The sequence below is a fragment of the Cyprinus carpio genome, chromosome B18 (assembly GCF_018340385.1).
Source record: "Cyprinus carpio isolate SPL01 chromosome B18, ASM1834038v1, whole genome shotgun sequence".
NCBI classification, from domain to species: domain Eukaryota; kingdom Metazoa; phylum Chordata; class Actinopteri; order Cypriniformes; family Cyprinidae; genus Cyprinus; species Cyprinus carpio.
The window spans coordinates 17,467,632-17,539,720 of NC_056614.1; the positions used below are offsets into that span (position 1 = coordinate 17,467,632).

A 72,089-nucleotide genomic window follows, 5' to 3' on the forward strand; every position below is an offset into this window, starting at 1 on the left:
AGGGCAAGTTTTGTTTTATGGTTATAGCTGGTTTAAGCATTCCACTAGTTTCAATTGAACAAGGAGATGCCATTTCAGCGCTTGTTTTTCCTTTCTGAGAGAGAGACTGAATGTAGACCATTTTGAGAGGCTTATCCGCTTTCTTCCTCCAACCGCCCTTGAACCCCACACATATGTTTCTGATAGACCTTAGCACTCCACAGCACTCTTACTCAGCCTCTCATTCAGAAAGAAATGGGGAGAGGGAAGGGGAGGTGGTGGTGGTGGTGGTGGGGGGTTCCACTGAAACACTAAACAGTTTATTTTCTCTCTGTCGTTCTCTGGGGCATGCTTTAAAGACTGCTCAATCACACGCTGATGTGCTCTCTCGGTCACACCGAGAAACAAACCAATGATTTAATTCTCCTCAAGGTCTCTCCATTCACATTTTGGTCCTCTTCTTCACCTTATTTTCACTTTTGCAGCTGATCTTGGAAACAATCTGAGTGCAATATTTATTAATTCAACATAAATGCAAAAATAAATTTTTTATCAGCAGCACATTTTATAAATGCATTTGCGCAAAAGTTAAACTGGTTTGACTAAATTTATGTTTCTCAAGATAATAAAATATTAAGATCAACACTTGAAATGGTTGAAATGATTTTTAGAGTATACATTTAGAACCGGTATGAATTAATAAGAATATATATTTTTTTTGTTTTTTGTTTTTTTGCATTTGTTATTTAAAAAAATAAAATTATTTATTTATGTTTTTCTTTTTTTGCTATTTAAAAATGACAAATAACAAAATATTTGTAGAGTATAAGCTATATTATATTATATATTTGATATATTATATATTTTTGTCACCTCAAATAACAACAAAAAAGGTAAAATGTGTGAAGCCACATCTCATTGTACAAATTTAAGTTGTAATATATAAACAATTATCTTATATTAAATAAATTCATACCTGGGCTCAGAGTATTTGTAGAGTATTTTATCATTTACAGTATATACACTCAAATACATCAAAGTATATATATATATATATATATATATATATATATATATATATATATATATATATACACACACACATACACACATACATACATACCATACAAAACATACACACAAACACACTCAAAAGAAATCTGTAAAAATACGGCACTGCATTGAGTTGTGTTTTAAAATTAACAGATATGTTTATTCAAAAATTTACAAAATATTATTTGTAGAGTATAAGATATATATTATATATTTTATTATTATATTATATATTTTATATATTATATATTTTTGTATATTTTGTTATTTATTTACTTACTTTTTTGTTAAATAACAAAAAATAAAATAAAAAAAATAAAATAAAAATAAATGTGTGAAGCCACACCTCAATGTATACATTCAAGTGTTAATATACATTTATCTTATTTTAAATAAATTCATACCTGGGCTCAAAGTATTTGTAGAGTATTTTTGAATTTATATAAACTCAAATAAATCATACACATACATACATACATACATATACACACACACTCAAAAGAAATCTGTAAAAATACATCACTGCATTGCATTGTGTTTTAAAATGTAAAATTATGGATAATGTCCCATGTAATGAGCTGGCAGTAGTTTTTCTGCTATTTAATTTTTTTTTTTTTAAGTGTATATAATATATATAAGAATAAATAGATGTGTCCAAGCTTTTCACTGGCAAGGGGTGTCTATAATAAAATCTGTGTACAACAAGATGTGTGCCATCACATATTTTTCCAATGTTTTATGTATTTATGAAACATGCAGTCAGAGAACCTGAATGGTTTCACACATAAATGTGCCAGGAGCTGCAGCACTGGCATGCTTACACCACACACGCCGCCAGTCCTGCAAGTATCTCATACACAAAGTAATCCTTCATGCCTAATTTCCCTTTATCCTGTATAAATCACTATTAGACCTGTGCGGACAGATGGGGAAGTGTAAACACCTGTTGTGGTGCGTGTCAGAATTCAGACGGACTGGTGAGATGCATATGTGCGGGAGCCGGGAGAGGTAGGGCATTATGTGTTTAAGGGGGGTGGCAGATGGGTAAAATCAAAACCAGCCGAGACATCTTTGCTAGCAAGCTCAGCTGGAATAACTCTCTCTAAAAAGTTACTCTTTCTCTCCTGAGTGTGTGCAGATTTGCCTGTCCCAAAAGCTAGGAGGCCAAATTCTGTCTACCTATTTCAGCTCCTTAACAGTGTGGCTCAGGAGCCATGCTGATTTTACTGACATCTATGGAGAAATAAATACACAGACTAAGTCTTGACTATCAGCACTTCAGCTGATCCAAACAGTATGTGCCTCCCTCCTGAATAACACATCAATTATGAGCTGTCACTGGAGTTCTGTTGGTATTGATAGCTTGTCTCTTATGGCTCAGATTACAGTAAACATTATTTTGGTCTAAAACGAAGTTGAATAGGTGGTTCTGTGCAGTTTCTACTGGCTCTAGCTTTCACAAATGATCTGGCCCTATTTTGTGATTACTGTAAATCATATACATTTTCTTAGAATTATTATTTGTATTTATTTAATAATGACATTTAACATATAATTTAATTTAAGCTTTTTGTATTTTGTGTATTATTTAATTAACTTTCAACTTGGTTATTCATTATTATATTTACTTAATATGACTGGTTTATGTAAATGATGTATCTTGTTCAAAATGCTGATAATGTAATAATGCATACCTTCCAATGTCCTGTAATTATTATTTTACCATCTGAATAGATAGATAGATAGATAGATAGATAGATAGATAGATAGATAGATAGATAGATAGATAGATAGATAGATAGATAGATAGATAGATAGATAGATAGAAGATAGATAGATAGATAGATAGATCAATCAATCGATCTACATTTGGACATCAGCTCAACACTTTAGGGAATAAGGTTATACTCAGTACATGACCCTAACAGGCAGAGTTGACCCTTAAATAAATAGCCTTTCAGAGAGTCCAAACTGACCCTACATCAATGTGTACAAGAGAGCGAAATGTGAATGTGAAGAGAAGTGTCTAAATATTCTCTGTAATGAAGGACTGAAAAGAACTTATGACTTTTCATAAACTCTAGGTGTATATGGAGGCAGTTTTAAAGACACTTTAATGCTTGTTTAATCCAAAAGATGCATTTGCCTGCCTGTCTGTTGAACACATGCTGTATCACCTCACCTACATGACAGATTTCTGGACAGTTACATTTGAAAGTATCATTATTTGTAATTTTTTCTTAAAACTGAAAACTCATCACCAGTTCCTAAAAAGCTGCGTTTAAAAGTATCAATTTTCCCTTTTCATAAAAATACCAGTAACAGGCTACAACATTGGAAAAGCAGACAAATTTCAGTAATGTCTTTATAAACACAATTAGCTGAACTAGAAAATGCCTGAAAAGACTGTGCTTATAATCATTCAAAAACAAAAAAAAAAAAAAAAACAGCACTGTTTCATAAAAAATGTCTGTCTAGCATCAGATTAACTGAGGGAGATAGTGGGGACATGTTGACGCTGCTCAGCCATTCACTAGTGCCACTGCTCAATGATCCAAAACATAATAAATCTTATATTTCAAATATGCTAAATGCAAAGCTGTTTATGTCATTGTGTACTAGTATGTGTGTGTGTTTGCGGGTGTGTATGTCTGTGTTATGGCCCACAGGCTGGTTTAGCTGACCTCAGTGAAAGCGAGCCTCATGACAGAAGGTCTGGCATTGTCTCTGTGCCCAGGCTGCTGTGGAGCCAGCCGGTCTGCCGGCCGCCAGCTTTGCTTGCTTATAACTGCTGAGAACATCCGATCCCCTTGGGGAGGCCAGGGAGGGAGAGAGAGAGAGAGAGAGAGAGAGAGAGAGAGAGAGAGAGAGAGGGAGGAGGACTCTACAGCACTCTACATTCTTTCTTCAACCATTATCTCTTCTCTTTAGAAAAGCAACATGCATTACACAGCAACGGCTAGGTATGTGTGCATGTGTGTATTTATTTATCTGTCAGAGCCGGGAGAGAATTCAGAAGGAGTGGAAAAAATTCTATTCAAAAATTCACTTTTATGTTCATATTTTCCTAAAGGTAAAGTGTGCAATTGCTAAGAAGTTTATAGACAAAATATTTGCTATCAAAACATATTTGTATGTTTTTCACTTCTTAACCAGCTTGGCATATTAACATCATCTCAACCAGTGGTGTGAGTTTAGGGTGGGGCTATGTGTTGCTCAGCCAATGGAAAACCTGTTTGAAGACACAGTCTTTAATTTTGCACATCCAATTGTTGTCATTAGTAGCATAGAAAGTACACAGTTGACATTTATGTGCAGTCCCTTTTCTTTGCTATTAAAGTTTAAAAGTGCTATACTAGTCACTTACACTATAGTGAAAAATAAATATACTAAAATGTATCTGAAATACATTTATTTCAGGCTGAGTACATTATACTACAAATACATTTACATATCTGCATACTTAATAAAAATACCCTGCAATTGTACTTTTAGTAGGCTATGATAAACTGGTATACTTAAAAGTATTAAAGACTAAACTGGAACATCAGATTTTGTGTTTAATGCACTTTAATTGTGCGGAAGTAGTGTTAAAGTATGCTAAAGATATACTGAAGTATATTTAATTGTGCTAAAGTGGAACTATTGCAAGTATACTTTTAGTACACTTTAAATATCTTGCATTTAAAGACAGATATTATTCAAAGATCATATACATTATCATTGACATTAAAACACATACTTACATACACTACATTAAAACTTAATTTCATGCCTAATTACTGTCCTATCAAATAAAAGGCAAAACCGCCAAAAAAAAAAATCTAAAAAAAAAAAATAATCTAAAAAAATAAAAAAAATAAAAAAAATAAATTCACATTTAAGGGTATGTTTACCCGACAACGCCATGCTAAAAATGGAAAAGTTCTTCTTTAGCATTTTTCAAGTACAGTCTTTGACAACAATATTGTCAAAAAATTATCCCTGTTCACACAGATCCATGAAAACGCCTTAAAAAACTGTATTATGCATGCCAGACCAGTATTTGGCAGTCACTTTGTGACGAAAAACTATGCAAACACATAATATGCATACGCATGACATCACAGTAGTATTGTATTAGTATTGTATAACAGTATTACTTTCAAAAACTTGCACCTTGAAACCCATTTGCATTTTCAGGCCCCCAAAATGACATTTTTAGTTGAAAACGAAATTAGTTAGGGTTAGGGTTAGAAATTAGTCAATTAGTTGTTAGCTTTTACATTTACTTTGTGTTAGTTGCTATTTCTTTGTAGCTGCTTTTGAAATTTACTAACAATTTTTCTGAATGAAAATTAGTTTCAGACCAAATCTTACACCAAAATTTGCAGCGAGTAAGACTTAGGTAGCTTTTCAAATTAACATATTCAGATTTGTTGAAGAGAGCATCCTGGCCATCCTAGCAAAGCAACATCAGCTCAACCAATGGCATGAGTTTGTTTATCTGACCAGTGGAAGACACAAGTTTTTGGCAATTTCCCTTTAAGACAGCAGTGCCACAGAAATTACACACTTCAACGCCATAAACTGGATCCAACATTACATTATATTGTCAGTGTGAATCTCATCTTTAGTTGGAGGACTCTCTCCAAGGGCCTTGTTCAGTTACGCTAATTCATCTATCACAGGACAGGCGAGTAGCCCCACACTCTGACAGAAACCAGTGAGCTTTAATCGTGTCCAGACGCCCCTGTTATAGCATGAAGCACTCCACACTCACTTTTGCTACTCAGTCTTCAGTTGTCAGCAACTGAGGCACTTCCAGGACGGTAAAGAGCACATCTTTCATCCAGCCCCAGGCCTCATAAAAAACCCCAAACAGACCTACATGAATGAAAGTATTAAAAAAAATCTCTGAAATGAAATGTACGATTCTGTACTTGTAATTACATAACCTTTGGAAGGAGGTACCTTTTTTCAGCTGTATTTTCTAGAAATAGTAAGTGCGCTCATTCTTGGAGTTTGGTATAAGGTTGCTATACCGGGGAGTGGTGTTAATGAGAGGAAAGTAAACATACAGAGAGATGAGAGACCTCTAGGTTCTTCTATGGGAAAGGACAGATGTAATAGTGCCACTTTTCTGAGCGCATGGAAAACGCTTCAGCCAAGAGGAGAAGAGAGACACATCATGTCCTTCACTACAGGACCTGAGAGGGGAGAGGTTGGCGAGAGAGATGAGAAGGAAGTGGGAAGTACAAGGGGAAAAAGAGACAAAGTGACCTAATATGAACTCACTCAAATGTGGATGATAAACAAGGCACCGCAGCTTATTTCTGTGTATATTTGTTTAGCATTTCAACTATCTTTAAGCACTGTGTATGGAAAAAGACGTGCTGAGCTGCGGAAATGTTATGCTGCTGAGTAAATGAACAGTAGATTTTAAATTTAGGAAGACGTATGCCTGGGATACAAGAGCCCCTTGTTAAGTATTTTAGCTTTTAAAGGTGAGGGTTTTTCCATATCTATTTGAAGTTTTCCCATATTTTTTATCTACCCAGATCAGGAGAGAATATCAAATGAAATATGGCATGTGCTCGGCAGACCAGCAGGGTCTGTTCAGGGTAAACCCTTATTGTAAGAACATGATTCCACTGCCAGATATGGCCCCAAACAGAGCTGCACATCTGGGATATCAGGCTGGCCAGCAGCCCCCTAAAACTCTCGCCCCTTCCCCTTCATGCTCAGTCAGTTGTAATGCATTTGGATCTATAGCTCACACCAGAGGTCAAGGCTGGGTGCAGTGACTGATGATGGCTACTATCCATATCAAAGGGAGGTTAAAGCTCTTCCTGGCCAAAAACACACCGGCACTCAATCAAACAGAACTTACACTTGGGCTGGTTTATAGCGTATAGCTTTATTTATAGAACCTATAGTGTTACATAGACTTTAAGTCATGAAAAAATTGAACCTATTTACTTTCTAAATGCATGTCATACTGTACGTCCAAATTGTTTTTTGAAACTGTGTCCATGCTTAGCATGAGAATCCAACTCTTTAACAGTGTAAACAACTCTGAATGCATGAAACAGCATTGTACCCCCCCCCCCCAATGATACATCAGTGAACGTTATTCCAAATAAATAAAAATAGTTTGTTTCCATAAACCTTAAGCAAAATGTAGCAAATTGCTCCAACCATAAAGCAACTTTTCTTTTGCCATTGACATTGATTAGACCTCAAAATTGGATAACGTTTGCCAATCAGTTCTACAGTTTGGGGAAAAAATACATTGGAAGTTAATGTCTACCATGTCTACAATGTATTGTAACCTTATCGTAAAGTACTGCCAATATCCCGTTTCCCTCTAAAAACATTTTAAAATGGATTTAAAATGGGTTGTGAATGGCAAAGGTAACATAGATGATCTTTTGTAATTATCTGTCCTCACTATTTGGCCATTTGGAATGGCAGAATGGCTTCATTGAGCCTGTGTACTTTAGATGTTCAAGATTTCAATTGGGAAGCACTTCAAAGCAGACCTGCTGTTAGCGTCGTACATCATCACTGTCCTCCATCAATGTTTTTGTCAGAGCTGATGAAAATATTTCATCTGCAACTTTTAAAGTGAGAAGCACCTTGAGCGATGGATTCAGCATACATTTTCTATGCTATTGTGGTGTTTATGAGGATATCTGTCGACACATCAGCCATGTTCCGTAGGCTACATTCAAGGTGATGAAATTTATCTTCTTTGTGTGCTACTCAACAGGTTTTTAGACTCTTAATAAAGATTAGTGGTATGAATATATTGAATTGTCATTTCTTGTCTTTTACAGGTATAAAGTATACAATGCAAATAAATGAAACATAAGTGAATGACAAATGATCAACCAACATGCCTTAAGCAGTGGAAAAGGCAGTGACACAGCTGATGCTGGTAGGTCATATGATAATAACAAACTAACTATATTCATACTTTTTAACAGTAAAAAGGGATGTATTTATTCAAAAGAACCTACTCAATTTTGGATACTGCCATTGTTCGTTTATATCTGAAAAACTGTATTTAAATGCACACAAAATGTTCCCCATTATTTTATAGCATTTTAATCGCAGTCTGGGATATGTAACAATTACATACTATAATGTGAAACTTTTGAAAGGTAGAAATGAAAGTGCTGGAAAAGGAAGCTTTAACAACAAAACAAAAAAGTGGTTTGAATTGAACTTTGAATGGAAATTTGACTTCAGAGACCAAAAGGCAAACACAGCTCTTTGATCTTTTTCTTAGAACCATAGTGAAATACAGCTGACGTGACATGAGATCGTACATTTTAATTACAGACAATAAATAATACAATGGAGGCAGCTACTCCGAACATGTTTTTGGGAGGAAGGTAAACCTTTTATTCAGTTCCTCACCACACAGATGCCACACACCCCGAGGATCTTTGAAATAGTGAGGACATTGCTTTCACTCCCTTTTGTGTCTGTAGTACACAAAAACTTCCCATGTCATACACCGAGTTTTGTTTAGTGGTTGTGCAATGTACATGACAATACAAACCACATCCTCAGGCAACGCCTGGCAGTTTTTTTAACTACACAGATCTCATTTAATCAGTCGTACTAAAGTATGCTTTTCATCTCTAATATGCCAGGGCACAGTTTAACTGCTGTAAAATCCCTCCTCTCTTCATCCAAACGCCTTTGAGAGAGTAGGGCTATTTTCATGCTGTTAGAAGTCAGGGTCTTGTAAATAACAAAGTGCTGGGATAGTTTAAGAAAAAGGAGACCTTTGTTACCCGTCTCTTGTCTGCCCCGACAAAGTGAAATTAAGTTATTCAGTTTCAAACCTGTGCCTGAACCAGACAGAGAGAGAAAAATCTCTTTTGTGCTCCACAGACAAACCTCTCTCCATCCTGGTCTCTTTTTTTCCTTGCATCTCCCTTTCACACTGAACAAGGGTTGACAAGCTCTTGTCATCCCTGGCTGGTTCTAGAAAGATCCAACAAAAGCCCCCTTGTTCCTGACTTACTCCTGTCAGACAGTGCACTTTGATATTAAAAACTCTGGAGTGAGGGAGAGAGAGTGGGGAGTGACGGAGGGAGTGAGAAGATGAAAAGGATGAAAACAAACTCCTACTGTCTCCTAAGTTGGTGTCTGTAGGTGTAACCCTATAATGGACTCACAAATATTTGTCCAGTCAAAACAAAATAAATATGGATGTCTGTTTTTTTTTTTATTGGGTTTGGTTAGTTGTTTGTTGCGTGTCCCTCTGCTCCATCTCCTCATAGCAAACGCCTTCTGAAGCCTGCAACACTGATGCCATTGACACTTACACTACCCGCTGGGAACTTCATCAGGTATCCCACTCTGACATCAAAAACGATCAGCACCAAAATTCCTCCGATACTGTAGCTGTGTAAATGAGGTGGCAGAATTGTATTCATTGAAATACAAAGATGCTAAAGATAAATATAATACCATCCAATGTGCCATTCATAGGGATGTAAATCAATCCAATAACAGTGTCTAAAGGGATAGTTCATCCAAAATCACCCTCATTTCGTCCAAAATGGTATAACTGTCTTTATTCTGTTTAACAGAAAAGACGATATTCTGAAAAAAATGTCATATATAAATGGGGTCCAATGTTCTTCAAAATATAACAAGTTTAAAATAACATGAAGGTGAGTAAATGACAGAAATGAAATTTTTGGTTAAACGATGGCCATTTAAGAACCAGTGTTATGGACCATTCACACAGGACATGTTCTTGTGTTCAAAAACAGCTAGTACAGTACAGAGGAATGGAACAAAGGTGTCTTGAGACACTTTGAAAGGGCTGTTTATACTGAGCTATTTATGAGTGTGTTTTTATATATAGATATTCTATATGGGCACTAAACAACATCTCATTTTTTTAGCATCTGACATCTAGAATCTAGCATGTTGACCAGTGGTTCTCAACCATTTAGATTCAAAGGCCCTCCATTGTACAACACAAATATTCACAGCCCCCCCCCCATACTGGCTAAGATATGTCTTCTAGTATTTCTACTGACAACAGTGCTTATTTTTAAACTTTTTCTTCTCTAACAAAAACTATGAGTTTTGATATATTAAATTAAATGAACTACAACTCATTTTGTAATTACAGAAAATCCAAGATTCTCATTATGTTCTTCAATAAAAACAATATAGTAATTGAGGCCAAAATAAAATAAAATAAAATAAAATAAAATAAATAAAATTTCAGTTTACATCACGATTTGAATTTGTTTTGTTTGTCATTTTTTATTTCCAGTTTAAATGGCTCTCAAAAGTTTTACTAAAATCTTACTTTTAGTACATTTTAAGTTAATTGCTAAGATATGAATCACTTCAAAATGACATTAATAGGATTATTTTTTAGAAACCATTTTCATTAATGCAATAAATTTGCCTCACCAAACCAACCATTGGTTTGACATGACTTGAGCTTCACATCAGGACAGTCATATAGATGCTGGACTAAACTACTGTTGCACGGTTAGCTGGCTGTGTGAACAGCAGAGAAGCGTGTTAGCAAGACAGGCTGCACACTTTTCAAACAGCGGCAGCAAGCCTGAGCATGCAGGTTTTTCAGGAAGAATGCAGAGGCCCGCTTGTCTCTCTCTCTCTCTCTTCTCAGGCGCCTGCTATTAAACTGACTCTGGAGAAGCCTCTGGGCAGTTATTACTGCATTCATATTAATAATCTTGCTTCATTTTGTTCATACAAGCAGAAGAAAACACAGACATCAAGGGAATGCCGACGGGGATGAAATGTATGCAAATAATAAGGTAAAAAGGAAATTCATAGGAAACAGCATAAGGTTTAAAAATGCATTGTTATTGTAATGTTAAACATTTTATTTTTATTTTATTAAATTTGAAACAATGTAATTGTTTTTTCTTTTGCTAATGCCAAGTCAACCCCCGTATAGCTACTATGGTAAATCACAGGAAACACTACCATTCAAAAGTTTGGGTTAGTATGATTATTTATTTATTTTTAAGAAATGATTAATTTTATTCAGCAAGGACTCAAATCCATCAAAATGACAGTAAAGACATTTAAAATGTTACAACAGATTTCGATTTCATATAAATGCTTTTCTTTTGAATTTTCTATTCATCAAAGAATCCTGGGGAAAAAAAAAACTATCACGGTTTCCAAAAAAAATATAAAACAGGACAACTGTTTTGAACATTAATAATAATCAGAAATGTTTTTTTAATAATCAGATTTGCCAGTCAAGATAAATTACAATATAAATGTTATTTTAAATTGTAATAATAATTCACAATTATACAGTTACAATTTTACTCTAATGTTATCACATAACTCCTGTTTACAATGTTATTTTTACCATCTTACCGCACTGGCAAGCACAATGTTCTGTGGGTTTTAGAGCAATGCGTCTGTACACGCCGCACATTGAGCCTGAGGTTAAACCTGCTCTCTCGTAGCCGCAGGGTCATTCCTAATAGGGATTCTTGGCCTTGTTAATGACTGTTTGAACATTGTCAGCGTCGTCATTCCTGACAGACTGCCGCCACTCGTACCTGCCGCCGAAGGCGAGGGGAAGGGAGCTTGCATAAATCTCCCCACAGGAATCCGTGAGAACCAGGCCAGGAACATCACGCGTTCCTGTGACATGACTCTTTTTTTGTCATTTGCAAGAAGGTTGTATGATTTGGTGTGGCTGCCTGGTGTACCTGTGGGTTTAATGGTATATGTTCTACAGACATCAGTCTGTCTGTGAGGGTGTATGTTAGGTTTGGAAACTAAACCGCCATGGAAAGGGCCAGATGGAAACACTTCGCTGCTCCCTCTCACTATAAGCAGGCCTGCAAAGCTTACCAATGACATGTAATATATTCCTCCAATAACCTGCCTTAACAACCTCAAGGTCTCCATCAGGCCAAGACCTGATTACAAACTCCAGACATTTGAAATTCATGTAATGCAATTATCATATGGCCGATTTTCAAAATGAAGCTAACAGAAAAGCCTCTGTCAGTAAATGCAGCACACATGAAAAACCTTCACTTGTCAACTGTGCATTTCTGTCTTCCTCCCTCCCCCTTACCTTTCCCTCTTTTTCTATCTCATTCACTTGTCCCCCTTTCCGCTCCCCAAACCTCAGGTCTTTACTCCCAGGCGCTGACAGAAGTTAGCATTCATAGTCAATCAGTTCGGGCCTTAACAGGGCAGAGCTGACAGACAGGTCCAGATTAAGGCCTTAAACAGCCTCCAGTAGGATGGCACAAGACAAGCGAAGCAGTCAGGAGCTCCGGCAGTCTCAAAAGCTCAAAACTAAGTCAAACAAAAGAGAGAGGAATGCGAGCGGGGGCTTGGGTTACACAGCAGCTCAGGAATAAGACAGGTTATTAACACAGGGTGCTGCCAGAGCCTTTTAAAGCCTTTAGCAGAATTTTTTGTTCAAGTTTGGGGACCCTGGGTTTCTCCGTTGAAGATACGGATGGATAGAGGTACACAAAAAGAGGGATAAGCACATATCCTAACTTTCTGCTCTTTACTTTGTTAAAAAAGGTACCTGAACAGGCAATAATCATGTCAGGGAGATTTTTTAAAAGGTGAGAGGGTAAAAAAGTGAAGCAATTTTGTTCTTTTGCAATATACTGCAATGCTGAACTTACTATATTTATTAAGTATTGTTGCAAATATCAGACAACATTATGTAACTTACATTTTAAACACAATATTGTTGTTACTTCCTCTGTTCAACTTCTCAAAAAATCCCTTTGCATCTGACAGTGACTGGCTTGCCCCCAACATATTTGGTCTGACATTTGCATAAAGTCATTCAATGAGTTGCTCCAGAAGACAGTCACTTTTTAGTTGCATTCCAAATGAAACACTATGTAGTTATGCACTCAATTGTGTAATGTATGAATTTTGTAAGGTTATTTTGTAATTCAGCATCAGAATCTGATAGCCCCTCTCCTCCGCTGATTAATTAAAGCTGCAACAGTTAAGTGCATGAAGACTCCAACATTCTACACTTTATTATAATTATTATTATTTTTCTAATTAATGAAGTGCATTTTTTCTTTTTGGAAACTTCAGTGTAATCATATTATTCACACTAAAAACAGCATAGAGCAATGCATACGTGCGCAAATTGGTACACACCTTTTTAGTTCCTGAATGAATTTGTGGTTTTGAATGAATCAGTTTCACTGAATGATTCATTGAAGATGTTTCAATGGAACTTGCAATAACTGCAAGAAAATCCCCACCACTAATTCACAAACAGACAGTATGTCTGGAAGACGCAAACAAACATAAGCGCAGTGTTACAAACAATGAAAAGTGCCAGTGCTGTTGTACTAAATACTGGCAAACAAAATGTGAGTTTAGGAACAAACTGTTAAATAATAAGCTGATGATTATATAACTTAAGCTCAAAAATAAATGTAAGTCATTTCCTCTTTGGATTTGCAGTTGTATTCTTTAGCTTTGTAAGAATGTAACATGTCAAGTACAGCAAGCCAGTTTGCTTCATCTTAAGAACAAAAAAAGACATTTAACTATCTAAAACCCCCAGCGAATCAGCTGGTTTGGATGTTTAATAAACAAAAACATTATTTGCTGTACATCTAGTTCCCTTTTCCTTGTTCCTCTGTGTGTAGATGTCAGAAAATAGTAAAATAAACAGCATTGTTGCCTTAATCAAAGCCACAGTGTGGAAGGGCCTGGTCCTTCTCTCTCTCTCTCTCTCTCTCTCTCTCTCTCTCTCTCTCTCTCTCTCTCTCTCTTTCAATTACACACATACACACAGCAGTCCAGTAGGCACCAGCAGCACTTAAAGCCACTCCCGTGGTTTCTCTTACTGGATTCCTCAGAGTTTTAAGGGCACAAGCTTTTCCACAAATTAGACTAAAAGAGCAGCACTCTTTCTTTCTCTTCTTTTCTGCTCTCTCTTTCCGTTTTCTTCCTTCATTTAGTCCCTCGAATGCAACTGTTTATGACTTTCATTCTACCAGATACATGCGGTAGTTCGCCTGTTACTTACAGTAATGAAATCAGTTTGAGACTGTACACGTCTTCAGATGTTTACCACAGAATCTGGGAACACAATTGCATTATTATCTATAAACGCTTCCCCATGAAACTGAAAACCAAACTTTCAGTTTCCTGCAGTGAAGTGTATTCATAAGATCGATTGTTTATCAAACAAAAAAGTAATTGAAGATTTTTTGTAAAAATGCAACAGATGGGTGTGGCCACTGTGACTCAGATATCAGAATGATTGAAGAGGGCGTCCAACATCTGGAAAGTCCATGTGTGGGGGTTGGTCCCTGGGGCTCTCTGGACATTTACAGCCCAATTACAGTGGCTGCCTCTGGGCTCCTCTCTCTCATTACCCGCATTGCTCTGGAGCCTGGCCCTCATACCAGCTTCATTCTCTCCCACAGAAATGTCAAAGTCTTCTGCACAAAAAAGCCCTCCACAGACTAATGCCGGGTAATTCGCCTCTTACAATACTGTAATTATATGCTGGATATCATATCTGGAATGAGTGTGCGTCTGTAGATTTATGAAAAGGAATACTGTGTGTGCGTCAGAGTACTGAAATGCAATTGTTTATGAAAAGTATGTGCACAAATGAACACACACACACAGAGAAAGTCACAAATGCACACAGGTATTTTAGTGTGGAGACAGGCAGTAGTGTGTGCCCCTGGAATGTGTAACCTGACCTCTAAGCTGAAGCTGAATCTGAATCTATTCACTCATCTTTTTTCTGCAGAGAAAGACTCAAAACCCCCTTTTCCCTTCTGCGCACACACACATACGCACACTCTTTCTGGAGTGAAGCTGCAAATAGCCAAGCTGAAAACCACAATAAGAATATTATTTAGAGTCGGGAGGCATTTTCCTCACGGCAATTCTGCATGAGATACAGCCCGAGATAAAGACATGAATGAAAACTACAACACTGCTCTGTCTAATTCCCCTGCAAGAAGCACTTCAGATGTTTGGCAGCAGCAAACTGAGCTCTGTGATTGATTAGCTGGAGTAGAGAAAGAGGGAGGTATTCACAGAACATCTCTGATCTCCTTTGCTCCGCTAAAGTGTTCTTGAAGTTCTCCAGATTCTCTGAGAATAAAGACAGGAATCTTTAGGATATGCAGTGGACGGCATGATTTTGTGCATGCACGAACACACTACTGCAGCATTCTCACACCTCGTGCAACAAAAATTATTTGCAGACTTTTATGAGTATAACACAACATCACTAAGCTACCATAACTATTTCAATTACCCTGTGAAATGTCAAACAACTGTACCTAATTTGCAGAAGGATTGCACTGCAAAGCAGGAGCAGAGAAAAAACTATTCTGCATATAACCAGCAAAAACAGGCGACGTGGACACCTATTCTCCCAAGAGGAGGAAACCCGACACAGGCTTGCCCAGGAGCCCGGGCCCGCAGAACCACCGCCACACTGGGCCAAACCTCAGCCTGGAATCTTGGAAAGACAAGCCAGTGTGACTGCATTTCCTGAGTCCACCCTATTTAAACTCACAATATGGAACATATTAGGAGGGAAAAGAGAGGGATAGAAAGAAAGAGAGAGGTTGTTAACATTGTACATTTTCTGTTTAATAGGCCCCCTTGGAAAAAAACAAAACAAAAAACTGTCTCTCTTACTGCTGATGGGACAGGCTGGTAGAGCAGCATAAAAGTAAAGCCGCTTCTTCACCCCAAATTAAAGCAGCATTACATTGGTTAAAATCACGGAATGCTATGCCTTGTAAAAACAAATGGGACATGAGGGAATGTTGTGGCAAATATACACAGCAGAAAAGGGCATCAAAGAATGACCTCACCAGCTTTTTTTTTTTTTTTTTTTTTTTTTTACAAATTTTTAGTCCTGAGTGATTTACATTCATTTTTGTTTCATTGTGTGCACCCACAATCCACATTGACAAATTTAGAACCAGTCATAAACTCCAAAACCTACTGAGTTGTCAAGCTCACTGGCAACATATAAAACCATGCAAATCCTTTTGCTAAGTATTAGCCTGAATTGGTAAGCTAGCTAGTTTTTTCCAAAATGGCTGCTATGGGGCAAAGAGAGCCAAATGCTGTGAGGTAAACAGCTTACCCCACCTTAAGACACTGAAGTTAGGTTAAACCAGATGTTTTTCATCACTTTATAATCATAACTTTCCACTTGTAGTCCCTAATGGCCTGTTTGACACTGCAGAAAAGCTACCATGCCAAAAATATTTTGACTAAAATGTTTATTAGTTTTAGTAACATTTATTCCTTCTTTCTAAAAGGAAACTTGATTATTAAATTAGTTTCTAAAAGAGGTAAATTATCTTTCAAATTTCACATGGGTTTGAATTAAATTCAGTTAGATGGTCAGTTTATATCCAGATGGTGCATCTTACCCACTAACTCGGGTCGCTTTAGATACTTTCATTGTACTTCTGCCTTTCCCTTATCTTGAGGACCACATAAGTAGAAACTGGCTCATCTTACCCCAGTCTCCACTATGTATGTGTGTAGTTGTAGTATGAATGATATTTAGACATACTACATTTGTTGTCACTGTCACGTGACCTACAGTGTCAATTGCATCAATTAACTGCAATTCACAAATCCTCTCCTGTGGCCACATGGCATAGTACAGTGTCCATCAGAAGTGCACTTAAGTATCTCACTGGAAGTAGCAAGTCATCCGGGTACTTTTTGCCTACTGTCTTATGAATGCTATGAATTCAGACACATTGTTTATCTCACATACTGTTCCCTCACTCTGGATGTAGGCATATTCAGATGTAGGGCTAGTCAGAATCTGCAGTCATTTTTTATTAATCTACACTTATTTTGAAGAAAAATCTAATTGTGCCAAGCAGACATTTAAATGTGGACAAATATATTGAATTAAAGGGATAGTTAATCCCAAAATTACAAATTTTTCATCATTCACTCACCTTCAAGTTGTTCCAGACCTGTATGATGGTAGCCATTGACTTCATACAGTTTTGGAACAACAAGAGGGTGAGTAAATGTTGATAAAATTTAGATTTTTGGGTAAACTATCCTTAAGCTGAGTTTCCTGCCATCTAAATTGAAAGTTATGAATGATGGGTGCAGATATCTGTGGGTAGATCATGTGTAGGCGTAAATTTATCTGGAACGCTCAGCAATTGGAAGTGAGTCATACGAACTGCACTGCAGGAGACTCAACTCACAAATAAGTTTAATACAGGGCATTAAATGAAGGCAATAGTCTTAATAAGTACACACAAATTTGGGGTGAAATTGTATGCTTTAATTATTTTGAACAATTTTTATGGATGCTTTGCTCTGTTAAACAGATTTTATTATTTTACAAAAAATTTGTTGGAACTACATTCTACTCTTACTATTTTATAACAATATGCTAAAAAAATAGTACGCTAATACACACTTGCTAATTCAGCACTCCTCTTTCAATTTAAAAACCATCTAAGACTAGACTAAAAGACTAAAATGACCTAGACTAAAACCTTTGCAATGCATTCTGGGATTACTTTCAGGTTAAAGGAGGCATAAGGCATAATTAAATTGCCTGTCTATTGGAACAGCTTTTACAGAGGTACTGCTTTATGAAGCCTTCTGTCTCTTATTCAATAGCACAACTAAATATGGTAATGCCATATAGAAAAAAAATATTTTAAATATTGCCAAGAGAACTAACAAAACACTGGGCCTCATTCAATCACTAATAATTTCGTACTTGTATAAATACCTTTTACCTTCGATTATGTTGATGTATCTGGATTCCTCAAAATGAGTGAACGCGTGAACACAGCTAAGTTAGTTGTTTGTAATAAACTTGCCAAACCATGCCCATATAAGGGCTTTCCGTACAAGCTTCACTTCCTCTGCTTTGTAGTGTTGTTTCCTGTTTTTGCTTGATAACATGCGCGGCAATGTCTTTACTTACTTTAAGCCGCGGTCACACTAAACCTTGAGGATGCGAAATTTATTCAGACACTGCCACGAAAGAGACTTATCATTATTCTGTTCGTCACAAATCTTCACGTAATACGAATTCGCAGGTTCCCCAAACTTGAATTTTGGAATGCAGCAAAATGCAAAGCTTTTTGGTATAAGCTTGCATTTCCGGTCTCCAGCATTCAAATAATGTAGGAATGTAACTGCCCATCGAAGTATAAATATAAAGTTTAGTAACTGTTTTAATTATGTAATAGGAAGTTCACACCAAAGCTACATTGATAACGACACAGAGGAACAACATTGTTATCGTTCTTGTTGTGAATGGGCCTTTAGTCAAAAAGAATGAATGCTTTATTAATATTTAATAATATTGTATGCACAAAATCTACATAAACACGTGGTGGACCGTCCATATAAAAAACCACCTTTCCTTTCTTTAAAACAAAAGGACTGACAAAGTAATTTAAGTCTGATTCCATTTTAATGGAGCCTTTGTAGGGGTTAACTGAAAAAGGAATGCCTTTCTCATTCTTCAGAAAAAGGGGGGTCTTGGCCAGGTTTCAGGAGCAGGGACACGGCCCACTGTCATGGCTACATGCTGCTGAAAGCAAAGATTTTAGTGGAATCAGGCGCAACGTCTCTGTGTTAAGAGAGAGAGAAAACATTCTAATGTGCTCCATTTTCAAATAGAACCTGAAGACAATGAGTCAGTCTTTAAAATGCAAAAAAAAAAAAAAAAAAAAAAACCTGAGTAGTTTACATCATTGCGTGCGTTAACAAGGAAGCCATTTAAAGGAAATATTCTCAATTAAATTGTGCAGTGACTATAAATGATCAAAGGTCTTTAAAGTTGGTGAACAGCTAAACTGAAACCGCAAAACTAGACAAGGTCTGTTGTGTGTGTTTTTGCCTAAAGAGAGCTTTGAGTGAGGTGAAGGCTCTGAAGATGTACCGGATGATTTATGTTATCAGAAATTTGCCCAAGGCTGTGTGAGTGTGTGTGTGTATTTTTGAGTGAGTGCATGCAGGGGAATGAGAGTGCATTTGTATTTATTGCAGGTTAGACCCAAAACTCTCTGTATGTGTGTGCGTGGAGGGTGTGCTATGGCATTCTTTTAAGCTCTGTGGAAACTCACTAAAATAAATCCTGTGTGTACGTCAGTGAGGCCCCTCTTAACCCTGCAATTATAGAGTGGAGGGAGGGAGCAACGCAAGAACATTGCTGCTGCAATGCTCTCAAAAGCACCTCACGCTTTCAGCACACGCAATTCACCTCTTAGAGGAAACTCTGCAAGGTCAGTTTGATCTACAGCTAAGCTGATATTGTCATAATATTGTCCAATGTACTACTAAACAACACTTGTTGCCCAATCTATTTCTCAAAAGTCAGAAAACATAGATAAGATTCAGAGAGAACAACATGACAGGAAGATGGCATTTTTATCATGCTCCATTATCTGGGGTGTGAATGATGCACCTCAGCCACACCAAGGCAGGTTAATCCGATCTTATGTTTCAGAAAGGGAGGGAACATCTCCGGCATTGTCTTCTCTTAATACTCCAAGTGTGGTCTCATCTCCTGCTCTGTACATCCCAGAACCATCAAGCTTGAAAGCGTGTGCATGCATGTCCTTCTAACTGCTGTCAGGTGAAGTAATTAGAGCGCCCTGAGCCAAGGTGAGAAGACTTCCGCAGGTCTCGCTCATGAGAGAGAGCAAGCAGGAAGTCTTCCAGGCGCTCCGTGTAATCTTCCTTTCTCGCCTGCCTTCAAATGTGCTATTACTCCAGTGTGTTTGTGCCAGCGCCAGATGTGCCGGGCTGGATCAGGTCATCAACTGCAGCAGCAGCTACTGTGCAGTACGGTAATCAGGCAGCTGCTGCTAACTGCTCCTCCGCTCCCTGTCCGTCAAAGGTAAACATGGAGTTTGAGCAGCAACACAATTTGGTTGCTAGTTTGTGCAGTGCAATTCTGTTGAACAGTTGTCATGGAAGTAAAGGCAGGAGAAGTAAACAGTCTACATGAGGCTGTTCTGTTAAGCTTATGTTTTATCATGACTGTGTAAAGAGTGAATGATTCACAGGATGTGACAGCATGCAATAAAACAGCATCTGAACACATTCCAGTGCTGTATCATCAAACACTCTGATAACAGCCTAGAATTTCCTGGGAGTGGTGTAATGGTGATTTTTACAAGAATAAACCTGACGTCTTGATATAATTTCTATCTGGAATTCTCTCAACACATCATGTATTGTGATCTAGTAAAAATCAAGGGAAAAGTGACATTCTGACATCATATATTCACCCAAGTTGTGTTCCAAACCTATGGCTTTTTCCTCACGCTGAACATAAAATATTTTTATTCTTTCATAAAATAGTAAATGGTCACCAAGACTGTTTGAAAGTAAGTCATACAGGTTTAGAGTGACTTTTTTGAATGTACTATTCATTTAACTGTCATGTTCACCAGATTTTCTCCTCAGAAATCTACCAAAAGGTAAATCTTACATGTGTCTTCTCTAGAGTTTTAGAAGAGATTTCATCAGCATCTCACAATGTGGTCATATTTGCCAAGATAAAAGATACATTCCTTGTTTTTACGGTATGTCTTATACTGTATGTTAGCAATGATCTAAATTGGGTCTATTTTTTAATTTTAGGAAAAAAGAGAACAGTTTGACATCGAAAAGTTAAAAGACCTTAATGAAGTCAATTAAGACTTTAAAAATTAAGAGCAATTTATAATAATAAATGTTTTTACTGGTTTACGTAGATGTAAGGCAAAATGCACTTCTGTGAGAGATGGCACAGGACAAGGTGAGTCATAAAGTGAGTCTAAGCCATTGTTTAGTTTATAGAAAGACAAACGTGGGTGGGTACTGTGGGAACCTTTTAAATATCACTTTAGAAGTATAAAATTATAAGTTATCATCAGTGCAACTGACTAATGCATAAGATTAAAAGCAACCGCCTGCACCTGGGGAAGAGATGCTAAAATTCAGGATCAGGAGAAAAACACGTACAAAAAGGTTCCAGAAATATTGCATTCCAGACTGCACACATAATAAAAACAAAACTAATTGTGGTTGGTTTGTTCAGATGGTCTTTTCGTGGGGGCGATTCTGGAATAAGCTTCAACAAAAACCAGACATTATGCTGCAAGCATGCAAGACTTCTCTTGTCATCATTTCAGTTGACTTTCTGGATGATTTGTGACAAAAACAAGTCCATTTTTAGTGTTTAGCAGTAATTACCCTGTATGCAACAGTGGAGCAGACTCAAGGAGGGAGAACATCTTGAACTCTGCGGCCTATGGAATTCATTGAGGGTTTGGCAAGAAGCACGTCATAATCACAAAGCCTCCTAACTATGCTTAAAAAAGTAGTCAGATGCAAACTCGGGACACTCAAGAGCAAGCACGAACACTCAAAGACACTGACTTTTTGAGACTTTTGGAATTATTTAAACGTAGAATCATGCTATAAATCTTGGGTGTTAAAGACCAATTGCATCAAAATCAAAGTTCCTGTGGCTTTTAGTCCATGTGTGTTATGGTTTGAAGCTATATGCTAGTGCACTCCTAAACGCTGACAAAATCTGCTTTTAGTGTGTTTACACAATTAAAACAGTCTTTTTCATTTGGGAAAACCGGGTCTTTGTCAAGAGTGTAAAAAGTACGATTCAGAAGTACATTTCACTGCTCAGATGTTGCTCATTTGAAGCTCAGGTGTTTTTTTCTTTAGTTTTTTCTCAGTTATCAGATCTCAGTTATGTTTCATTGAAGTCTTCAATGAGTTTTCATTGAAACATCATTAACTTGTTTTCTCAAATGCTAGAGGAAATGTGTGAAATTATCAGGGTCTTTTTCTCAGTAGAAAGATCTGAGAAGCAGGAAAATTAAACAGGTCTCCATTACAGAGACACAAGAGTCTCAGTTAAAGAAGAGGGAGAAAGGACATTCTAAAGAACTTTCGTGAGGTGCAAAGGCCACTGAACTGCACATTAACAGGGCCAAACAAAATGGCGTGCTTGGCCCTCACCAGCTCATAGCAGCTTAAGACATCTTTGGCAGCGAGAACGCTCTGAAACCCTGTTAATCAATACCATCCCCGAGGTAGCGGCACACTCGCAAAGCTGCTTACATGGCTTTTCCGTTTTTCCTCCTCCTTTTTCTTTCTCCCCCCTATCCGTCCCTCTCTTACTCACTCCACGCTGGAGCTGCTGAGGAGCAGGACGCGTTCCCAGGCCTGGTAGCTCTTGTTCTCGCTATTTCTCTGGACCTCACCCAGGCCCGGTCTAATTAGGCCCCCTTTTGTACCCGCTGAGATGCCTTGTGTAATCTGTGTACTATATGTCTCAGGCTCTAGCCCTGCCTAGTATAATAGTCTGCCAGTTCCTCCCCGAGTGGTGATCCGGGCTCTCTTCCCATAAAGCAGACACAAAGGAGCAGATAATGGCCCCCAGTTGCAGTTAGAGGAGCCACTCCTCTGGGCCGTTTGAACTCGGCACGGGGCTGGCGGCAGACACCACGTAGGGAGAAAGAGCTTTGCTCTCGGTGTGAGATGGCAAAGCCATTTCCGCAATATCTCCAGTGTTGCGCATCCCTTTGTTTATGGCACTGTAAAATTTACAGTCCACAGTCTCATCGCATTGTTTGCCTGCGTGGACCAGAATGTTGTTGTTTTTTTCAAACTGGCTTTAGGAAGGTTAGTCCTCAGCCCCCTCCTCCTCTCCCCCAGCGACTTTGACAACCAACACCCACAATTAGAAAGGAAGCCAGCCCTACCACATCCACCTTGGAAGTAGTTTACTGGCCTGCGCACAGTTTCTTTTAAAGGTCTTGGTTTTGCCATGTGCATTCATGGAGATATATCAATGCACTGGGACGGGAGCCACCACCTCCTCTCCTCGCAGAAGAAAGAAGCGCAGCTGGTCCCATAAACCACTGACCACGGCCACTGTGGACGCTAGTCGGTGAGGAGCTGCAGGGACGGAGCAGAGAGGAAGCCATGCTTGAGGATACATCATCTTCTCTTCAGAAAAACTCCTCCTTTCTCTTCAACAACGGCCAGTAAGGCTCTCAAGGACCTCAAGGAACTCTGGCTGTAACCTCCTCTCGACCAACGTGTAGATGTGAGCTTGGCTCTGGAGCGAAATGGGAGATTGATGCCTGAAATTACTTTGCGCCACCGAAACGACCTCCCCCGGTTTCAAAATGTTAATTCCAGAGGTTTGAACCATTTTTAGAATGACAGCCAATGCACAAAGCCCCAGTTTTGAAAACTCAGTTTCAATAGCATGGATTTCTTTTCACTTCTACGGCGACGGTTTGTTTCATCAGCAGGTTGTGTGAAACACTACATCATAACCAGGCACAATGTTTCCAGTGAGAAGCAACATTACAAAATTACATTAGACAGCCAATCAGAGAGATTTTTAATGATTATTGTACAGTTATGCAAAACGGGATTTTTCGACCAATCAGATTTCATGGTGGACAGGGCTTTCCAGATTGGTGCTGGAAAAAGTTGCCTCTGGTTAAGACACCATGTAAAATTCAAATGAGGATGTGATGATAAAACACAAACCCTAATATCAGATGAAGTTGATAGTTTACACTTAAAAATAAAGGTTATTTATTGGCATCTATGGTTCCACAAAGAACCTTTAATATCCATTGAAACTTTTCATTGCACAAAAGGTTCTTTATAGTGGAAAATGGTTCTTTAGATGTTTTCACACAGAGAAAAAAAGGTTATTTTAAAAAGCATATTCAGTTAAAGGTGCTTAGAAAGAAACCAAAATGGTATCGCTATGAAAACCCCCTTTTATTCCATTCACATTATCTTCTTTTTTAATGTAAAAATAAGCATTTAGAAGCAAATATTTTTATGAGTGAAAAAAAGGGCAAGTGAGAGACAGAAAGCACAGCAATATTATGCGAATACTTTATTATCAATGTGTGAATGGTGTTAGCTTTTCATCTGGATATTAATAGTATATGAAAACTATACACCAAAACCAGGCTCTTCCTATTTTTGCTGTATAATTTTTCAAATTGGTATTGAAAGATTCTTTATCTTTATAGATATTTATATATATAATATATAAGCCAAAGTGCATTTCCCGTTTTTTTCCTCTTGTCCATGTACACATTGCACCATACATAAATAATTACATCGTAAAAATGACTCCATTATTTACAAGTATAATATATATTTCTTATAATATATAAAACTTTATATTAAATCTAAGTAGATGATATTTGGGATAGTCTGTGGAGTCCAAAAGTCTCTCAACACAATTGAGTCCATGTGTGTATGTGTTATCTGTGGTTGTTGAGGAGGATCTCGAGCCAGCACGGGCAGGAAGTGATGAACTGGCGGGAGTAACAAGGGCCCCAGCCTTTCGCGAAGCTGATGCGCACACTGTTCGGGTCATACGGTCCGTCTAGCAGCTCAGACTCGGCCCCCTGCCTGAGCATGGACGAGCGTTCATAGTCAAACACTTTGATGGAGTAGCCAGGCATCACCTTTCGCACCACCAAACTACGGCTCCCTGGTACGTCCAGGGTAGGTGAGTTGACGAAGATGGGGTGCTGGCTGCGGTTGTAGGCCCAGACTCCGTCTGGCTCTTTGCTGAGGAGCAAGCCGTAGCCGATCTTGCTGCGTGTCCGCTGCACTGTGCTGCTACGCTGGTCCAGGCTAAGCTGGCCGAGGCAGAAGCCCGTTCCTTGAGGTAGGTCATAGAAAATGCTGACGGCGGGCTGGTACACCGTGTAGAGGCGGCCCACCCGTGTCCGATGCTCCCAGTACGCCACGTTACACCAATGACTCTGCTTGGGGGCGTCAGGTGACAGACTGGCATCTGAAACAAGAAAAGAGAATGGGTCTGTTAGTAAGTTTGCAAATAAAATACAATGCAGAAAAAATGAAAACATTTACTTGCCAGAAAGATGGTTTATTATGTGGAGTTGAATGCTGCACTGTCATGTGCTGCCTCAAGAGGGCGCTACTTCAAAACTTAATTCATTAGTTATTTACTTGTATACTGAATGCAAAAGCACAGCTGAAGGTGGGAAAATGATCCCAAAACAAAATTTTAATTATTATATGACATTAAAAAATACTTTGGTTGAAGCTTTTATGCTCCAAAAAACATGCATACCTGCAATGCACACATTATACAGAACAACCAAACACCCTTTAAATCAGCTCATTTAATTCACTTTCATAGCTTGGGAGTCTGTCTGCAGACTTCCATTTGGTGCTAAACTCTGAGTGAGTTACAGCTCCCTCAATACGTGCTTATCTCAGCCACACACACACACTCTTAAACGTTTCCAAGTACAATGCGCCACGCATTGTGTGCATTTCTGCCTGCTCTTTCTTGATCCGGGGAGAAAGTATTTGTGGAAGGGGGATATGGAAAAGCTATGAGCTCATATCCGGCGACAACTAGCTTCCCCGTCTCTATCCTCCTCCACATTCCTGTGGGTGGGTGATGGTGGTGATGGCTTGGGTGGAGAGGGAGCGTCCCCTCCCTGCCAACTCCCGCTGTGGGCCTGGGGACAGCTTTCAGCTCCCTGACAACTTAGCACAAGTTTGTGAACCCCTGACCCCTCAGGCTTCACGCTATCAGCTCAAATTAACTTGCACATTGAGTGATGCCATTATTTCGCTCCTGAGAGGCTATTGGCAGGGAGATTTTAAGGGCCAAGTCTATAGTCCCTGTTCATTCAGGGTCGAACAAATGCCCATGTCATTAAATTTTTTTACTTTTGACATCACTTACTCACTCTCCTGTTATTTTAAACCTGTATGCTGTACATTTTTTGGGTGAAACACAAGGACAGGAGAGTTTAAGAATCTTTACTAAGCTTTTCTTCATATAGCAACAGTTTGCAGTGACCAAGGCTGTTATGCTCCAAACAGGATTTGTGCACTATATTTCCTGTCTTCTGAAGCCATACAATATTAGTGATGTACTGAAATTTAGATAAACGTAAAAATAGGGCCGTAATCATTAATCATTAGCAATCACTACTGCAATAATGCGTAAAGAATTTACTTTATGGAGACAATGTGGATAAGCTACAATGGGTAAACTTCCTAGAGCAACAAGTAAAATTTGTTCAGCTGAAAAATTTAGATGTAGTGCATTTTTTACTACAACTGGTTTATTACCTGTGAACATTACACCCTGAATAGAATAAAGAGAATCAGCCAATTAGCCTGAAACCTACTTAAAATTTTTGGTTAAATTTAAAAGTTTATTTTGAGTTTTGGTGTTATTTCAGTGCATCACTAGCCAAACTTTAAGACATTATTGACTCCCTGGTAGAACAACAATAAAATGAAATATCAATAGCATCAGTCATCAATAATGTGATTTTCTTCGTTCTTGTATGTCTGGTGACCAAAGAGTGCCATATTTAATTTTACAGCCTGAATAAGAAAAAAATTACTCAAATTTTGGTATGTTACTCAACCAGAGCAATTGCAAGGCTTTTGAAGACTTGGAATACATTTTAAAAGTCCTGTATAGGGTCAATATGAACCTATTTGGTTATTGTATAGAATAGAAGTGCAAAAAGATTCTTCAAAAGTCTAATTTCGTATTCTGTGTTTATCAGGTTGAAGATGAATAAATATAGAATTTTAACACAATTTTAAACACACTTCTCTTCAATGAAATGGCTCCTTGCGCTGGGCCCCTGCATGTTAACATTAAAGAATTCCTTACATCCTCTTGCAAGGTGGCCTAAATGGTCTAATGAAACCATTGCGCTGGCTGTATTCATCCAAAACATTTCATGGAGAATGGTGTGAATAAATCATAATAATCATGCAGATCTTGTCTTGAAGATTTTTCTCTATGTTAAGCTAGTAGCTTTATGTTAGGTCAATGGAAAGGATACAGGAAGACATGCTTCCAGCTATGCTGCCTAATCAGGGCTGAATTTGAACTTGTACCTAAATCAATGAGATGCAAAAAAAATGAAACAATGCAGCAGGAAGTTTCACATGGCCGTCTAACATAGAAGTGCTGTGATATGATTAATGCCCCCCATTTTAATGTGAGCCAGAGGGAGAGAGACACAGAAAGGGGGTGGTTGAGTCTGCGCTGCCTGTTCTGTGGGTTTAAACAGAGGTGCAAAGATGAAAGGTTAATAATCTATTTAATGTTTAGCTTGGGAGCTAACATTGCTCAGCCTAGAGACCGGCCCTTTTCCTGAGGGTGTTATGCATGTGTGTTCATGTGTTTTAAGTATATTAGAGCTGAAGAGAATATCAGCCAATGTTTGTGTTTGAGAGAGGAGTGTGTGTTTTGGCTGTTCTCGCCTGAGCGGTGCTGTGTGAGTGTGTGTCAGTGGGAAAGGAGACGGGGAAGGAAGAGAACTAATCGGGCAAACTCATTAGAATCTTAGAACTCAAATCCAGCCAGTGCCATCTCTTTGTTTTGCAGATTTACTCTTCCTTTACACTCCCTGCTGAAAAATCCAGTCTAAGATTGGAACATGGTTAGATGCTTTCTAGTTGGTCAAAGCTGATAGACCATCCAAATCACCTACCAGTGTTCAAACCAGCTTCAGATGTTCAAGATGTGTTTTGGAATATGTTCACCAGCTAGCGACCACATTGCAAAACATCAATACATTTATAAGTAGTTTTTATTTATTAGGTTCATTTTACAGTAAAAAAAAATAAAAAAATATAAACATTGTGAAAACCCATAAAACAATACATTAAGCCTTTACTCAACCTTACTCAACTGGATTAAAAAATATATATATTTTTTTTAATGATACTTGCAATTTTTTGCTTACATTTACCTATACTATATAAATATTGCATTTCTTTTGTTATATAAAAATTATAACATATAATATAAATTACAACATATAAATATGTGTATATTTTTTACTGAAGAAAATGTATAATAAAACATCTAAACCTAATTAAAATACTTAAAATATACCATTTTGCATAGAATATATATTCCAATAAGGTTTTTTTTTATCCCAATGGCAAATATACTTGTATATGCATACATTTAACTTAATATTAACTTAATAACACTTAAATTAATATATAACTTTTGGATGCAATACATTAATATATATATATATATATATATATATATATATATATATATATATATATATATATATATATATATATAAAATTCAATTTCTGTATATAAAGTAGATAATTAAATAGGTTTAGATATTTTATTATTTTATTCTTTTTCTTTAAAAAATATAGGCAGCGGCTATTTGCACTAAGTTTAAATAGCGACAGATGATATTTACACTGTGTAAATAGAAATTAGATGCTATTTACACTAAGTGTAAATAGAAATTAGATGCTATTTACACTAAGTGAAACAGCATATTTTCTTAGCGATACGCTATTTACACTAAGTGCAAATACCCATAGCTTCTATTTACTGAATTTTCTGCTATTTAGACTACTTATTGCAAATAGGGGCAAATATCTGCACTTCAGTATTGTATTACATTATAAAACAGTATGCGATAATAAAATATTGAGTGTAAATTATACGTTTTATTAAAATTATTAAATGGATGGTGACTTTTTGTGACAATAAAGTGCTACCTAACCCTAACCCTAACCCTACCCGATACTTCATTTTCAACTTTTCGATTATTTTCCTTCATTTTTATTGAAAACAAATGCCTTTCCGATGTGATAGGTGTGAAAAGGGACATGAATGAGTTTGGCAAAAGGTGGATTTGAACTCGGGTCGATCGCTGGAGCTGTTATTTGATAGCTGTCTTTTGGGATAGTCTAGCCCAACCACACCTTGGTGGGCAGTGTTAGTGTAAATAGCCTCTGCCAACAAGGCGGGCTATTTGCACTTAGTGTAAATAGACACTCCGAAAAAGATAATATATAAAATGATGCACAATATAACAAAACTACTCAAGCAACCATTAAAACATTTTCCTTGCTTAATATTCATATTGACAGATATTGACAATGTCTGTCATCTCTGCATCATCCTGTGCTTCAACGGACCATTTATCCGTGCACTTTAACTCAAGAAACAAATTCGGCCCTTGACAGAACGTTAAATGATTGCACCGCATGGCAGTGTGTTTGTGTGTGCGTGCATGTGTTCAGGTAGGGGCTGGAAAATGCACATCAGCAAGCACACAACAAGCAGGATACAGAGTTCCTGTCTCCCCTTTCCCTGGAGGCCTCACTCATGAGTCTGTGAAGAGCCTCTGACAAGCCGCCAGAGCTGGAAATGCAGTCTTACTCAGACCAGGGAAGACAGACAGACGGACGGCACCACAGCTCTAATCACAGCCAATGATGGTACTTTAGTATAATAAACCTCATTTAGGCTATCAACTGCAGAGAGTAGGTGTTAGTTCAAAGGCGGTGGACATCTAAACTCATGTACCATCATGACTCCGCAACAGTTTAGTTAACGACACTTAAGCGCTGTGGGCCCATCATTTTGAGTACAGATAATAACGGCAGACAAAAAGCTAACTAAAGTGAGAACGCCTCAGAATTCTTCAGTTTTTCTCTCTCTTTCGACGCACCCAGACGCTCTTCATGAGGGGTGGAAGACAAAAGCTGGGAGCAATTATGCTTCTCTGCGTTCATTTAACCCCAGCACCTTTCAACAGCTCGGTTTACCCATTAGAAAGGTAGAGTATGTTATTATATTCTCAAAACTGTCTCCGCCGGTGTCAATCTCCTTGGAGACACACGCTGTCTGCGGCTCCGAGGGGACGGCGGCGTCTGACCCCTTCCTGAGCTCAGCCATAACGACTGAAAAACACAAAGATTCACAAACATGCTGTTGTGTGCTGTAAACTACAGTGCTAAAAACAATGCGTTTAAAAGTATCATTCTGTGCACACCCCACAGGTGCAAAATTGGTCAAAAACACACCAGTTGCTTGAGGAAAAGATTATATTAGAGTAGTTAACCGCTCAAAGGAAAGCAAACATGGCCAGCTGAGTTCAAACAACGGCGAGGGCCTTGTTGACTTACAAAGTAAGAGCTTAAGGAGGCCGTGAGACTAAAGGTTACTTTGTCAGAAGGCTAAAGTCTTTTTATTTAGTCCCTATTTTGTTTTCAGACAGATACCAGCCCCTTTTACAAAGCCCGAATTGAACAAAACACGCACACACGCTCAGCTAGACAGCCACAAAGGTATTTCCTTTGAAATTGGTCATAATGCTCTGGTGGACGTGCTACTCGATCAGTAAGGTAAACATGCAATTCACAGTCCGTTCCCAGGCCAGACGGTCACATTCACATCAAAGGACAAAACAGTCTATGTTGGACTGGGCAGCTTTGTGATATATACAGTGTGTGGCCATTAGTGGGCAGGACCGTTTTAAGTTATTTACACGTGCAATGAAGAAGTGTAGAGTAATGAGAAAAATACAGAGTTGGCTGTGCCCCAGACAAGTCAAGACGAGGATAGCGTGTTATTAAGGGGTGTTGTTAAGCACAATTGTGTGGTTGTTTACGGTTGTCAAGCAACAGTGCAAGGATTAAACTGATATGCAGTCACAGTCGTGGGTATATTAACTATTTTACAATGCTTTGAATGTGGCAAAATATATTTTTTATAATTTCATTTCACAGTTTTCAGTTCTATTTTAAAGTCCTGTACCTCTAGTGTTCAAAGCTGGTTTTGCACTGATGCCAGAGAATGAGAGGAATACAAAAATGAGATGAAGTACATTTAATTTGTTAAATTTGGGGTCAATCTACTAAAGATTTATTTTAAGTATTAAAGAAATTAACACTTTTCAGAAACTTTTATTAAGCAAGGATGCATTTATTTGTTAAAAATTGACAGTAAAATATTTAAAAGGTTACAAAAGATTACTATTAAAAAAGAAAAGCATTATATTAAATATATTAACATAGAAAACAGTTTTCTTTTATTGTAATATTTTTCACAATTTTACTGTTTTTACTAATGTTTTACTCAAATAAATGCGGCCTTGGTGAGCATTAGAGACTCCTTTTTTAAAAACATAAAAAGTGCTCTAAAAATATATTATAAGTGCACCTGGTTAAACTATATTGCAGGTGCTTAGTAAACAAACTGTGTCATTAACTTAGTGTTAAACTGTTTCATGTATTTGCCCCATTGTGTTTAGGCAGTGCATTATAACCAAAGACAACAGGAATGGTATAAAATTAATTATGCATGAAAAAATGTGGACCATACATTGATCATATTGTATTTCAAACAATGTCTCGCGTTACATTTTTGCAGATGCACAGGAGCGAGACTTCATGTGAGGTGGAACGACTACAAGAAAAAGAGATTTGGAGGATCTGCTCACACACACACACCCTACCCCTCCACACCACACCAAAAAAAAAAAAAATTGGGGGTGAGTTGGAGGTAATTAACTTGAAGTACACAAAAGGGGGATGATTTCAATGGCGATACTATGTGATTATCCACTAATGCTTTTAAAAGCACCATGCAGGGAGGAGAAAAGGCAAGAAAGGAACCGCCTCAGGGTAAACACACGTCCATAGAGCTCTGGGCAGATCCAGAGCGAGAGAAAGATCGAGAGGAAAAACAGCAGCTTGTCATCTCTTCCCACCAAACTACAGGCCCACATCCCTGTCTTTTTCATCCCCTCTAATCCAGGGAATTCTGAAAAGATGAACTCATTCCTCCACAGCACTTCTGCCAGACACTTTAACCAGAGAGGGAAAGAGACTAAAGAGAGAGAGAGAGAGAGAGAGAGACACTGTTGCTTTGGAAATAATGTGATCCTAACATTCATGGCAGCGAAGCTTTCTTGAATTGAACTGAACTGAGAGCGAGTGAGAGAGAGAGATGAAGAGGGAGGGAATGGAGGGGGAGTCTGAGTCTCTTATCCTGTGCCAAGGATTAGATTCCCTCCAGCTATTAGACTGTACCACTGCGCTGACAGGCGGAGGGGGAGAAAGACAGAGAGTGTTTATGTGAGCAGGAGAAACAGAACGAGAGAGCACAGAGAAGTTTTATGGTGGACAGAATTCATCTTTCGAAGCTACTCTTGACTGGCCTGGGCATTTTTCTTCTCACTGGGGTCAGAGCAGGAAGTTGGAATTACGCTTGCCTGGACCGGGGGAAAAAGTGAAACATGATAAACAATGCCACCGTACTTCGCTCCCTCCGACCTCTCTTTGGTACGGCTCTGATTTTTTAGACAACTATCACTACAGGGCGACTTACAACACACTAACGGGCCACATTTAGGCTGGCGTCTGTACTATCTCTGCCATCAAAGACTGCTTTATCAGCCAGACGCACTGTGGCGGCACTCTCACACAGATGGGTTTCTTTCTCTTTGACCCGCTCTCCTTTTCTTCCCTTCACTTCATTAATTTTAGAGTTTTAACAGTTTTCTCAGGCTCCTTGTTACCATTGCTGGTCTGTTAAAAGTGGTGAGACTAATATATCTAATGCGGCAGAAGTAAAAGCAATGGAATCATGCTGAGAGAATAACTCTCTATTCCATTTCTGAGTGAGGATTAAAAATACCAGGAAAACAAAATGACAGTTTTCTGGCTGCTTTAAATCATCTATATGCTAGTGTAAGTGTTCATTTAGGTTTTAGCAGATATCATTAAAATACACACTTTTTTCAATTCAAGAAAACAGAAAAATATTCACTGCACTATATCAGTTTTTGCTAACAATGTCCTTTCTGTTGATACTACATACTACCTGTAACTGCCAAAAAGCAAATCACACACACACACACACATATATATTCATATATATGACTATTTATATATATTATATATATAACTATTTTTTGTCATAGGTTGCAACACTCAACTCCAAAAAACCAAACTGCTAACAGACAACTGTGACACAACAGGACTAGACATAAATGAAATGCTGTAAACGTCATTTAGTTCATTGTAGCAGCCACAATTATCATTATTTATTCAATGACTTCTGCAGCTTTATATTTAGGCCAAAATAGGGCTATGCAATCTTTTATGAAAATGCAGATAAACAGAATTCACAGCCTGAATTTACAGAGTGAACACAGATTGCATTGCGAATGGCAAGTGTGCATTTTAATCCCTTCACTATGGCTCTATAGTGTTAATGACGACTTGGTCAAATGTGCGTAAGATTCACACCTCAGACTCATATAAAGCACAGCTTAGCTAGCCAGATTCACTGACGGCCGCTGCTGCCCTGCCTCTCTGGATTTCTTAACACTCACTAGTGTTGACATTTCAACACATGGGCCATCTGAGCCCAGAGCAACAAATGAATGAGTATGCGGTCTCCCCAGGTCAGATCGCTGGGCCTCTGCCGTGATTTCCACAGCAGAGTCAAACGGTGCGAAGACCCACAGATCTGTGTACTGATCTCCACGGGTGAGACTTAGCCAGAAGGACTGGGGGATCCAAACCGAATTCCTTTACCATGAGAACAGACGGGGCAGTGTGAAGGACAAACTCCCAGAAATACAGACCATCTACTGCTCGCTCGCAACCTCACACGGCTGCTGCTTCTATATGGGAGTGTGGGATAGATTATTGCTTCGTGTTTGAGTGTGAATGTTTAGCATTTTCAAGGTGCAAAAAGCAGATTAAAGGTGACTGCACAGTATTTAAGAAGCCATGAAAATATCCATTACTTGGGCCATAAAAATCTGATGAACTCTGAAACCCTTTCACTGAGTACTTATTTGTCATTTAGTCAACACTTTTATCCAAAGCAAATTACAGTACACTCATTATGGGGACATTCCAAAATCTTCTTAAAAAGTTACACCACCCTGTTAAAAACAACTCTTTAAAACAATATGGATTACTGTGCCTATATTTTCACTAGATCAACCACATAAAATAAAATATAGTGAATCTTTTATATGTGCATGTGTGTTTATGTAAAAATATATTTTTATAATTATTAATTGCATGACAATTCATTAATATTTAATATAAATGTGTAATTATATATTTTGTGTCAGAAAGAAAAAGATTTATATTTTTCATTAAATCTAACATAAAACTAATTACAACAATTTAAAATTATTTGTACATTTTTACATTTATTATTATTATTATTTTATTTATTTTTGCATAGCAATAGCAATTAAATAACCAATCACAATTTTGTTGAAAAACACAGGAATACAATTATTTATCATTTTAAACCCATTGTAACTGAAGCTGCCAAGACTATAACAAATCACTCTCACAAATTTGAAGAAATATTTTGAAAATCAGAATTCACAACAAAAACAACCAAATGAGTAGGTTGCAAGACATAAAAACACACATGCATGATCAAATAACATAAAACATTACTGAAAACACAGCGGTGATCCAACAGGGCAAATGATAGTCCTGTTAATTTTCGCAAAACTCTCTTTTAATGGTTCAAGTGCCATCCTTATTGTTATTCAAGGTATAAAGATACAAAAAAATACAAATCAAGTGATTATGTTCTGTAAAAGTGTAATTTATCAGAAATCCAGATTTTGATCACCGCAAATATTGCTGTCATAAAAGATATTAGCCTTACATTAATGGGAAATGGGCTTTGGCAGCTGAATATTACACAGCAGGTACGGTTTCAGATCAGGGAGCCAGGCCAGTGGTTGAGACAGTTCTTGAGCTCAGGTTAATTTAAGGCGAAAGCTGTGTATTTGGATACAGCTCATCTGCAAGGTGATGGACACATACTCAGCTCAGATGATGGCATGCTATTGATCGGTCCAATGGATCATAAACACTCAAGTGAATGCATGCTGACAGCCATGCTCAGCTTCGCCTTCTGTTTCAGTCACAAAAGCTTGAAGTCACACAAGTGCTGGGTAGCTACACAGCCGCTTTCTAAAACAAAGCAAATTGTTTATATTTCCCCATTAAAAATGCACAAGCGAGCACTTCTAATACTTTGTGAGGTATCAAATCTGTCAACATGGATGAAGAGACAGTTTAATGCTCTAGGGCTTGGTGATATATAGAGCAAAGTTAAATTAACAGGTTTTAATGTTACTTCCTAAAGATATTAAGAGTTTTATAAATACTAAATAAGTAGACTAATTATTGGTGTTTATCACTGTGTTGTTTCATAAGTGCATATAAATAAAATTTAAGTGATTTTCAGTCATTCTTGACTGTTATTTTTATTAGACAAACTATTTTTTATAAGGATTAACATTATATATTTTGATTCTACTTCATAACAGTGTCTGTAAGAACAAACACAAAAATATTGATTAATGTATCAAATATCATCTAAATGAAAATAATTAGGATATAACTAGCTACATAAAACAAACTTACTCAGTTCTAGAAGGCTTACTTTAGAACAGTCTGTTAGGTAAGAAAGAGACAAAGCAAGAGAGACAAAGACACAGAAAGACTGAAATAGCCAAGCACCAATGACATAGCCTTGAGGCACACCAGTAGCATATACTTTAATAGACACTTCCCCCAGACATGTTTACCTCAAAATACCACTAAAATCCAAATACCCCACAATAAGCAGAAGTGAATAGGCTTGTTTGCTGTGGGTTTTCCAAGTCCTCAATAAGGGCCACTGAGGTATGGCATGAACTCCCCATTGAGGGCTGTAATTGCATTTAGTAAGAGAGACCAAACTCTGGGCACAGAGCAAATACGTCCAGTTAGTGCAGATCAACTTAGTGTTCCTCTTGCTCTCCGGTGCTCACAAATCCCGTTTTGTGTCTCTGAGGGAGTCTTTTGTTCCGCGCTTAGATTGACCAACAGGGCAAACTAAAACAGGTACAGTGTGTTTCGTCATACCACTAATCACATCAGAGAACGTGCTGCGGCTAAGTGAGTGAAAGAGTGAGTGATTGCAGTTTGATCGCCAGGCCTTTCTCTCTTGCTATATCTCTATCTCTCTTTTCTTATCTGTTTTGCAGTCATTAGCGTGAGGATCAAGGACTCCTAAATGTTAAGAAAAACAGACGGCTTCTTTAGTCACTTCAATAAGCTGCCTATTTTGCAATACCTAGGTACTACTTGGTGAAATATTTTGTAAGAGTGTAACATTCAAAAGTTAATTGCATGTCACATCTGCCAATGGCAATTGAATTGAGATTTTTTTTTTTTGCTGTAATTTTTTTTAATTAAAAAAAATAATCATTATACATATATCTCTCTCTCTCTCTCTCTCTCTCTCTCTCTCTCTGTATTTTTTTTTTTTTCTCTCTCTCTCTCTCTCTCTCTCTATATATATATATATATATATATATATATATATATTATATATATATATATATATATATATATATATAGTTAATTCTAGATCAGAGGCATTGAATCAATCTCTTGACTTCTTTGAGAGTATAACAGAAGTCTACCTTTGTGAGCTCAGCTCCCTCTGACAGACATACGTATCCTGCTCGGTTAGTCAGAATAATATTTCCATAATTTTGAGCAGCAAACACAAGGGGGAAAAACAACTCACAGAGTTCTGGGAAAATCTGAAAATATGCCACTGCCAATATGATTTAGCCTGACAAGTGTGCACTGCCTTCAACCCTTTTGATTGTAGCACCCGTTTCTAAAACAAGAGAACATCATCACCACTTGGCCAAACTTGTGGAAAGAAAGAAAAAAAGAAAGGAAGAAACAGAAAAACTAAATTGAGAAATTACACATTAAAAATGTTTTAAAAATGCTTTGTGACAAATGTATCCAGTGTGAGAATAACACTACGTCATAAAAGTACTCACACCTAGAAGATGTACACAAAACTGAAAGGAATAATAAACCTGAAAATCACAAAGAAAGAATGACGATGAGTAAATTTGAGTGAACTAAACATTTAAAGACTTGTGCTCCATTACGCCCCCCACATCGTGTCCATTTCTCTGTGTATCTCTCTTAATGAAGGTTAACGTGAGGATGTCGGACTCCATGGGCCCCTGCAGTTAATCCACACAGTACATTCTGAAGGCCAGAGGAATGCGTTGGCTCTCCCAGTTTTAAAAATACTGACTGCCATAGGTCCCTCACAACTGTCAATGTTCCTCTGGGGAGGAAGGGGGAAAACATTCTTCACTTTATTTTAGCTAGGCAATCAAACCGCAGGCCTAAATCACCGCTTGTCCATCCCAGTGCCATGCACAAGAATTTATTATTACCGTGGATCCTAAACTGGTAGGAAAACAAAACCGGCTTTTGCATCTACTACTGCCACCTTTTTGCTGGCTACCCTCTGTGCACAGGCCAGCTGAGACCGAAAGCTAAAGCTTTTACGGTGATGGTCACTGAACGGAGTATTGTTCCCCCTTCCGCAGCCTTGAGAGGAGGCTTGCTAAAACACTAAACTAACAGTTGGACATTCCATACATTTTTAATGGCATGGCTGCCTCTTTATTTGTTTCCCTAACCCCGTGGCCCGGACTGAATGAATGGCTCTGTTGGAGGAGGCAGGCAGGCACAGCGGCGTGCAGGGTGGAGGGAGAGGAGAGATGGGGCTGCCCCAGCCTTCCCAGAGCGCACTGCAGGACTCAATCTCTCACACATTACTAGGTGGGGGTGGGCTCAGTGAGGAAATTATTACCTGTACGAATGGTCTGCAATTTACACAAACTCTTCTCTCTTTTGAAATGGATTGTCTCTCTTTTGAAGCACATTGGTTGTCACATATACTAGATGATAAATAAGCATACTTTATTTCACAGTATAAGCCTGTAAAATAAAATAAAATAAAATAAAATAAAATGATATGACCCCTCTATTAAATACTGTGACTGCATTTTGATGCTTTCTGTCAATGTGTAGATCTAAATTCACATTAGACTAAAAGAATATGCCTAGCTGAAACTGATGTCACATTCACTTAAAAGAAAGAGTTATTATCATACTGCCACTAGTGACTCACATAGTGATTCTTGATACTGATTTTGTGAAATACGTGGCTGATATCACAACAATACAGCTAATACAGTCTTTGGAGAAACAAAATCTCTGCTTTTCCAAAATGCTTCACATCTTGAAATATTTACTGTGGTCAAACAATGTGGTGAGAAAAAAAATACAATTTAATCTAATATCCCTAAAATCCAAGTCCAGTTCCTCATTGAGAAGGCCAAGCTGCATGTACTTACAAACGTAAACCTACTGACAAAGCCAAAAACATGATAGTCTCAGCGAGACATAAACAGCCTGACCATAAACAAATATGCATATCTTTTTCTCAATCTGTTGTGAGATACAATAGAGGTGGGCGACTAATTCAGTTGTCTGCTATTGGCTGATGAGCATTTGTTTGCCTTGTTTACGTGTGTTATGTAAGGGGAAGAGGAAGTCGGTCATTCAAGACAGGAACAAATGCTCAAGGAGAGCTGTATAGCATAGCCATGATGGCACGGTACCGCCTGTTTTATATTTACATGCTGTGCATCTCTCCGTCAAAATGAAAAAAAAAAATAATAATGATTCGAACGAATGCCACACAGACACATGTAGTCTCACACACATATACAAATGCACATCCCAACCCATCACCTCCAGGCCGCTGGGCTTCTCTTCAACATTCCTCAGCTTCCCCCTGCCGTCAGAGGGGTAGTTGAGCAGCCCCTGCGCTACAAAACCCAGGCAAGCTTTTTAAAACAGGATGTTTGGCTGAGGCCTCCTTCCCCTCAAATAAACAATCCGCAGAACCTGATTTTCTGGAGGCAGGGTGGAAGTACTCCAGTCACATTATTTCCACATCCCGTATCCTGGAGCACTTGGGGCCCTGGGGGAGTGTGGGCAGGCTCTGGGGCTGCGGTGGAAACCTGAGGCCCCGTGCCAGGCAACGGGAATAAGGGAGAGGGAGAAAAAAGATAAAAGGAGGGAAAGAGTGAAAGAAGGAGAGATACTGAGGTGAGGGAATATGAGGGGGGAGGGCAAAAGGGTGGCCCCTGCACCGTCCACCCCACTGTGGCTCATTTTTCACTGGCATAGTAACACCGTTACAGCGGCAGGGCAGCGTGCGCGTGTGTGGGACTGTTCTGTCTTTATGTAATATGGACTGGCATGGGTTTTTAGGAAAGAGAGTGGAAAAGGATAGCTCAAACTGAAACCGTCCCAATGCAGAGCTGTTTAGACTCTTAAAGTTACATAACTCATTATTCGTAGTTCTGCTGTAAATGAGGTAATACAGCTCATGTCCCTCCCATGATCCTAGTTTACCTCAGCGACGGAAAATAATACAGTGTAGTTAAAGTCTTCGCATTGCGTACATAATATCAAATGTCTATGATCTTTCTCATGATCACTGGTTTAAAGGAAAAGTTTAGTCAAAACTTAACATTTCGTCATCATTTATACACCCTTATTACATGAACGTGTTGGGAAGTTTGAATCAATGTTATTTTAGTATCATTAATATAGTTATTCATTTTTTGAATGATCTTTTATATTTCTTTAATTTAGGTGATTTTATCTTTTTTTTCTAAAGTTTATTGATTGATTGATTATATTCTACTTTATTATTATTATTATTATTATTATTATTTTTTTTTTTTTTTTTTGAAAAATAATTTTTTGAAAACTTTTTCATTTAGTTGCTAAGGCAGAATTTCAAATTTTGGTTTAGATTAAGTTTAAGTACCAACACTGGTTTGTATATGCAGAATTGCAAATAAAATTTGAAAGTGTAAGATTGCCTTACATGTTAAACTGTTACACAGAGTAATGGTTTGGCTTCGGAAGAATATAGAGCATAATTTTTTGGCAATATTTCTGGTACTTCAATTATGCTTTTTTGGTGCTTGACAGTACTTGGTCGTGATCTCAATGTATAGAAAAGATCAGCATAAACATTCTTTCAAATTTCTCCTATTGTTTTGTTCTTCTGAATCATACAGGTTTGGAATGACATTAGGGTAAATAAAAGATGACAGAACTGTTATGAAAGATTTAAGCACTGACAACGAAAAAAGAATTTGAAACTGTCTAGATATTTTCAAGCATCTGTGAGCCAGCTAATAAACTGAGGGGAAGACATCACATGCCTTTTTAAGGCTTTTCAGAATCTATGGACGCAATCAAATCAATGGTAATCAGCACGCCGTCACATGCTTCAATTACTTTGTTTAATTGTTGGGCGTCCAGATGCCCTTTTCATGCACTACAGAAATGAGGTCAGATCAGACCTAGACAGACTGGCATGTGTGTACTGCTGCCAGATTATCACATAAAAACATGTCTGTTTGTGATTTTCTGATAGGGAAAGTATGTGATTATGCTAGTCTCAGACTATCAGTCAAAACAAAACACACGCTGGCTTGTAAGACAGCAGTTTTATGAAAACAAAGACAAGTTGTACTATCAATACTGTGATCAGCCAGTGGCTCCTTGTGAAAGCAATGCTACCTGTTTAGATCAGTTCGGATTCAGCACCTCTCATACTTCATGATGCATACCCTTTTTCCACTGAAATTGTGCAGATCGGTAGATCTCTGAATATGCCCACATTGCAGTTGATCTGAGAAATCAATAATAACTTAATGTGTTTCTACATGACCAACTGACAAACCAATATAGAAAATTATAGTATTATTAACTGTTTAAATTTAGAAAGATTTCAGATTTCAATTTATATACAACTAATTTAAATGATTTCAAATGGGGAAAAATAAATGTCTTGGAATTAGTCCAATGAATGAGCACTGTGCCACATATATAGACAATAATGGGATTGATCTAGTTTTTCATCATAAAATTTTGTGTTTATATGTGGTCTTAAATTAAAAACTATACTTGGAGATATTATCCCACACCCTGGCTTCTGATGTTGCCTGTTTATTGTTTAAAAACTCCACATCTAATGGGCAAAGCAGAGCCAGAAAGGATCCAGATTAGACACCAACACCACTAACAATGTTGATGGAAAAGAGGCTTTGGTTTACAGTCACAATGCTGATCAGTTTGGTAAAGTCCAGTACAGTTGAATGAGACCGTCACTCCTTTCCATTTTTAAGACATACAGCACCGATAGGCCGCACATAGGGATGCCAACCTGGCTGTGGTCTACTCCCCAAAAACAGAGAGGGCAGTGTAAATATCACAAAGCACCAAGAGTGAACCCAGAGTAAAATTACAGATCACCAAACCATTCCTCTATACCCGACTAAGCCTGTCCTCCTCCTCAGGCAAAACAGCACTTGATGAACCTACTTCCCATCCGACTGCCTTTCCTACATTCTCAAGGAAAAAATAAAGACAACATACAAAACACAATGGCACCACAGGGCTCCTCAGTGGGACGTGGGGTCTCTCTCATAGTGATGACACAACTACAGTAAGGTCTCACTGTGATTGTGACATCTTGATGTAAGAACGTACACACGTGAAAGCACATTGGATTTGCTTCCTTTTCCACATATGGTGACAAATTCCAGGAGGGCTTATTAGGGTGCATCTTTCAGCTGTAGCACATCTATGGCTGTTCTGAGAATGATTTGTAAACAGCCACTGGTTTTTCAGCCCCGCAGGCCTTCCACATCTGTCAGTTCCCTCATCACAGAGACTAATAATCACTGGAAAAACAATTCTACTGCTCTGCAGCAGGGATGTGCGTCATTCAGAATACAATTGAGATCTTTAAATTCCAATTCACTTGCTGAATTACTAGCAAATATGATGCAGAACTGCACTCAAAAATTAGAGTAGAATTTTGTAGAATAAAGTAGAAGTTGAAATTAGAAGTAGAAGTTTTATATATATGAATAGATAAATTTTAGTATGGCTTTCATCATTGTATGGAGAACTATTTTCCAGAATACAATTATGTTTTAAATTTGTATGAACTAAAAACATGTATGAACATAAAAACTAACAACATTGTATCCAATTCAATTGGAATTACACCTCATGAATCATGACAAAATTGTGCCCACCCTCATGATCATGCTGACATTCTCAGTGAGCATCAGAGGATGAGGAGACCACCTCCCAATACAGGGGCTTGCGAACCACAAAGATCACAAAAACCCCAATATAGAGAGGAAACACAAAATCACATGCATGCAGTTATACAGGAAGCAATGAGACCTACTTCAAAGAACATAATTCTGATCTCCACACGGCCACAACAAGGAGTGAGGAAACAGGTGGGCTGCATTACAACCAAGTCACAGCTACAGAATGTGACGTGAACCACATGCGCACACACATTTTTACAAACACATGTAGCACATCATGACCACATGTTTCGACGGCCATGCTTTGAAAACATAGCGAACACTTAATCAATAGCTGATAGATACAAACAACACAAACAGACAGAGATGTACCCAAACACGGGAGCACAGACATCTCAGACACCAACACAAACACACAGAAATGCAAATATTCACACGGATTCCAGAACGTGCAAAAAAAAAAAAAAAAAAACAGTCGTGCACAAACACGCAAAAAAACAAAACAAAAAAATTAATGCAGAAAGGCTTACAAAAACTCAATGAAGATTTGAGCTGAAAATCCTAATGCAGTGTGCTTCAAACAAACTCACTGAGGCAGCAAGACATCAAAGACCTATTACATAAATAGCCTCAGATCTCAAGCATCCACAGACTGTCTTTCAAACTAAGACGCCAGATTCTCTAAAATCTCGCCCTTGGGCGGCAGGGAGTTTTCATCAGACTCGTTGAGATGTGTTCTATTGCTGTTGTCAAACACAAAGTGGATGAGTGTTCAGAGCAGGAGTTACACTCGCCCAGGGGGCTGCAATCTGCTCCCCCTCTCACATTTGGCCCCCCGGCCTCACTTTCAAGAGCTTTACTAGTTCCTGCATTATAAACCTACAAGCAAGTCACAGCTCACACGAACCCAATCCAGAGAAAAAAAATCTCAGCAAGCATTTGAAACATCATTTGTTTGCGCAAGGAGTGTCGCCAGCCTGTGAAGTGGTGGTGACAGGGTGCATGAAGCCACAAGCTCAGGTAGCTCCTTCTGGGAAAGGGGGTGGATTGACCCGCTCTCTTTGAATGCTATTTCTAGTGCTGCAAAACAAGGCCTTAGCCTTTCTGTCTCTGCGGCCATGATCCTGCGCATGCATGGTGCGGTTCCAGTTTTATGAGAGAAGCATGTTGATTTCATTCCATAAGAGAGGAGTGTTTAATCTCAAACCACGACACAAGACGTTTATCCTCTTTTCTTTCAGTGTGGCCCTTTCACAGCAATGGAAAAAAGCCTACTCCGGTCAAGATAGAGCCGTAAAGGCTGATATGTGCATTTGTGTGTGCGTGTTCTGTTACGTGCCGTTGTGTGCAGAGCGTATAACGTGACTCGGTGCGCTCGGCTTGAGTGTGTGTGTCCCTGCGAGCTTGGATCTTATTACAGTTTGATCCCACTCAAATATTTCTGAAAGAAAACAGAGGAGGGGAGGCAGGCTCTATGGCCAGCCAACACGGCCCACTGAACCTCTGCTGGGCTCACAATGAGAGCTTTATCTCCACCGCACTCTCTCCACTCCTAATGGCCTTTAATGAGGAGGAGCAAAGCACAACATAAAAACCAAATTACCTGCAAAGTTTGCTCATTTATTCAAACACACTCCAAGGGAACCCGCAGAACTAAGGACAGCGGAAGGTATGACTTGCTGTTTCCTTTGCATTTTAGACTTTTACTGAGCACTTAACCCCTTCCTGGCCCTTAAAAACGGATGCAAAACTATGTCACTGGAATAGCCATACTCTGAGATTTGTATGACAACTAACAGGGAACACCCTCTGCATGCTCACTGCTTTCTCTTGCAGAAGTGGGGAAAAAGTAAATATCTGGTGCAAGGTCACCATCACAGACACGTAGCCTTTGTTTGAACAAAGATGTTACCACATGAGCTCTCCGGGACTGGAAAAAACAGCAACAAGTCTGACAATGGTTTAACAAGCCATGCTGACACGAAGACTCCAAACAAACCGAATTAAAACACAGCAACTCGACAATTTAGAGCAGATATATTTTAAACACACCTGAGAATTCCCCTTGAGTGTTGTTAGGCGAGCTGGCAGCCTCTGTTTCAGTGTAAGACAGTGTGGAATCTGACAGATCTGAGGAGATAAAGGATGTCATCTGGTTAGAGTTTATTAGTTAGAAATTTCATTTTTAATCCATTTTTAATTTGATGATACAACTAGGAATGTTAAAAGCACAGCTACCAAGCAACATACCATAGTTTTCTATCATATAAATACCTAAATTACCCTTCAAAAGTTTGGGGTGATTAAGATTTTTTAATACTTTTATTAATTTACAGTTTTGGAAATTATTTCCATTTCAAATAAATGCTGTTTTTGTGCACTTTTGATTCTTAAAAATTCTGAAAAAAAAAGAAATATCATCCTTTTAACATAAATATTAATTTTCAAATGTTTCTTGAGCACCTAATCAGAAAATTACAATGATTTCTGAAGGACCATATGACACTGAAGACTGGTGTACTGGCTGCTGAAAATTCACCTTTTGCCATCAAAGGATATAACAGTTATTTTAAAATGTTATAATATTTATAATATTACTTTTATTCACATATATGCAGCAACTGCGCATAAGAGACTTTTTTCTAAATAAATCCTACCAACCATAATTTTTTTATTTTTTTTTTTACATAGAAGCGTTTACTAATATATTTTGCTTTGCTGTCAGGAATTGTGAAATCTCATTGGTACTAGTATTGTATCAACAGCTGATATGTTGATACTGAGCCAATCCTACTAACAAATAAATGAGTTATCAGGCTGAGCTGCAAACCACCAAAGCATCAGTTCCAGATGGTACCACCTCCTGTCAACATTGTGCCCGATGTTGAGCTTTGTTACCGAGAGGATATCCCAGCCCAGTGCCAGGCCCCAGCACCCCTCACAACAGACAGGGCCGAGCCCAGGCCGGCTCCAGATTGGCATGCTGAAAATGGGCCCGCCGGATACTGGCTGCAGCCTCCACTGGCTCTCAGTTGGTCACTGTGCCTAATTGCCACCATTAAAATTCTTGACGTTGTTCTACTTTTTGCTTCCCTTTTGGCACTCCGTAAAGCCAGGGATTCAACCAGTGGGTGCCAACTGATGGCACTGACTTATTTTGGCCAGGTTATATTGTTACACAGATTATTTTATTAAATTTGTCAGCAAATGATCTCACATTATCTGTTCCCTCAGAATGTGCATGTACAAGATAATTTACAATGACATCTTAAATAAAGACATATTTAATCAGCAATTAGAGTGTGTATGTGAAACCTACCCAGTGGCTTGTGTTCTTCGCTGGGGGAAAGTCTTGAGTATGGAGGAGGAGGTGACTCTAAAATACAACAGCAGTATGATTACAATTGGAATAGAAAAAAAAGGAAATTATATATTTATTTATTTATTTTTTTTTTTGGGAATAGTTTGTTTGTTCTGTTCACAAAAAGAGCAATATATTAATGACAAAACACAATGTAGATGATATGTACAATCTTGTCTACAGCACTGTAGAAAATGTATGTATACTGTAGGTCCATATGCTATCTGTATACACAAAACTGCACAGAAAGCACCCGATTTCTGCAAAATTCAAATGCCTGCTATTTACAAAGTTCCGCACATTTCCTTTCTTGCATATTCAGTTGTTTAATTATTTTTTACTTAAATAATACTGCTTTGGGATATCAACGAGAGTGTACTACTCTTAGTTCTGGTAAACACATTTTCCCATTTTCAACACCGTGAGTTATATTTTTTCAAAAAAAATTTTTTTATCTCAAAATCACTGGAGAAAAAAAAATCTGCAGATTCCATCTTGGTCTAGTTATTTTCTATACAGGTAGGTGCTGCTTGTGCTACACAAACTTATCTTTTAATGGCAGCTCAGTTTAATACTTTATATAAAATTGAGTTTCTGAGTTTCTGTAACCTAACAAAACACCAAATACCATTTAAAAAAAATAGTAGATTAAAACAACACCACCTTGGATTAAAAAGAAAACACAAATATTTAATTGTATAAATTTTCCAAGGCAAAAGCTGAATAAAACTCAAAGCGGTTATACAGATGATTCACCATTTAATGGCATGGACACCAGTGATGGACTAATACAAAAACAACGTATATAAGCCGGTATAATTAGGTTTTTTGAGATTTCAACGCGCAAAAACTCGTCTAGTAACAAAGGAAAGCATTAAAATTTCGAAGGCACAAAGGAAAAAAGTCTCTGGACAAGTAATGACCTCGCCTTTTGGTCATGGGGGAAAAAATAAAAGCATAAAGTGGACTGTCTCTTTAAGAGTGGCGGCAGTAATTGCCAGGATCCTAAACTCAGTCACTCAGATACACAGCGAGTCAGTCTGGCGCCAGTTGTATGCAAACTGTATATTACCGCCACTCCTTCACCTAAATAGCATGAGGGGTTCTCCTTGGGGGAAAAAAGTGACTTTTAAAGCTCAACTTGAAACTGATATCATTTCAAAGCGATAAGTCTTCGCAAAAAGGAAGCGTGTTTTGTCAAGTAAATCCTAAAATATTATCTTAATCTATAGCTACAACAAAGCAAAATAAAATTATTTATCACTTAACATTCAGAAACAAACCCATTAGTAAAAAAAAAAAAAAAAAAAAATTCATTGTAAGCCCTTGCTAATACACTGAAATGTTTTGCCAAACACTGTTTTACGTGATTAAAAGCGCTCACAGACATGGGGCAATGTCTGAACAATAGGATTTCTCTCTTTAACGTCGTCTGTGAAAATTAACCTTGAAAAACCCCGTCAAAACCATTGATGGAGTTTGAAGATTGAGAGGGCTCTGTTGTTCAATCGCATGAAAGAAATACCATCTTCATGGGGACACGCATGAGCGCCTGTGAGCTATGTGGGTCTCTACAGAGAACAGAGGGGAGAGAGAGGGGCTGCTGTCTCCCTCAAGCGTCTCTGCTCTGAGAAACTCCAATAAAACGCTGAGCAAAGAGTGTAATTGTCAGTTTGAAGCCTTTGATTAAAAATTATCTCTTAATATGCGAGGATTTATTATGGAAAAACTGACTTATAGCTTGCCAAGTGCCTCAGGTTGCCAATGTCCTCCACATAGGATTGTCAATCTATTATATTAATGCTAGGAATTCCAATCGTTACGTTAGTCCATCAATCTGTGGGATTTTAAAGCATGTGAAGAGCGGTATAACTAGTTAATCTGCTCGTTTGAGTTGTTTGAGACTAAACATATCACAATAACATCTGAAATTTAGAAACTAACAAGTATTGGTCATTGTGAAATGAGAGTCATTGTAACAAGTCATTGGTCATTGTGAGAGGAAAGTATAGCCAGCGGATGGCTATATTAGCCTATTATTGCTAATGACTTGGCTAAGGAAAATATCGGAATGAAAACGTACTTGCGTTCCTTAAATTGCTTGGACTTGGATTTTAGATCTTTAAGCCCACACAGCCAGTGTTTACATGAGATCAGACTTTAATGAAATTTTCTAAATCAAATAAAAATGAGTCTCAACCGTACTACTAGCCTATTTAAAAGACAATCATTTGGAGAATACATAACCCATGCAGGCTACCAGCAGATAATTAATAAACTAAGCAGTATCCTAATTTAATCAAGGTCACACATAGCCTACTGTCTGTGAATTCAGAAACCTGCATGAAATGCATTTTAAAAACGTCATGCATTTTATATGCGATTATTGGATACAATGCAACTGTTATGGAAAATTATGAAGGAGCAGAAAATAAAACCAGGACAGTACAGGTCTGCTACATTGTGGACAATGTGCAAACTGCTACTTTTTAAGTCACTGTTGTCATTACTTAATAAGCTATTTAAAGCACTAAAACGTAATTGCTTACATTATAACTTACAGCATTTATTTTCACACGGAATAGCAAGTCGAAATTCTTCTTTGCTATTGCACTCATTTTGTCAATGGCATTCTGTAGTATATGAATCACTGTAACAACAAAGCTTCAATGCATCTGTTAGGGGAACCCTGAGGAAAGCCCTTTGGCATAACAGCAGCTTGAAAGCGAAGCCTAATAATGAGAAAATCTTAGTCAGTTCAGGTTTTAGACATAGGCTATCCGTCAATGGGATCTTCGCTTACCTGGCCCACAGAGTCGGCTATAATGATATGGATTGCAGCACACTACAGGACCGTCCTGAGCTCCGAAGCTCTTGCACTCACAGAGCGCTTTAAGCTGGGCCGTGTGCTGCAGGTCTGACCACCGGTAAAGCTTACAGATGAGCAGCTGTGGAGGAGCCATGTGTCCGCCTAACCGCAGCTCAGTCCGCGATACCATCACACAGTCGCTCGGCATCCCTCCTTTGGAATCCACGGCTTCCAACAAAGTATCCAAGGTTTTCTCCTTTAGCCTTTTTAGTAGCGAATAGGTGGCGGTCTTGAGCTCCTGCTCCATGACTGAGCGAGGTTTCGTCTCCTGGTTCTCTAGAGGACCGGGGTCCCGAGAAGAGCCAATGTTCCTCAGCACGAACTGGCACGAGCCTTGCTCAGGGCTTCTAGACCCAGAATTATGGTCCCGATCTTTAAATAAACAGCAAGTGACTGTTCTACAATCGCTGTCCTGCACAGACCGAGGGCTTCCCATCGTACACACCGTACCCCCATCTTGGTCCAAGACGCCCCCTGAGGTGCCACCACCGCTGCTCGCAGTGGGATTCCTCGTACACACTTCCCCATAGTCCATGCCAGGAGACCCGCTCGGGGTCATCGGTCTGAACTCCGTCTTGGGAATTTTCTCTGGGTTGGAGCCAAGCAGATCGTCTCGAGACCCCTCGCCGCTTTTGCCATATCCATCGCCCCCCTCTTTATCTGGAATCAAACGGCTTCTCCAGAGTCGCCGCACAAGACCTGAGCGTTTCGTCCTGAACATACGACAACTTGAAACTCTAGATGAGTTATTTACGTTCAGATCTTAGCGATTTGAAACTATTTCTGAGCTCGTGCAACATTAATGTTGGCCGAATGCCGTGCAGCGCGTGCACAGCCGAGCACCGTATATTGGTGGCAAAACCACAACATTAGTTTTGAAGGCACAATGTTATATTGCATTAAAAAACAGAGAACATCAAACACCCGCAAGGCTACACAGGAACGCATTCATTTTAGAAGAACGCTGTCAAGTAGCCTACACGTGAACAATGTTTGGAAAGTGGAGCTACAGTGCGATGCTTTTTAGATTTTAAATGCACTACGGGTTTAAACTACACCAAAGACATTTGTTGTCAAAATCCCACGCGAAAAGCTGCACTAGTCGCACGCTCTCAAATGTTTTCGGACTTTGAAACACGTTCAAATCCACTCTTCAACAGCGGGTCTGGTGACATGAATGAAGCTGCTCCTCGGCGAATTAAATCCACAGACAATTCCTCACAGAATTCACCATTCCGGTTGGTTTCCACTATTCCAGCGCACTCTTTTTTGTGATCCAAAAATATCCTTGTGCGTGCGCCGGGGCCAGAAAATGAACAATCCGCGGACTTATAGTGTGCTCCTGGTTCCGTGTTCAGACCTGGTCAAACTGCAACCCAGATCTCTCTCTCTTTCTCCGTTTCTCTCCCTTTTTCCTTTTTTTCTCCCCCGTCACACACACATACGCACACACACAGGGCCCCCGAGGAGAGCGATGGAGCCATTGGCTGACTACCATCATGTGCTAGTCTAGACACTTTGGCGGCTCTGAGCTGCACTGATTGTTGCGCAAACAAGGTTTCAAATATCTTAACTCTTAAAGGCGTAACATCCATCTATTTCTTTTCTCATCATATATCCTAACTATGATGATTGTTTATTCGAAGCAGAGAAAGAAGTGCGAGTAAATTAGAACAAATGTAAAAATCCAAGAATTAGCTATTTAACAAACATTTCCAAGATTGATGTCAGTGCAACTTTACAACGGTCATAATTTTATTCCAGAGTTTCAGGGGTTTGCATGTATCTACAACGACATACCTTTCTTTTATTTTATTTTTTTTAAACAGAAGATAATCTAATAATTTATTTGCATAAGAACTTTGAACAGCTGATAACTGCACTGCATAATATATTAACCACTGAAAGTCTTTAAAGGTGCACTCAGAAAGCTTTTATTTATATTTAGTGGCGTCTTATTTATTCCAAACGTTATACTGACACCTACTGGTCTGGATGCATTAGGTTTGCTTATTTTTATTTTTTGTATATTTTCTTATTTTACACATTAAAAAACTACTGGGAAATAAGACTATCTTTGAAAAGAGAGACTTCGCAAAGTGAAATATAGTGGATCTCAACGCTATTTCAACACATACTTCTATTGTTATGATTAATAGTAGTAGGCCTAACTAATCCACTTGGATGAGTTTTATTCTACATGCAGTTTTATCCACGTAGAATAAAACTGCTTTTTATATCTTAATTTCACATGAGTGATTATATTTCTCAAAAGTGCTCTCCATTTCATTTATCTCATTTATTTATTTATTGCATTTTTTATATCTATATGTAGCTACTTGAGAACTGCTTTACACATCTAATGTCTGTCTTACACCAGTAACTGCCAAGTTCCTTGTAAATGTACCTTGCAAATACATTCGAATCCAATTCTAAAATAGTTTTTGTAATTGTGATGCAGAGTGTGCATTACCTGCACATGAGGAATTTTCAGTAGACTGGGAAGCTTGCAAATTCCATAGAATGACCTCATAAGATGTAAACGGTTCTCATTTGGGTGTGAATTCCAGCAATAGGTCATGCATAGACTGTGAGATGCAGCCCCTTTAAAACCCCCTTCAATTTGCTAATCCTAAGTAGCCTGAAATTTAATGCATTCATGCAAACACAATACACCTTTGACCTTTCGGTTCAATCCATTTTCAATTTCAATATAAGCTAGATTGTTCCACATTATTTTTTTCCCCAAAAAATAATAATAATAAAGTAAATCCTGTGCATAGACATCCAAATGTTAAAGTTCTTTGCCTTTCATCACTTTTCCATAGCATTTTGTTCACTCATGCACATACAGGGTTAAAGACTTTGGCTGGAGTAGACCAGGCGTGGCGATATCTCTCGGTGTATTAACTTGCTCAAAGTAGAAAAAAGTTTAGCAATGAACACTGCTGATTGGTTCCCCAACATTTTACGACATGCCCCCGGAGACAGGGATTGGTTGAAAGGGGAAGAAAAAATGCAAATAGACATGCCCACTGTTGTTACAATTGACAGTGAATGAAATAAATTTCCCGGCAGCTTGCCAGAAAGCAGAGCACAGTATTTGACACGCTTATTCTGCAAGAAGCTATGTAAATACAGTCTTAACAATGGACTTGTGCTGACAGCCTTATTTATCAAATGATCAAGAGGATGTGAAATTAAACTGTGTGGGAGGGGATCCAATCTAAACCATCTAATAAGGACTCCAAGCATCCCAAAATGACAAATATTTGCCTATATCAGAACTATGTCAAGTAAGGCATCTTAAAAAAATCTAAATTATTCTCATATTAAAACTGAAACTTATAAGTACTTAACTGGGTTTTCAAAACTCGTAATGAAACAAACTAAATTTTACAATGTAAAATAAGCAAAAAACAACAACAAAAAAACAAGTTGTATTAAAGCAGTGCAGCATGTATTATGTGTTTATACCCGCAAAGAGATTTAAAATTCTGCAATAACATTAATTATAAAAGTTTAAATTGCAATTTTTATTTATTTAAATTTTTGGTAAATCATGTGGTAATTATATATTACCACATCAGTGTGTGACTAATACTGCACGTTTGGGTTGGTTGAAAAAAATAGCTCTCTTTACGCCCATGTTAAACTGACTTACTATAACTTTTGATTATATATACAATTTTCATTTTTTAACAATAAAATTAAGTAAAATTTCCTGCAGCATAGATTTACAACTCAATACATACACTTGTACATTTAAAATTTATATATTCAGTTAAACATGGGCGCAAAAAGCACTCTTTTTAAACTATAAGTAAATGAAAAATCATCAGATTTAATCATCAACCGACCCAAATGTCTAGTATTAGTCACACACTGAATTGCACACACACACACCTGTCCTCTCCTTCTGCGAGTAAGAGTAGTGTTTGCCTGTGTGTAAGCGGGAATCGGATTTCCCTGGCAGGTTCATGGAGGTTAAAGAGAGAGTGCATGGAGCCCCTCATGCCTGCTCCGTATTAGAGGCACCTGTTGCAAATACATTCTCTTTTGTAAGTTAATCACATGTCAGACAGGGCAAAGAAAACTGTTATTGCAGCACTGCTCTCCATGTTCAATCATTCTCACACTTTCCTGAAAAATCTGTGAAAACCCCACTCATGGTATAATAGTGCTTATAGTAGCCATCCACCCACCTATCTTTTTGACAGGTAGTAGTTTAGCTAGACTATTTTTTTTTTTCAAACCATATTGTTTCTTTTTGAACACATTTTACAATTTCATGCCTATAGGATGTTCTATGATAAATGATTTGTGACTTCATTCACTGGCTATTGATATTTAATAATGTGGTTACAAAAAAAAAAATTACCCTCGGCAATGTTTTACCTTTCAAGCATTGAGAAACTATGATAAAAGGAGTTTTTTTTTATTTGAGAATAATTGTAGTTTTTGTTTGATTTGGCATTCAAATAGTTTTGGCAATGATCATTGTGTTTCTCAATTCCAATTGCTTGATGATAAATGAAAAGAGAGCATTTTTAAAGGAATATCATTAAGATGATGTTTTTGGCCAAGGAAAGACATATGTGGTTTCATGGACTTGATGTTTGCAAAAACAAAGCCTGTTGTAAGTACAAAAATGCATATTTAGTGTAATTTACATACTATTGGATTTTTTTTGATATTAGTAACTATGCAAATACAGCATAATGATGAATTATTCACCCCTTAAATTATTTCCTGAGGTTGTCTGTGAATAATTTCCCTTCTATCCTAGAAAAAAGGGGCTGTGTATTTATCAAGTTTACAGTGAAAACATGTTAACCATTAAATGTTTCCTTACCACATACACAGTAAAATGAAATAAAAGATATAATAGTTCTTGCAATTTTATTCTAATAAATTAATTAATAAAAAAAATTAAAAGTATTGTTTAAAATGTTTTTATAAGTATGAAATGAGGTTACTCAATCAACCCTAATGTTTGCTGCATATGTGAAAGTGTGTAAGAAAAGAGCTCTTCAAAGAGGAGGAGGTAATTGAGTCAGAGGACTGAAAACAGGGCCCAGCTGTTCACACAGACTGTCCCCCTGCTCCGCTCTTCTCTATGTGACCAGTAAAGCAGACTGTCCGCACCACTGGAGACCCCGGGGTAATAATCCAGTGGTCACGCCAGCTTGGTACAGCACTGACACTTCAGAGGGAGAGGATAACAAATCAAATTAAACACAGCCGAGAGATACGTGCAGGCAAAGCCCCAGGAATCAGAAAGAAAAATGGTATCTGGAGAGAAGCTTCTGAGATATTAATGTCCTGTCTCAGTATTATGGCGCAGTTGAAATATAAACTTTCTTTGATCAGTTACAGGGAGTTCTTTTCGCATTGGATTGAAGATGGCAAGAGTTGCACAAATGTCTCAAATCAGAAGACAGAGCTGCTTTGAACATTTAGTCCTGCCAGCAGCAATGTTGCATGAAATGAGCTGTTCATATGACACTTTAAAAGATATCTGATGCATATTATGATGCATACTGATGTGCAATGGAAAGCAAATTTCAAACAGTAACATTAGTTTTGATCATTTAAAATTTTCGGGTGGTCAACAAAAATGAAAAATGAGTCTATTCCTTAATGAAAAGGATGATCCAATATAAATAAATTTAAAGAAGGAAGAACAGATCGTATAGATGAGTGATTTCCATCCAAGTGTTCAAGCATCTCATTTGAAATGTCTGCCTTTTTACAAAGGGATACTTGGGGTAACAAAACAAACAAAATAAAAAATATTATAAATTGCAATGCAATGCAATGCAATAAAATAAAACAGTTTTCACTCAAAGGATATATGTTACTTTAATTAAAATTATCTTATTATTTTTAATATTTATATATATTTTGCTCTTTTGTTGATTTTGATTGCTTCTATTGTCCTAATCACTTTGGATAAAAGCGTCTGCTAAATGACTAAATGTAAATGTAATATATTAGCTCATTTACTAATATTATTAGTATTTCTAAATTAAATCCAGTACAATACAGTACAATAATTAAACACATTTCTGGTTTACCTTCATGAAAGGGCACTAGAGCCTTATTGATGGTCATGTAGTGACCATCAATTAGTATAGAGGAGTGCAAGAAAGACTGTATGAAGGAAATCAGTGGAGAAGGAGAGTACATGCAACAAAACAATAAAATGCACCAGCCTGTGACAGCAGTCATATATTCAAAGAGCAGGAGGCATTAATTCTCCATGAGGAAATTGCGAGGGAGTTCAGTACGGACGGATACTAATTAGAAACAGGCTTGCACACTTAGGCCTGTGGATGCAGTGGGGGTGGAGGGCACTGGAGTGGAGGGGATTCTACAGCTAATCTATTCACTCAATGCTACACAAGACAACCCAGCCCCTGTATATTCAATACTGTACAATCGTTCCATTCTTTGTAAATGCCACAAGACATGTCTGTGTTATGAGACAAAGCACGGTGGACATTGAAAACAAAAAGACTGAATCTTTAATTGGAAGCAGTCTGATTCACTAGGTTGTACTGGAGACGGGAAGACCAGGAAGACGGGGCCTGAGGCTGCGTGTGTCATCTTTTCTTTGTACCAGTCAGGGTAATTTGTGCCCCTAGGGGCAGACTGTCAGTGGCCAGGCTTCACCATCACATTCTTGCCGTTCCGGCCCATTGTGGGTCCATTCCACCACTGAGGAAGCTTGGGAGCACAAGGGAATAGAAGTTACAGTTGCATTATGGGAAACTTGGAATGGTCTCCTTAAGCACACTAGCTAGGAATAGTTCAAGGAATAGTTCACTTTAAAATTACATTTTGTCATTATGTCGTTCCAACTTACTTTCTTATGTAGAACACAAAAACAGACAATTTTTAGATTCGCACATTGAAATCCAGTTTCGTTTCGGACACCATTGACATTCACTGTATGGATAAAATATCAAAACATTTTGTGTTCAACAGAAAAATGAAAGTAATACAGGTTTGAAATGACATGAGGGTGAGTAAATAATGACGGAATTTTCATATTTTCCTTCTGACAGCTCCTCTAAAGAACTATGAGCCCTTAATTCAGGTCAGGTTTAAGAATTTAGGCCACTTCACAGAAAAAGAAGAATGTAGATTTGTATATTTTATGTTGTTTTATGACACTCTGACTCAGACTGAATAAATGTTAGGTAGATTTATTAGGGCAAAAGTTTAAGATGAAATGTTTTGCAATGCTATTCTGAGTTTGGAACAGTGGATTGAGTAATAAATCTGGTAATAATTTAGGTCCATAATACATTACTCTTCCAAACTTGCCTTTAAACATTCCACACACTGCATCGTTCCCTCCCATGCTTTCTGTCATATCGCTGTCAGAAGTCACAACCCTAGAAAAGCAGGAATGGCTCTTTAAAGACGCAGTGAAAGTGACTAATGAATCAGAAATGTCCCCGTTTACATCAACAAGTCCCAAGAAACACAACTAATTAATACTTGAACATGGGAAGCATATCAAATCAGGACACCTGTGGTGTGTCTCTACCACATTGTTGTTTTTAGAGGCTGGCGTTGGAAAATACTGATCAATAGTTTGGTTATCTGAGTGTTGCATGTTGTGGGAGAGACGGTGAGGCTGAGCCCCATATGACTGGGTCACCAGAGCCCAAACCAGAGACACACTTGTGTGAAGAATAATATTTTCCAGCTTTTTATCAGCATTTGTTCAGTGGGTCATGGAGACAGTCTGTCTTTGAGAGCCAGATAACCAAGTCAAAACCTCTAATTGCACTGTCTCTGCCAGATTGATTTAAACCCAGTCACACACACACACACACACACACACACACACACACACACACACACACACACACACACACACACACACACACACACACACACACATTCCTCTAGTTCCTAAATTAGAGGCATGTTCACTGAGGAAAGGCAACCCTGATGGGAAAGTCAACCTATTCCTTCTGTGAACCACCCAAACTTTGTTTGTGACTTCTTTGGCAGATTAATTGCTTGTAATGATACCTTTGTGAAACTTTGTGTTTAATTTGAATTAGATGTTGACTTAGGTTTGGGCTGACGTCATGTTTGAGTATAATATTGCAAGCATAATCACAACATCTTCAATTATACAGCAGTTAGTTACGATTCTCGTATTTGATTGGCTGAGGAACATTCCGAAAGCATTGATATAACAGTATAACAGCACTGGAAGCAAAGGTCTGATTGGCTGACTTCTACAGGTTTTCCAGGAGACCAGTGTGTGGAGATCTTTATTGGTCTGCCAGGAAACAAAATCTGTGTTTACAAGCTCCGTAACTGCAGCGATGAGTGCTTCAGAGGAGCAACTAAATGCTGGATTTAAAAAGTTTGTGAAGTTCACGACATAAAAACCTCAGAAGATATTGTGTTTGACGTTTTGTTTGAGGCACTTTGTTGAATTTAAATGAGTTTATGTTTACCATGGAATACTGTACTATTTTCTGAGCTTTGCTGACCCTTTGGATTCTGGAGTGATTCCATGTGATTAGTTGTGTGTTTTCTCACATTTATAATGAAAGAGCAGGTAAAGTACCTCACTGAGAATATCTGTGGCATATGAAAATACAGACAGTCTGTTATAGCACACCAAATATTATTGTAGCGACATTTACCTGCACATAAACATGTCATTGAACAAATCAAAACTATGATCAGTCACTTTATTACATGTCAGTCAGGTGGCCTTTTCATCATTTAGTGGCCAGTTGCAGTGAAGAATCATTTAGAATCAAGTCTATATGTTTATATGGGAGACTTGGAAACGGCTTTGGATTTGTTTGAAACAATTTTCGTTGGTGGAATAATTCATAACTTGTTATGCATAACAGTATAAAATTAAATCTGTAAATTTTATAACAGTATAAAATTAAATCCAATTTCAAATATTAACAAAAACTAAGATTTATATATATATATATATATCAATGATACTAAAATTCCAATGTGGGAGAATTCTATCAGAATATAAGTACCGAATACTAGATGGCCAAATCACTGCTATAGTAACTATGCCTCCTTTCAGCATAGCCAAATCAATGTAGCTGTACCTAATGTGCTAAAATGTATAAATTTACATACCCAGGTGTATTAAAAGACTAGTCTAGGCTCATTACACCAAGTATGTTTATGTAAAGGTTTATACATTCATAAAGTTTTACTCAGGATTGCCTGCAGTAGTAACCAGGATCCATTACAGTAAGAATAATACTGCGTGAGAAAAGATGCCAACACATACAGAAAAAGTGAAGGCCAAAATAAACTGGCACCAAGCAGACTTGCACACCTTGGCATAACCCAGTCCTCACACTCTGGCAAAAACATTCACATGTAGGCCCTAAACACACTTAGCATACCCTCCACCAATAACAGATTATTGACTTAGCACAACAAAGCATTCATAACACGCTACATCCAAAAAAAAAAAAAAGGCCAACTTTTCAGAGGGCGAGGAAGGGGGAAAATCCTACTCCCAAAAGGGTGAAATGAGAGTATCAAAGTGCTGAATGTTTTAATAAAAGTGTGTTTTTAATGTGTGCCGCCATGGCACGGTGGTGGGGAATGGAGGACCACTGGAGAAAGCACAAGCTCTCTCACTGTGAACCATTGTACTTTATAACATTTCCCGAATGCTAGTAAATCTAACACTCCAAAAACCCATGTTGGAACTAAATTGCCAAGAATGACATCATCCACAGACACTTTTTATGATTTCACAAACTTCATTTGCACGGGGCCACAGAGCCAGCTATGTACCCCATCGACGGGACGGGCCCACCAAGCCATTTTACGATGCCACTTGCAGTTCTGAATGTATATGACTCAAAAACATAAGAAATAAAACATCAGTAGCTGTTTGCTCATTACAGTTTGCTTGTGCTAATGAAGGCCATCTGCTGTTGGATTCCTGCTTAATTGATGATCTGAAGTGTGACGTGGCGAATCTCATCGCTGAAGTGCTAATGTGAGCCTCAGGGCTGAGAAGTTCATTATATTGCCTTGTTACTTCTGGAATTTGCTTGTTCCATAGGCTTTGTTAACGCAGCTCAACAGCATTCCTGCATGGCAGAGTAATTGAGCATGTGGGCTGATGTTTATCTGAGCATTCACAGGCCATTTTAATAGTCAAATTCTTCCTCACATTGGCAGAGGGAACCATTTTGATAGCCTCAGATCAAGTGTTTTCTGAAAGCCATGAGGGAAAAAAACCCTTTCAACACCCCATTTACATGAGAGGGTTTACAGAATGATCAGTTGCAATACACAACAGCAATGAGTGCACACATAAAATCAAGTGAATGGGTATAAACTTTTCTTACAAGCATGAAAAGGCTTGTTTTTGTTATGACACCACACCCTATAATTATTATCATATGCAGTGCCATTCTTGAGTGGACTGTACTGTATATAAGATTAAACAAAAAGCCGTTCAATGTTGTTAAAGATCTTATTGGAACAGGATAAGACCAGGAGGTCAAGGTTTGGCTGGTCAGCATGGGCAACCATTTGTTGAAGCTACAACACCATTATGTGAAAAAAAAAAAAAAAAAAAAAAGAATTATTTCTGAAGGATCATGTGATACTGAAGACTAGAGTAATGGCTGCTGAAAATTCAGGATTGGCATCACAGGAATAAATTACATTTTAAAACTGATTCAATAATTTGAATACCAAATAAAACACTAATACAATAAAAATCAATGATTGTGTGAATGACTTTAATATTTATGTGTGCTGTTACCTCTAGATTAAATGCTACACCACAGACCATAACACTTGTTTGTGCTGTCTTTTTGGTTTATTCACTGCACGTGTTGAGCTTGGCTTGGATATCTGAGAGTTACTCAGTCACATCCTTTGGAAATATCAGGGATAGAGGATTGTAAACATTGTTTATGGAAACACTTTCCACGGAGACTGAATTCTCATTGCTGCAAATGAGAAAAAAGCCAATATCAACATGCATTTTATACAGAGGGACCAAAGTTTATTTGTTTATTTGTCTGTAATATAGTGCTATGCCAGCTAACAAGGCTATATTCATGGCAAGAAACAACCAAAAAAAAAAATAAAAAAAATAAAAGTAAATAAATAATTAAAAAAATACAAAAGTAACTAAATTAAGTTATACATGTGATGGTTTCTTTACTTTTCAGTAATTTTTTATGAAAAAGTTTTTATTTAAGTGAGACCAGATTTATATTAAATAATAAAAAGGTTTTATGATTTTATAAATTATATAAAATGTATATATATAATTTGTAAAAGTATAGTTATGTAAAAACAATTATAACATTTATTTTAATATTCGGTCATGTCTACTATATATTTTCAAATATTCAGAAAACAGGATAGCTACTGCCTTAATCACTTTAAAGTGTCCATTACTGTTTTTAATGTTATTTTTGCCACTCCTTCATGTTACCCTTTCTTAAAATGCTCATTAGCGCTGGGAGCGGTTAATCTGGTGTCGGGGGTCCTGATAATGATAACTGGTTTGCCTGGCGTCAGGCTGGTAAATGGCAGTGTCTCCCCTTTAAGAGCCAGCAATCTGATAGGCTATCAGCAGACAGGCAGTCCTGGGGAGACAGGGCGTCCGGCTCAAAATGACCTCCCAAAATAGAGCATTATGCTGGGCCTCGCCATCCCCTTCGTCAGAGAGGGGCCTGCAAAGGGGCAGACACAGGAAGAGCATGTCATCAGGCCAATTTCTGTTAATGGGAGGCAGGAGAGGTGCTGGACAGAACCAATAAGAGGTCAAGATAAACAGAGGTCAGCTCTGATAAAGGACACTTGCGTGCCCAGTTGTGTCCCATGTCCTGTCTTGTTCTCATGCTCCACACGCTACTTCTCAAAGACCATATTTGTGATGAAGGAAGCTGAGGTGACATTTGTGCTATGGGAACCAGAACAACCATTTCAAACCCTATAGTGATCTCAATAGGCAGCATTTTAAAGCATCACGCACACCCAAAACAAAGCCTCTTCAAACTGGATTATGCGCCATCGATACACAAAATAGTCATTGGTATATATTTTTAAAGAAAATGTACTACAGATTTTCTTGTTTTAAATTTCATGTTTCATTTAATGTGATTGTAATTGTTTGTGAAATTTAATAGAAATTTCCAAAAATCTACACCAAATTATTTCTGTATAATTTCTGCCCAATTCAATATTGCATAAAAAAGTATATACTGTGTCTGTGTGTGTGTGTGTGTGTGTGTGTGTGTGTGTGTGTGTGTGTGTGTGTGTGTGTGTGGTTGTGTGTGTGTGTGTGTGTAAAGGCTGTCAGTTGATTAAACATTTTAATGTAATTAATTACAGGGTGCTACGATAAATTAATTTAATTAATCGCAAACTAAATTTGGCTGTGAAAATACCCCCAAAATATAATTTAAAGCTATTATTGTGTTAAATGTTTAGGCTTCAATAGCCTAACATAAAGTATGGAACATAAAAGAAGATAATTCGAGAAACATCTCAGTATGTTTTGTTCATGCAATGGAAGTCACTTGTAACCAAAAACAGCTTTGTTACCAACAGTATTCAAAATACCTTCTTTTATGTTGTGCAAAAGAAAGTAAGTCATTCAGGTTTAAAACAACATGAGGGTGAGTAAATGATGACAGAATTAATTAATTTATTTATTAATTATTAGTGAACTATCCCTTTAATGTTTTCTTTTTAAATAAATGGAATAATACTCTACGGAAGAAACTAAAACTACCAGCAGATGGCGGTAAATGACGTTATGAGTCGATTCGTTCAAACGGCTGATTCATTCAGGAATTGAGTAAAGGGCTCTATTTATGAATGGGTTTTTGAATAATTGATTCACACGATTCTTTCAAAACGCGATTCTGTGTTGCTCACAGACGCACAACAGTTCTGCTGTGGTTTTATAGGTAATATTTTCGTTGGTAAAATTTAACAAAACGCACAATATTGTGTTTCAATTTTGCACAATATTAACTTAAAATCGCATTTGCACTCATGTTCTTCGTGAAAAAAAGCACATTATTGCTCTTGTTGCTGGTGTGATGTCGCTTATCATAGATACTTGATGTATTAGAAACATGACTGATATGTGATATAAGATGCAGAATTTGGTTTTATTGTCTTACAGATTCAAATGTCTTTGTTTTCCCCTATTGTTATCTCAATAAAAAATAAAAAAATAAAAAAATAAAAAGATATCGCTTGTCATGTGATATAAATAGGAGATAAAAAAATCATTTCTTGAGCAGCAAATCAGCATATAAGAATCATTTCTGGAGTGATGACTGTGGAATATTCAGCTTTGCCATCAAAGGGATTTTTTTAAATATATTGAAACAGAAATAATTTATTTTAAATTGTAATAATATTTCACAATATTACTAATTTACTTTGTTTTTGATGAAGTAAACGCAGCCTTGGTAAAGTTGGCAAGCATAAGACACTACTAAAACACTACAAAACACTAAAAAATCTTACCGATCCGAAACGTTTGTGTGTATACAGTATTTCTATATTCAAACAGAAATGTTGCATTCTGACTTCTTCATAAGACCTACTGATTTGGGGAAAACCGAAAATAAAAAAAAACACCAATATTGCAAATAAATATTTGACCAGCTTGCTGCCATGAGTCCGTGCAGAGTGTGTTGGAAAGCAGACCCTCTGTTTGAGCAGCAGCTATGTCAAATGGAACATGCTGTTTTCATTACGTAGCTCGCCCTGTCTCTCTCCACCCAGGGAAGCTGGGTGATTTAAGCCCTGCTGGTGCTGCTGAGGTCATCCTTGTGACCCTCTCTCTCCACTCTTGATTTATTCTGGTGTGGCGGGCACACTTTCCACCGTGACCCCCAGCCTTGCCCTGGCCTGATCCTCCCAGAAGAGCCACTTGTTTGGAGGTGCACAGAACATAGGCAGTAATGACGGTGCTATGCCTCTATTTCCTGTCTGATGAAATAAATCAGAAGGGAAAAGGGTGCAAAAAAGTAAAATGAAGACAGAGAAACAGCACAGAGAGGAATTTAAATCAAGTAAGGAGGGATGAGTCAGGACAGTGGTTTAACTAGATTTTTTCTTTCCAAAAATCTAGTCAAAAACTCCTTAAACTAAAAAACAAACACCTCAGGAATACTGCGTTCTTTTTCATTTAAATTTTTATTAATATTAATATTATTTTTCTATTTTTTACTTATTGATATTACTTTTTTATTTTTTAATTATATTGTATTCTCTTTTATTTTAATTTTATTTTATTATTATTATTATTTTATTACATTTGTAGGTTTCTGTACACAGGGATTTTGGAGGTTTTATAAAGGTAAATTTAAGACCTTTTAAAGACCAACTAAAGAAAAAAAAATCTAAATGTATTTGTCTTCTATTAGCAATGCTTCAAAGTTCTCTGCCCCCAACCACTATGATATAAAATAAAAAATAACATGTTTGCAAACCCTATTGACAGATTTTTGCTTTTTTTTTCAATCATAAACTCACTTAATTTTGTCACATTTCTCAGAAATTTCTGTCTTTTGTTTGTTTGTTTTTTTGTTAGTTTTTTTGCAACATCTGACTTTCATGAATTTCCGCTTCAGTTTAAGACCTTTTAAGGCCTTAAACTGTGAAAGGACAAATGAAGACTTTTTAAGACCCTTTTAAGAACCGCAGAAACCCTGCTGTAAATAAATAAAATTGCAAATAAATCAGCCTCACTATACACAGGGCTCCCTTACTACCAATCATTCAGTCGACCCACAGACTAGCTGATTATGAAAATATGTAGATTTGCACAGTCCAAGCATAGGGCAACCAGCCTGGTTTGGGAGCGCTGGGAAAAAGAGGGAATGTAAGGCTGGCATGGAGCACTGGTAATGATTTCTAACCTGAAAAGGACACCACAGCCTTACAGAAAACGGTTGGCAGACACTCACATGATATTTGCAGAGCTCCAGAGTTGATTGAGCCAAGCCTCTGAGCGCATTTCAAAAACTTGCTGTATCCAAACCAAAAATAAGTTATCTATTTACCATTTATTCCCCTTAAGCTAAATGTATCCCCTCTTACTACAGATTACACCAAACGTAAACAGGTTTTTCAAGTGACTGATTAACCTTAAAACTTGATGAGTCACTGACACAACAGATGCAGAGACCCACAACATAACTAAACTGACAAAAAGGCATATGCACACTTAGGCCAAGTCAATGGGAATTTAAACTAGAGCAGTGGGGGGGTTTTACCAGGAGGCTCGGGCCCACTAGGGGGCCTCATCAAACTTTATAAAATTAATACATTAGTAATACATTAATTAAATTAAATTGCTAAAAAATAAACACATACAATCACAATGTAACTGAAATTATATTTATTTTTAATTTCACTCAAAAGCTATTGTTTACATTGAAGACCACAGATGTGGAAGACAGAACTTCTCGAATCACAAAAAAAAAATGAATTGTGGTTCGTTTATCTTATATCAAGGTCAAAACGAGGGGTTTAGAGATTAAAAGTTTGATAACCACTGGACTAGAAGTTCACCGAAGCAACACTGAGCAGTAAACCACATAGAAAAACACTACAGCTTTGAATAAAGGTGGCCAAAGTGCATTAGATTAGCCCTCCTCCACACATCACTGCTGATATACCAATAAGCTACTGGCACAGAAGAGATTAATCTCCATATGTCCACTCTCCTGGGTTCCCCTGACATGGAAGCCATATTAAAATCAATTGGTTTGTCTCTTGTCTTTATGGTCTGGGGTAGCCAATGAAAAATGGATCTCTTTAAGAGGTGATAAATTAACAGCTTGGCACCAGGGGCCATGGATCTTAGCAGCTTAAAGGGACAGTTCACCTATGTCTTTACAAACCTGTATAACTTACTTACTCACTTTTTTTCTGTGGAACCTAAAGAAGATCTTCAAATGCTTTTTACAAGCAACCCAAACTTGCAGTCCTTTCAGAGATGGAGTTTGTGTAGAGTGGTAATTACTCCAAACTGAGATGCTGAAAACACCAGATCATGAGCTGCTCACATGTAAATGAACACTCTAAATGTGCCACTCTAGAGTGCCACTCCAAATGTATCACTCTAAAACACACAGTACATAAAGTGAATTAAATTGCAGCCTTTGTGATTTGGTAACTCAAACTTAACTTTATTGTGATTTTGTTTTTTGAAAAAGAGAGAAAGTCATACAGATTTGAAACAGCATGAGGGTGAGTAAATGATGACAGAACTTTTATTTTTGGCTGAGCTATCCCTTTAATAGGCCTCGTCTGTGAGTCTCTGTACTTTAATACCAACACAAACACTTTCAGTCTTACTCAGCTTCAAGTTCACCACACCAAAAGAATGCACGACAAGAGAACAAATACACAAGAAATGCTTGTTGACACGGCTCCTTCAAAGATTCCAAACAGCACCTTTTTTCCCACAGTGGACAGCCGCTGGGTGCTCAGTGAGGAGTCGCAGTCATCAGGGCTCCTGAAGGGCTAACGAGTTCTAATTCTGATTTACTTGATCTGGTATCTCAGAGGAAGCCGCAGAGTGCCTGCCAGTCTGGTTCCCCTCATGATCTCAGCACACAGGCCTGATCACAATGGGCGGCCCAAAGTAGCCCCACAGCCTCATGGGTAACTCACAGTCAGTGGCAGGGGAGGATATCTTGTGGAGTTTATGTACTCAGAAGGGCCATCTAAGACAGACAATGTAATAATATAATTAGGGGCAGCTGAGATACTATTACAGATTTTTAAATATTACTTTTTTTTAGCTTTAGTAACTTTGTAGTGTTCTGAAATTGTAAAAATATGGTTTATTTCAGTTAGCATTTATTTCATTTCAAGTGAAGAAAAGTTTTTCCTTTTTCTTTTTTTTTTTTTTTTTTTTTTGGTTTTAATTTTAACCCTACTGCTAGTATGAACTAAAATACTACACTGAAAAATATTTGGTGTAAGATTTACTAAGATTTAAAAATTTTCACTGAATTTCACAAATAATTATAAAGAAATGACATGCAACAAATTGAGTTAAATGTGAAATTTTGAATTAGAAACAATAAAATTGGAATTTCTTGTAAAGCATACTTAACAAGCATACTTCAACTTAAACAAATTTTTTTTTTTTTTTTTACAGTGTACGATGCACCCAAAGACCCTCCTGGGATATATTTCTGAACCTCTGACAGTTATATGGAATATATTTGCCATAATAAAATTGCTTGATCCCAACTCTTATTCAATCATAAATACACAAACACAAGGAAATGTGTCTGGACATGAGGAGGAGGGGCTGATTTATTGTTGCTTCCTTAAAAGCCAAGTAAACTGGGCTTTTTCACTGTTGATATAAAAACATCCTTGAATTCATTTGATCCATAGATTCTTGGTGAGAGTTTGCTACAAAGACATGGCTACCAGGTCAGGGATGGTGCTTTGTACCAATGTGGGAGAATGTTGTGGCAAAGTTAGCCTTGCCTTGGAGTCCCAGCTCAGAGCTGCATGTGAAATACAACATGATACAGTGTTTTATGTAGATCTGAGTTTGTGTACTCTCCAGGAAACCTATATTGAATTACAGTGTCTCAAATGTATGCTACTGACCAGCCTCTCATACTGTCTTGCATGACCTTGTAGATGCAAAAAATTGTGATCTAGTGGGGTTTTATCATTTTTTATTTCTTTTTAAGTGAACAAATTATTCTCATGATTTATGTTACTACATTTGCATGCAACCTAATAATCAGTTTATAATCAGATTGCAGGTGCAACCCAACTGAAAAGTCTTCATGTAACATTTCAAATCAATCCAACTGAGTATAACCTCTTAAATAATCAGTATAATGGGAAAATGTAAGCATGTAAACTAAAAACTGTAATTATGCTCACAGTGACTTTCTGTTTTTCTGAAGTCTGCAGTTTTGTTCAAAATGGATGTACTGCAAATGTAAATGACTGTGAATCAGATTGCAAAGTTTAGGGTACATACTGTATAAAAATCTGATTATATCGGATTATATTAATTTGGATTGCCAAAAATCGTTGCATTGTAAATATACTGAAATCTCTCACTTTAAAGCTCATGACTGTCTTCCTGCCATCAAAGACTTACTATAGAAAGATTTATATCGTTCAAAAAGCTGTAAAGAAAATTTTCATTGGTTGACTGGACTGCTGAACCTCTGAACTCACTGAACAAGTTCCTGTTTTAAATCTGAATAACTAAAATGAATCATTTGAGACTGATTCAAAGACCAACCTACTGCTGTAGCAATATAACCTTCAGAAAGGACAGGCCACTAAATCAATCAGTGAAGAAATCTTTTTGGGGAATCTCCACTGAGATGATTCAAAATATCTGGGGAAACACATAGCACAGACTCAGAGTTTTTACCTCTCCAAAGAACAGTAATAAACCCTCATCTTAATGTGCCTTATGGCTTCCTCTTAACAAAATCAGTAGGATGGAACCACTCAACCTACCCTGTGAGATCTGAACATTAAACATCAGCATGTAATCATACATTTTCAAGAGAAGAAATCTGATCGTCCAGTGTCAACAGAAGTGATACATAATGCTAGAGTTCCTCTGACAGTAATAATACTCCTGAGAATCCAGTGCTGTTCCACATCATGAATGAAATGTTTTTACATCATATCTATATATCAACCACATTGAGGAATCTCTTCTTAGTTAATAAGGGCTTTGGCCAGCCAAGATTGAGACATCATGCTGCACGAATGCCAGAGCCAGCGAGGATTTTCCCCTCATTTATCTGTTCATTTTTTCAATAAGCCTGTGTCTGGCTTCACATTGCCAGGCATAGAATATTGAGGAAAACGAGGAAGGAAATGCAGTGGAAAACAGAGGAAAGGGAAAGAAACCCTCGTCGATAGCAGGCTGCCCCCGCGTCGTTCCTGAATACGGCAGAGGGGTGCAAGTGCATGGCGCCATCAGAAGCGGCCATCCAGGCGACTGTATGAGGCAGACAAACAGTGACGTCCACTAAATACCCACTCGAAAGGCTAGTCGGTGAGACAGCCTGGAGCAGAGTTTATATATTTTAGATGGTACTGATTTGGCTTCTGTCAGAAAAAAACACAAAGAAAAACAGGAGAATATGAACTCCTCCCAAAGCCAAGTGTTTTCAAATTATATAACTTCAGTGTAAGTGTTGGCAACTGTCAGATAGCAGAGTAAATATTATCATACTCATCTGGAGTACTTTGAAATGTGATTTGGCCAAGAAGTATTCTTTACGTATTGGCATGTTTTATTTTAAGAGATAACAGACAAGTAACATTAAATGCTTTAAAAAAATTAAACATGCATGCAGAAAGCAATCATATTGAGATCTATAACATACATTTAGAAATTAGACAAAGTGAATTTCAATTTTAATGCCAACAAAAATAAATAAAATTTACATGAGTCCTGTAAACATAAACATTTCATTCATACATGAGCATGATAGTGTTGATGCATTTACTGTATGTCTGCGTGTGGATATTTCCTGTCTTGCTGCCATATTAGCATGTCCTGTCTGCAATGGGAGGCTCTGGGGATCTCATTGCCGTTGATTATGCAAATAACTCATCAACATTTGTGAGCGTCTGTGCATGGAGACAACATTCCAGTCTCTTGCCCAAGTTGTGACAACTAGTAATCCGTAGTGAAGTGAATATGAAAGTTTAAAAACCCAATAATACTTGAAAAATTATATTAATCTGCACTCTATTGCTAGTCCAGGTTTGGGTGAAGGCTACAGTTTGCCCGGTCATAAAAATGATGTCTCACTCAGATAATCCAAATTGTTTTTATTAGATGTGCATAGATGTGTGGTTCTGAAAATATAGAATACAAACATAAGTATGAATATAAATATATACAAACAACAACTTTAATAAAGCTTATATGAAAATGGCTGTTCAATTGAGATAAATGTAACAGACAATATCACAATCAAGGTCTAACTACTTATATAAGTGGAAATTAGTGTCCAGTATAAACATATACAAAGTATGTGTGTGCGCTGAACTTTGCATGAACTGTTCACGTGAACATCTCTGCTATGCAAGCGCTGTAACTTAGAATGTAAACAACTCTGCAGCGCATGCGTACTACCTGAGATGCGGCCGTGCATCCTTATTTGTAATGAATAAATGTACTTAAATTGACAGTAAATAACATGAATAATACTGAATATTAGCAGTATAATAGCAGTGGAGCACAATCATGTAAACAATAGTAAAATGTAAACACTTATACAGGTGTAATGGCATTTATCCTTACAGTAGCTAAGAATGCTCAGTAATGATATAAATTGCGTTGTGATGTACGCACACGTACAATCGATAAAACTCCTCTAATTTGGTCTAATACTAAGTATCTTAATCTACAAACTATCTATAATACTCGGACAGTTTGCTTTCCTGTTTTCATCCACCTGCTCTCTTCTCCATCACTTCATGAACTCCGATGGAAAATTCAGGAATAGTCCATTTCACACTGGATGACAGTGGTGAATAGAAGAGTCCATGTGTTAAGGGAGAACACATTCTACAATACTTAACAACAAAGCAAGAACTGGGGAGCCGAATGATGTAAAAAAGAAGGCCGGAGGAGCCAGGGAGAGAGGGAGGCAAAGTTTAGCAGAAGTAGGAATGAAGAGAAAACTCAGCAGTACGGATTTTAAACAGGAAGAGAGTGGCGTCAGTACAGCTCAGAGATAAGAGAGCTGCGCTCCATACACAAACACAGAGCTCAACAGCCTAGCAGCTCCCAGCTCTACAGGCGCCTCGCAGCAGCGCTGTCCACCCACCTAGACTGAGCTCCAGGCCCCAGACCACATACTATCACACACACACACACACACACACACACACACACTGCCCTCCTATCCCACCATTCAATGGATTCAAGGCACAATACCAACAGTTCAGGACCTGGAACACAGAGACTATGGAAAGATTTTAAGCTTCAAAAAAAGCAAAACACCATAAAAGAATAATAAAAAGTGGTCAGTATATTCCAAGCTTTCAAAAGCCGTATAAATGCTTTTTCAGTCAAATCAGTTTTGCAAACTGGATCAGTAAGTTATGAAAAAGATTTCTACAATGACAAAAGCTAGGGTGGATATTGTGATTTTTGAAGGATTTCAATTTATATAATAAAAAATCATCCAGGAACAACATGAGGGTGAGTAAATCATTTAATTTTGGGACGAACTATCCCTTTAAGGGGGTAGTCAAATCCTGTTGCTACTTAACTGATAAAACCAACATTCTCACATTATTCTACTTTCTCTTTTTCTGACACTTAAAGGGTTAGTTCACCCAAAAATGAAAATTCTGTCATCATTTCCTCACCCTCATTTTGTTCCAAACCTGTAAGAATTTGGTTCATTATCAAAACACACAGTGAGATAATTTATAATAAAACATAAGGTTTCTGTCCCTCCAGTGAAGTCCTGGTAACTTGACTTAGAAGTACAAAACCTAGAATATCCATAAAGGTCATAAAAGCATTGTAAAAAGAATCCATATGATTTGAGTAGTTTAATCCAAGTCTTGTGATAACATACAATCACTTTGTATCACTTTTATTTACATTTAAACAATGATGGTTACGTGCAAGAACAAACCTTACCGGTCTTGTTTGAGCTTCCGTGTTTTCCATACATGATATGATCTATGTATGCGTGACGATATTTAGATGTACATAATAGCCTAAAAGAAATCTGTTTATTATATAAAGTGATTTGTATCTCTTCACAAGACGTAGACTAAATTGACTCATATGTATTTGTTTTTGCCTTTTTGGATCTTCTAAGTTTTGATTATCTGGGCCTTCAATGGAGAGATGGAAATTTCTCAGGTTTTATTAAAATATCTCAATGAAGGAGAGTAAATGATGACAGAATGTTCACTTTTGGGTGAACTATGCCTTTAAAGGCATTGAATGATGAAGGATGAGAATATTAATGTCTTTATCCATATTGGCAAGTTAAGTGAAAACTAGGTAAAGACCAATGTTCTGAGCTTACTGAAATATGAATTAGGTATATGAAAGCAGGGGCAGTGATAAAAAGCTTAGGGAACACAGTGGAGTATGTACGTATGAGATTCCGAGACGGATTAATAAAAGTTGCCTGCGGGGCTCTGTTTTTCCAGCCACTCTCTGTCATTTCTGAATGTGAACTCATAAAAGCTTTCATTGCGCTGCCACAGAGGAAGCCAAGCTGGAGGCCTAAATGCACACACTCTCAAACACAGAACCACAAACTAACAATCACCCTGACAACAGTGACCAAGCGTTGCTTGTTTTATACCTAAAAAGAAGAAAATTCTCAGAACTGTACTTCATCATGCAATAAGACCCAATGCATTTATTTATCAAAAAAATCATGTAAAACCCCATCACATATTCCACATAAATATTAAGTAGCACAGCTGTTTTCAACATTTATAGTAATAAGAAATGTTACTTGAGTGCCAAATTAGCATATTAGCATGATTTGCGAAGGATCATGTGACACTCAAGACTAGAGTATAATGGCTGCTAAAAAAATTCAGCCAGCACAGGAATAAATTACATTTTAAAATATATTAAAATATATAATTAATATATGAAATAACAGCTTTTAAAAATTGCAATAACTGTTTTTATTGTATTAAATACATTCAACCTGGCAAAAAATCTTACTGACCCCAAGCAAAGTGTTACATTTGTGTACATTACATACTAGTGATAAATAATCTGATAAATAATAAAGGGATTTTTTTTTCCAAAACCAATGGTAAAAGTGTGGAATGTGTCTCAAGAATCCCTGAACAGATACCGCTGTGCAAGGAGGGACTTACAATTACAGCTGCAGACAAGCTGAGAGCACACAAATTGGGTCAGAAGCACAGAACCACTATCCTTACCCTGATGAGACAGGACAGAGAGAAAGAGAGAGACTGGCCCTGAAACACTGCAATCTAAGGATGGTAATTAGAACCACGCTCTTCTGTGTGATTGTGGATTTGCATTTCCCAAACCAGTGGTAAAAATATGCCTGGATCCAGTGGGTAGAAGTCAGATCTACCCACTGCTGGGACATTTATGCAACATCCAGAAGAAAGTAATTAAGCTCGCTCTGAGGAACAAGACTTCTGGGAAATATGAAGGTCGAGGATTAAAGACAAGCTTGAACTTTAGCAAATTCAGTGGCAGTGCAAATATCAGCAGATTGACAGCCTTTCATATTTACCTGGAGATTCGCTTTGATGAAGATAGTCTAAATTTTTTCCATATATATATATATATATATATATATATATATATATATATATATATATATATATATATATATATATATATATATATACATGTGTGTGTGTGGTGTGTGTGTGTGTGTGTGTATACAGTTTAAATATAGATATATATATATATATATATATTTAGAAACAAATATAATCGCTGAAATACTGCACTCAAATGTGCCACCACTGTCTAATACTTTGCCTTGTGTCTGTTCTTTGGTCAAAGTAAGACCAACGCCTGTAACTTGACCAACTTGACATGTCTCTGCCATCATTTGAATAATCAGTCATTATGCATGCAGGCTCTCAGACGTGTTATGGCGCTTGGTAAACACAAACTGAGTCATTTCCGTCCCGTGATTATCAGAAGGGAGACAATCAGTACATCTCTATCCTGCCCACTGTTTAATGGTTACAGCCGGCTCTTGAACTTGACTAAGTAAACATAAGATCACTGCTCTCTCTGTATGATTGCTAAGGTTTCTTAATTGGCGCCTTACAGATGTTAGCT

General features: G+C 37.6%; 1 protein-coding gene across 1 annotated transcript; it reads right to left on the bottom strand.

Moving 5' to 3' along the window:
* Positions 1 to 23,963: 23,963 nt before the first annotated feature.
* smad6b (SMAD family member 6b) lies at positions 23,964 to 49,707 on the bottom strand. Its single transcript, XM_019122268.2, has 4 exons — positions 48,140 to 49,707; positions 45,295 to 45,351; positions 44,028 to 44,105; positions 23,964 to 24,904 (listed from the first exon to the last, which is right to left on the bottom strand). The coding sequence occupies exons 1-4, from the start codon at positions 48,924 to 48,926 to the stop codon at positions 24,363 to 24,365; spliced, it is 1,464 nt and encodes a 487-aa protein (XP_018977813.1). The 5' UTR covers positions 48,927 to 49,707; the 3' UTR covers positions 23,964 to 24,362.
* Positions 49,708 to 72,089: the final 22,382 nt, after the last annotated feature.

What these genes read in the sequence shown, in the direction of transcription:
- smad6b (XM_019122268.2), bottom strand. Translation starts at nt 48,926, where the DNA reads ATGTTCAGGACGAAACGCTCAGGTCTTGTGCGGCGACTCTGGAGAAGC. An exon ending in TAGCCGACTCTGTGGGCCAG is followed by an intron (nt 45,352 to 48,139) that starts GTAAGCGAAGAT and finishes GTTGTATTTTAG; the next exon opens with AGTCACCTCCTCCTCCATAC. An exon ending in CACTCAAGGGGAATTCTCAG is followed by an intron (nt 24,905 to 44,027) that starts GTGTGTTTAAAA and finishes TTCTTGTTTCAG; the next exon opens with ATGCCAGTCTGTCACCTGAC.